The sequence below is a fragment of the Oryza sativa genome, chromosome 11, assembly GCF_034140825.1.
Source record: "Oryza sativa Japonica Group chromosome 11, ASM3414082v1".
NCBI classification, from domain to species: Eukaryota; Viridiplantae; Streptophyta; class Magnoliopsida; order Poales; family Poaceae; genus Oryza; species Oryza sativa.
The window spans coordinates 22,564,972-22,625,919 of NC_089045.1; the positions used below are offsets into that span (position 1 = coordinate 22,564,972).

The following is a 60,948-nucleotide window of genomic DNA, read 5'->3' on the forward strand; positions in this document are numbered from 1 at the left end:
CAGGCAGGCAGGATTGAGCCCCCTAGCAGCAGGACACCAGCCCTGTGCCATGACATCTCGACTACCGGGCCGCAGCTCGTGTAGCCTTCATTTGTCCTAGAGATGTCCATCGACCCCCGACTTCGTCCATCTCCATCCGTGTACTTTTGTTTATAACCAGACTGAGCTACAAACTAAGCCTTACCCACTAGACATGTGGAAGTACGGTAGTGCTTTGCAACAGAGGCCCGAGCTTAATCCTTATATTGGCCGGGGTGCTACTTCCCACAACTGGCATGCACCCAAACCCCACCGGAAAACAGGTTTTAGGTGTTTTGAAAGAGGAAGAGAGGGGTATGTCCAATTCCATCATAAGCCAACCATTCCATAGTATCCAAGAGATATGAGAATTCCCCAAGTCTAAAGTTATAAAACTACCTAATGTTGTCTAATTAACCAGCGAAGCATCTACCTAAATTCATACCAGTGGTACCAAGAGTAGAGTGTCCACTAGTTAGGGTTTTGTTTAATCTAGGGTGAACAAGGTAATAATATCAATAACAATAATATTAAGGTCATAACAAAGGTAAATAGGCATGGCTAAATAAAACAGTGATAACGCGGGAATTTAAATAAAGCGATAATGCAATAATTTAAATCAAAATAATTTTATAAACTGGGATTCAATATGTTCAAGGATGATGTGACTTGCCTTGCTCAGAGATAACGGCCTTCCGAACCTTCGGCGACGACCGCAAACCACGCTTCGGGAACCTCCGGAACGACGAAGACTACGCGAAGCACACAAGCAAAGCTACAAGCCTATAAAGAAGCAATAACAATACATAAAAATAAAGCACAGGATTCTTTAGGTTATAACAAACATTAGGAGACTTGAACGGATCGATTCGGAGCTCGTATGACCAAGATATGATCATCCGAAGTTTAATGCTGTTACATGGAGATTTGCGGATTATTATAATTAGGTTTTGCAACTATAAAACATGTGGAAGCGCTAGCCTGGAAAAGACAGGAAGGCTGCGCTGTTGACATGCCGACCCCACATGTCAACCTAAAGGACCACGGTAGACCGAGTACACAGAGACGGTCCACGGGTCGACGGAAGCGGACCCCGTGTGTCAACCGAGGCGAGTGGCCGACAAACGGACTCCACTAGACACCACACGGCCTGCACACGTGGAAACCACGCGGCTACCGAGCGGGCACACTAACACGGACACTACCTGGTCACCACCCGCACACGTGAACGACTACCGACACCGGTACACGGGTACCGGGGTCGACAACCGCACAACGGGTACGGGGCGACACTGAAAGGACGAGGACGAGGCAGCGAGAGGAGAGATCCTTACCACCACGCGACGAGGCGTGGGAAAGACAACGACGAACGGGCGCGGCGGAGACGGACGGCGAGGGAACGACTTCGGCGGCGATCCTTGGACGAAGGCGAGACGCGGCCGGCACAACGATTGGCGACGCGGAGGCGAGGACGAAGACGACGACGGGGCTGCAGCGGCACACTTGACGGACGCGGACGACGGACAAGAACGGCTTGACGGAGGGACGAACGCCACAACGACCGGGAACGACGAGAGGACGACGACGACGACGACCGGGACCGGCGAGGAGGCGACGAGGGCAGCCGGCAGCGGCTGCACGGAGACGAGGACGGCGCGGACCACGCCGCTGCGATGCCGACGACGGAGGCGGCGCCGCGAGACGACGAGCCGGCGAGAATGAACGGTGAAGACGACGACGGGCACCGGCGGCGTTCGGGTGGAGGGGAGGCAAGGGCGAGGGCGAGGGCGAGGGCGAGGGCGACCTTGCCGCTGTAATGCCGGGGGTGGTGGTGGTGCAGCAAGCCGACGAGCCGGGGAGGAGGAAGGGGCGGCCGAAAGGACGCCGGCGACGAAAAGGATGGAGAGGCCGGCGCGGCGACGGCGTTCCGGCGAAACAGAGGAGCGGCTGGAGGAGAGGACAACGCTGCGACGTCGATGGAGGAGACGGCGACGTCGATCGGCGTACCGGCGACGTACAGGAGCCGACCGAAGACGGGGAGGTACTGGACGCCGACGAGGAGGCCACTCCGGCGAGCTTCGGGCGAGGAGGAGGTGATGCCGGGGATGAGGGCGGCGTCGCGGAGCCGAGGGAGGTGGTGGCGACGTCGACCGGCGCTCAGGCAGGGAGACAGAGGCGGCTGGAGGTGGTACAGTGGCGGCAACGCCACTGGACGACGGCGGGAACGCGCCTCCGGCGGTCACCGCGCGAAACGGAGGGCAGGCCGGGGGAGAGGAGGCGGCTGCGACGCCGGGGAAGGCGACGGCACGGCCGGCCGGCGCACGGTCGAGGAGGGAGAGGCGGCTGGAAGCGCCCGGCGCGGGGGAAAGAGAAGGGCGACGGCGGGGAGGTGGCTAGGGACCACGGGAGATCGCGGGAGGGGGCTAAAACGAGAGAACGGGGCGAGGGGGTTCCATTTTATAGGAGAGGAGAGGGAGCCGGCCACGGGGGAGGTCGGAACGGCGGCGGTAAAGGCGGCCGGCGGCCATGGAAGTTGGCCGGAGTTGGCGCGGGCGTTCCCGGCGATTGGGGGCACGATTCAAGGGGGAAATTGGGGCAATTGAAGAGGATTCAATGGGGATTAAAACCCCCCAATTAATTTGGAAACAGCCGGCTTGAATGGGGCGGATTTGGAGGAGGAACGGCGCTAGGTTTGCACGGGAGAGAGAAGAGGCCGGTTGGGGGAGGAAGACGGGTCCGACAGGCGGGACCCGCCTGCCAGGCGCGGTCAACGCGCGTGGGCGCGCGCGTGACAGGCGCGTGCGCACGCGGGAGGAGGGCGGCTCGGGCAGGGGCGCGGCGTGGGGCGGGCGGCCGGCCCCGGCGGAGAGGAGGGGAGGGGTGGCCCGGGGAGAGCGGGAGGAGGAGGGAGTGGGCCGGGGAAGGAGGGAGGCTTTGGGCCAGACTTGGCCCAAAGGAGGGAGAGGGATTATTTTTAGGTTTTTCTTTTTAATAAACTTTGATAATTGTTTTTGTTGTTTAATAAATATTTCCGGTGCTCTAAAAATTCAAGTAAAATTTGAGGGCTCCTTTTAGACCAAGGAGAATTTAACAAAAGTTCTCCAGGCCACATTCGAATTTTTGTTGTACGTATTATAGTGTTTGCCAATTTCTTTTCGAATTTTAATTAATTCTATTATTCCTTTTAGAGAATGATTTTTAATTCGGGATGAATTTATCAGGACGTGACAACAATCATCTAAAAAATCTATTCCGTCAGCATTTTTATAGTAGTATTTTTAAAAACAAGATATTAGATGATTACACTGTAATGAAAAAATTATACTCCCTACGTTTCAAAATGTTTGACACCGTTGACTTTTTAAGTACGTGTTTGACCATTCGTCTTATTCAAACAAATTTAAGTAATTATTTATTTTTTTATATCAATTGATTCATTGTTAAACATACTTTCATGTACACATATTGTTTTACATATTTTACAAATTTTTTTAATAAGACGAACGGTCAAACATGTGCTAAAAAGTCAATGGTATCAAAAAAAATTTTAAAACCGAGGGAGTATGTTTTAATCATTCAAATTCGATATTTTACACTCCGTACGTCCGTTGCTGGTGCCACCAGCTCAGTCTCACACTCTCAGTGCCCCGGTTTGTAGTTGTAGACTAGCTCGCGCGTCTCGCCTCGGCCGAGACGGCTTGCGGACGCCGCGTCGAGCAGGTGGCGTGCGCGGGAGACGGGGAGAGTGGGGTGAGCTCGGCGCGCAGTAGGTGGCAGTGGCACACGGCTTCGGTCGGGGAGGTGCGCCCGTTGATTTCTAGTGATGATTTAATTAAAATAGCACAAGCCATCAGAATTATGAGAAACATGCAAACTGCAGCTTGTAGTTAATAATCTGCAAAATATGTTTTCCCAACTTGTAATTTTATACTTCATTTATTTGGATATTAGGAGAAAAAAAATCCAAAGAGGGTCTAATTACATAGCAAAAAGCCAGAATCCGTCACGAGCTTTCGTATCGGTAGTAGTCCAAATTTTTCTTTATCATATCAAAGATAGTACAGCAGGTATAGCCGTATAAGGTATACCAGCTGCTCCCATGGTAATGGTTTAATTTGTTCGGTTAGCACCAGCAGGACTCGTTGATTGTTTATGATGAAGCTTACTCCTATACTTAAATTAAATAGTTGTAATTGTTTTTAGTTGATGCCCCACATGCATGGCAGGTGTGCATGCGGCATGCTGTCAAGAGATCAGAACGTGGTCCATGTTAGCTATAGGAAACCCCCGGTTGGGCCATGAAGGCCTGACTCAGGGAGACATGGCCCTTCTGCAGATAACACAACAAACGGCCCAAAATCCAGCAGATGGAAACCCAACTCCTAGACCTCTTAACAGAAATGGGCCTATCATCAGTTGGACCGGTTGTCCGGCCCGTCGTGGCCCAGCACAGCACGCACCCGCAGCTGCGGCGGCCGCCGACTCCGCCGCCAGATTTTCATCCGTCTCGGTGCTCGGCGCTCGAGCCATCGCCTCCAGGGCTCGATCCAGGTGCGCGACGCGACGAGCCGCCGGGATCTCCGCCGTTCGGGAACGCGGCCGGGGAGCATGGGGGACAACGGAGAAGGCGCTCCATGGAGGAGAGTCTTCATGCTGCATCTGAGGTATGTTGGAATGTTTTACCAAGCCACCCTGGTTGGTTGAAGCGGCGGGCAAGAAGAACATGCTCCTTGTTCGGTTAATCTCTCCAGATTGAGAGGATTTATTCCACATCTAATGTGGTGTGGAATTAATCTCCTCGATCCCCCTCAATCCCTCTTTCTTGGGGATTAACCGAACAAGGCTTCAGGTGTGGTGGCACCGGATTGTGCTGCTTCAAGGTGGCTGACGGCATCTGACGGTGACAGGTCCATCTCCTCTTGGTTGTGACTTCTTTTTTTCCTTTTGCAAATCAGTCAGCACTAGTTGTGGGTATGGATTGTTGGGCGAAATATGCCGGCATTTGATCATGATTTTTGGATTTATTATTATTATTTTATTTATTGCGTACAAGTGGAAGTATGCATCAGTACTACTGACTTCTCTAACAGTATTAGAGACTCTAGAATTTAGCTGATATATATGAACGCATTACAGATAGTGGCAAACACATCATCATTTGGAGACCACTAGTCCACCAGTATGGGTCTTTTAATTTTTCCTATATGCAAGTTTGATACACTTTCTTGACTGACCAAAGGCTTTAATTAATTAATTAATTAATTAATACTTCCTCCGTTTCATATTATAAGACTTTCTAGCATTGCTCACATTTATATATATGTTAATGAATCTAGTCATATATGTGTGTCTAGATTCATTAACATCTATATGAATGTGAGCAATGCTAGAAAGCCTTATAACCTGAAACAGAGGTAGTATGTGGAAAGGCAGTGTTTTAATAGAATATGAAAGGACGATAATGGAGCGGAGAGTCATAGAAGGGGCCGGCATATGGTGACTTCCAGTTTCATCTTACTTGCTCGATGTAGTCTGGTGTAACAAGCAACCCCAATGACTGGCCACCCGTGAATTAGGATTATATACATTTAACAATTATTTTATGGTAATGGTAAATCATTCTATATCTATATCATGTTGAGGGAATTCCAAAAAAGAAATCATTGTATTAACCACCGTGAAATAGTGCCCTTTTTGTGGTGCAAAAGGTCACCTTGAACCATGATGATAGTCGTATAGTGTAGAATAATATTTTCATGCTTTTGTTTTAGCAATGCTTCATCCTATGCTAGTTCTGTAAATATATTTATTTTTTGGTCAATATATTTTAATATTGGGGCAGAAATTTGTCAGTACATGTTAACCATTAAGCAGGAACTTACACCAAAACTGAACTCGCACTTTCACTTCTACTTTTTCAATGGAATATGCTACTTATTAAATCATTATTGGATTCACTAGATTTTATTGCAGTTGCTCTCAAATTGTGCTAGTATGGAGTAGTTTAATTCAATATTTTGGCTGGAATATACTTTCAGAGTCTCTTTTTAATCAGGTCCAGCTCACCTGCATATTAAAACCTATCAACTTGCGATTACCAGTAGACAATGTTTCGCTTGTTTATGTCTATCCAAAATAAACGCCATTGACCTGCATACTGCACCTGGGACTTCTGTCTCACTAGAATGTCCAAGGCTCCAAGCATATCACAGTTTTCTTATGTGTGGCAGTTCGTAGAGTTCTGCCTTTCGTTTGCTCTGCAACACAAGGCTCCTCTCTGACTCTGGTAACCATGCAGTCCTCTCTTCGTGTTTATTTACTTCATGCTTGCTTGTCCCTTTTTAAGTTTTCCATCCTTTGGTCTCTTCATGCATTAATTCCTTTTTCCTCTGTTTCCCACAATCATTTCCATAATTGTTCACAATAAACATGAAAAAGAAGGTTGTTTAGATAATTCTATTGTTATCGTGCTCATAAAGAAAACAATTCCAACCCCTTCTGATACCTCCTGCTTTCGTTAGTTCACTTATTCATACTTTCATAGCTAGAAACTAAGTTTTCATAGTTCTGATGAAATTTCTTTGGTGTCCACTATCCATATTGTAATTCATGCACACAAAGAAAAGGAACTTCTAGTGGAGTCATATTTCTTATCTCCATTCCAGTGCATCATTTGATTTATGCATGCCTGCACAAATAGCCCTCAGTTCCCCATTTCTTACTAGTTCATATTGTCACAAGTTTACCAGCTAGTTATCTCACTTATATGTTCCCCTCCCTTCAAATCATTCAATTATACTTCAATGTAGTGGTGGACTGTCATGAACTCACTTCTCTCCGATTCGATTCACTCAAGTAACGAAGGAATTTGAGGATAGAAGTTTCGGGAGGAAGAAGAAGAGCAGAGCTAGAGGAAGAAGAAGATGAAGGAAGCAGAGGAGAGTTTGAAATATTGGGGAATAGTTTGTACAATTTCTTTCATGTCCCTGAACTCTCGACCCTGCCGATCTTATATAGCAATGAGCTAATAGATCTCTCTCACTGACCCGTGGCCCGGCAAACATCACCGGGTCCACTCACTCTGAGGGAATTTACTTGTGGGCCTCCTCGCCCGAGTGGATCGCCTGGTTTGGATGTCTTGAACTTCTGGATCGCATGGTGATGACGACGTCATGACATTCTTCCCCCCTTGAGCTGAAGCTTGTCCCCAAGCTTCTGCAGATGGAAAACGACGACGAAGCTCATGAGGATTCTCCCAGGTGCGAACTGCATCATCATCACCCGCCCACTGCACCAGGACCTGTTCCACCATCTTGGCACCTTTGCGGATGAAACGACGCTCCAGCACATGAACAGGTTGGGGCGGATCGGCTATTGTCGGACGAAGCACAGGCAGGGGCGCATGAACGTGTTCACCAGGAGCCAATGCCTTCTTGAGTTGAGAGACATGTATAACTGGATGGATCAAACTGGTAGCAGGTAGAGCCAGTTTGTACGCCACTTCGCCCACACGCTCCAACACCTGAAACGGACCATAAAACCTGAAAGATAGCTTGCGCGGGTGACCACCGATTGCTGGACAAACGGTTGGAGTTTCAAATAAACCCAGTCACCAACAACAAAAGAACGCTCAGAGCGACGCTTGTCCTCCTGTGATTTCATTCTAGTCTGAGCTCGTAACTAATGGCTGTGGATTAAAGATTGCATCTGCTCCCGTTCATGTAACCAGTCCAACAGATCCTTTGACTGACAAGCAGATGTAGCCGACAGACCAAAATAGCGAGGTTTGTGCCCATACAATACCTCAAATGGTGTAGTACCCAAAGCCGAATGGAATGATGTATTGTACCAATACTCAGCCAGAGCGAGCCACCGACTCCATTGAGAAGGACAAGCGTGAACAAAGCAACGAAGATAGGTTTCAAGACATTGATTGGCATGCTCCGTTTGTCCATCCGTTTGCGGGTGATAAGAAGAACTCATCCGCAATTGTGTGCCAGCCAAACGAAAGAGAGTGGTCCACAAGGTGCTTGTAAAGATACGATCACGATCAGAGATGAGCGACTGAGGTAATCCATGAAGTCGGTGAATATGTTGCATGTAAGCTTCAGCCACATCCAAAGCTGTGAAAGGATGACTCAAGGGAACAAAATGGTTGTATTTCGAAAATTTGTCAACCACCACAAGTATGCAATTGAAAGTGGCAGACCGGGGAAGTCCCTCAATGAAATCTAGAGAGACAATCTGCCAGGCATGTGCAGGGACAGGGAGTAGTTGGAGCATACCAGGGTATTTAACATGTTCAGGCTTGGCTTGTTGACAAACTGTGCAGGACTGAACATATTGAGTAATGGAAGCACGAAGTCGAGGCCAAGCAAACAAATGTTGAACACGCTGGTAGGTTACCTGAATACCAGAATGGCCACCCACTGCCGAGGAGTGTAAATTGGCCAGAATTTTGTGCTGTAGAGAAGTGTTATTGCCAATCCATATGCGATTCTTATAATACAGGACCCCATCTTTGAGAGAAAAATCGAGCACCGCTCCAGAATTGATACACAGGGTCTGAATTTTACAACAAGCATCAGTATCCTGCTGATAACCATCAACCACTTCCTGTATCCAAGCCGGTAGAGCCACTGATAAAGCTGACAATTCAACTTGGTGCCCCAGAGGATAACGAGACAACGCATCCGCAACTCGATTGTCACTACCTTTCTTGTAGATGATTTGATATCGCAATCCCAACAGTTTCGTGAGTGCTTTGTGTTGCCAGGGTGTGGTGAGACGCTGATTATCTAAGAAGGCCAAGCTGCGGTGGTCTGTCTTAATGAAGAACTCAGCATGCTGTAAATAAGGGCGCCAATGATCGACAGCCATCATAATAGCAAGGCTCTCCTTCTCATAGGTGGATAATCCCAAATGTCGTGGCCCCAAAGCTTTGCTTAAGAATGCGATTGGGTGATTATTTTGCATAAGTACAGCACCCATCCCTTTGTCAGAAGCATCAGTCTCTACCACGAAAGGAATACTGAAATCGGGCATGGCTAAGACCGGAGCAGTCACTAATGCATGCTTGATAGCCTGAAAGGCCTGATCTGTGGCAGATGTCCATAGATAAAGTTGCCCCTTCTTTAACAGATTAGTTAACGGTTTACTCAGAATGCCATAATTGCGCACAAACTTGCGGTAATACCCTGCCAAACCCAAAAAGCTCCTTAACTCCTTGACAGAAGATGGAACCGGCCAGGACTGAACAACAGCAATCTTATCAGAATCTGTGGAGACACCATTAGGACTGATAATATGTCCCAAGTAAGCCAGCTTTTGTTGAGCAAACGAGCATTTGCTCTTTTTGACTTTAAGCTGATGTTTATGTAAGATCTGAAACACAGTCTGTAGATGGACCAAATGTTCCTCCAAAGTTCGACTGTATATGAGGATGTCATCCACAAAGACAAGCACACACTTCCTGAGTAGTGAAGAGAGAATATTATTCATCACACTCTGAAATGTGGCAGGAGCGCTTGTCAAACCAAAAGGAATCACTCGAAACTCAAAGTGACCATGGTGAGTTTGGAAGGCAGTTTTATGCTCATCTTCTATGTGCATTATGATTTGATGATACCCGGCACGTAGGTCAAGCTTGGTAAACCATTGAACCCCTGCTAACTCATCAAGTAGCTCATCTATTATTGGTAATGGATACTTGTTCTTTACTGTGATAGCATTCAAATGGCGATAATCCACACAAAATCTCCACGAACCATCCTTCTTTTTAACCAATAACACCGGAGATGAGAAAGGACTAGAGCTAGGTTGAATTATACCTTTAGCCAACATTTCTTGAACTTGATTTTCGATCTCATCTTTTTGTGAGGGAGTGTATCGATAAGGTCTGACATTAACCGGCATGGCTCCAGGAATCAATGGTATTGTGTGATCAAATGGGCGCTGTGGTTGCAAGCCCTCAGGTTCATCAAAGATAGAAACATTGTCAGCTAACAACTTTTGCACAGCCTCAGGTATAATTTCAGTCTGAACATCATCAGTAACCAAGCAAAATTGAACAAGATTTGCCACTGCCAACTTCTTATCCAACTCTTTCAGCTGACAAGCAGAAATAAGAGTTCACTGTTCAGTGTCAGAAACAATTCCCTGCAATAAGATCTGTTGGCCATCTTTGTTCACCGTCAAAGTCCTTGTAGACCAATCAACTGTCATTGGGCTGTGCTGCATCAGCCAGTCCATGCCCAAGATCACATCATAATTTCCGAGAGCCAACACCTTAAAATCAGTACAAAACATATGCCCTTGGCTAACCCATTCACAATTCTGAATCACAGACTGACAGTGCAAAACTGCTCCATCAGCCACCTTCACTTGCACCTTGGTAGGCAGCCCCTGTACCCCAACTAAGCCGGCTGCCAACTTCTTACTGATAAAACTAGCCGTGCTACCCGAATCCACCAGAATCAAAATCTCCTTGCCTTGAATTTGTCCCAGCATTCTCATGGATCCACGGTGCTCAGAGCCCCGCATAGCATGTACAGAGATTGCCATTATCTGCTGTTATGCAGCTGAGTCCAGAACTGAACTGGTGTCTTCTTCAGATTCAAATAACACTGTAAACAGCTCCTGCACAGCATGAAGCTGAACTGTGTTGGCACACTTGTGAGTAGGTGACCATTTCTCGGCACAAAGGTAACACAGACCCTGGGCACGACGCTGAGCCTTAAGTGCACCAATCTTATCAACAGAATTAGTTCCTCTTTTGATTTCAGTCTCCCTCTTATCCTCAAACTTCACCCCAGAACCTCCAGAACGCACAGGTGGAGCAGGTAATGGATAAGCACCCTTGAAAACTGAATTGGGTCGATGCAGCATTCCCCCTTCAATTTTCTTCTGCTCCTTCCCTGAATTTCCTGAATTGCCATCAGCAGTCTCCAGAACTTCTTCCTGTAAACAAGCAACAGCCAACGCAGATTCGAGATTTTGTGGACGCTGAAGCAAAACAGCATTTCTAATTTCCCTTTTTAAACCCTCTGTAAACTTATGGGTTAAGTACTTGGTGCTAACCACCGGATCATAAACATCAGTTGATTCATCAATTCATCAAAACGCTCATAAAACTCCCAAACAGTGCTGGTTTGCCTAATGCTATCCATTTGTCTAATTAAGGCCTCATGTCGATCCCTATCGAACTTTTCAGAAACAGCAGCACAAAAATCTTCCCAAACTGGAAAACGCAAATGAGCTCGAGACGATTTCAACCAAGAGGCTGCCCTACCCATGAAGTAGATGATAGAAACTCTCACCCACAACCCTAGAAAAGTATTATTCACGTCGAAATAATGCTCACACTTCATTCGCCAATCCTGGGGATCAGAACCATCAAATTTTGGAAAATCCAATTTAGGAACTCGATGACTATACTGACGTTCCCCTTGTTCAAAATCAAATTCCTCAGATCCCCAACTAGCACCCTCAAATTTCTGCGCAAAATTGAAATTCCCCTTATGCGTGGGATTAGAATCGAACATACCCTTGCCCGGGGCAAGGTTCTGAGTCAGATGAACACCAGAAACCCTTCCCCGGAGTTGTGTTGCAGAGTGGTGGCCATTGGCCCATTTGCTTCCGCCCTCCGCCATCATGGGTTGAGTTGTTGGTGGCGGGGTAGGCAGCAACGGCACCTTCCGATCCTCCGCCGCCGCTGGTTGAGATGTTGGTGGCGGAGTGGGCAGCAACGACGCTTTCCTTTCCTCGTCCGTCAACGGAACTCGAGGGGAAAGCGCCGAAGAGGAAGCTTGATTCATTTTGCCGACGAGGTCCAGCTGCTGACGAAGATCTCCTACTTCCGCGCGCAAATCGTGGATCGCCGATTCCACCTGCGGATGCCATCCGTTGACTCCCGCATCCAGCTTCGCCACCACAGCTTGAGTCTCCGCTTGCTTGTTGTTCAACGACACCAGCGACTCCTGAATCTCGGCCAAAATTTTTCCGAAGTCGTTGTTCTGCTTCTCCATGGCCTCCACCTGCATCTGCAACCTTGAGGTGTACCGTGGTTTCTCCAGGATGAGAGCTCTGATACCAAATTGTCACGAACTCACTTCTCTCCGATTCGATTCACTCAAGTAACGAAGAAATTTGAGGATAGAAGTTTCGGGAGGAAGAAGAAGAGCAGAGCTAGAGGAAGAAGAAGATGAAGGAAGCAGAGGAGAGTTTGAAATATTGGGGAATAGTTTGTACAATTTCTTTCATGTCCCTAAACTCTCGACCCTGCCGATCTTATATAGCAATGAGCTAATAGATCTCTCTCACTGACCCGTGGCCCGGCAAACATCACCGGGTCCACTCACTCTGAGGGAATTTACTTGTGGGCCTCCTTGCCCGAGTGGATCGCCTGGTTTGGATGTCTTGAACTTCTGGATCGCATGGTGATGACGACGTCGTGACATGGACGCAGGATTTTAAGATGGCGTATTCACTCAACCATTACAAGTGTCATGTCCCTAGTGTTGTAGTGGGATAGAGTTAGGGCATTTGAGATTGTTGGAAGTGGTGTGAGCTAGGAGTAAAAAAAATGGATTTATTGAGAAAAAAGATTGGGAATGAAGTATTAGATCTATGTAAATATATACAAATGTGATATACCTATATATATTAATTTTATTACACAAATTTTTAGGTATCCCCAGGAATACCCAGGATCTTCATTGCGTCTGACACTGCTTCAATGAGCTCCACTTTTGCCTGATGTAAAAGAGAATATAGTATTGAAAGAAGAAAGAAAATAACACACAGAAAAGAACTAGTGCTGTTCCATGGCAGAGGTGGTGCTGGCTGGCTTACATTTGGCAGCATCGCCAACCTTCATGAAGCTCCTCACTGACCCTTCAATGTGCCTTGGCGTGGACATGAAGCGTGAGCTCCATGAACTAGAGACCACCATCATGCCGCAGTTTGAGCTGATGATTGAAGCAGCTGATAAGCTTAACCACAGATCCAAGCTGGACAAATGGCTCGGGGAACTCAAGGAAGCCTTGTACAACGCTGAGGATCTGCTCGACGAGCACGAGTACAATGTCCTCAAGTGCAAAGCGAAGCGTGGGAGTGATTCCTCTGTGGCGCATGTCTCCTCCATCAATAACACTTTGAAGAAGCCTCTGCATGCTGCATTTAGCAGGGTGTCCAATCTGCACCCAGAGAACAGAAAGCTACTTCGCCAGCTGAACGAACTGAAGGGCATCCTGGCGAAAGCCGGGGAGTTCTGTGAACTGCTTGGTTTACCAGGTGGCAATAGTGCAGAGGTCTCCAGCCTACCAAAAACTGCCGGTGTCGCTCCAGCTACATCACTTCCACCACCAAAAGTTTTTGGTCGGGACATGGACCGCAACCGTATAGTAGATTTTCTTATTAAGAAGAGTGCCTTTGAGGCTAGCTACATGGTTTTGGCCATTGTTGGACAAGGGGGCATGGGAAAATCCACCTTGGCACAGTATGTTTATAACGATGATAGGGTGAAAGAACATTTTGATGTAAGGATGTGGGTCTGCATCTCACGCAAACTTGATGTCCATCGGCATACACGGGAGATTATCAAGTCTGCAGAGAAGGGTGAGTGCCCACGTGTTGATAATCTTGACACTCTTCAGTGCAAACTAAGGGAAATCCTGCATGAAAAAGAGAAATTCCTCCTTGTGTTGGATGATGTTTGGTTTGATAAATCTAACAACCAGAGTGAATGGGACTTACTGCTCAATCCTCTGCTAGCTTCTCAGAAAGGGGGAAGCAAAGTTTTGGTAACTTCTCGGTCAAAGACACTTCCAGCTGCTCTTTTCTGTGAAGAGGTCATTGATTTGGAAAACATGAAAGATAATGATTTCTTGGCACTCTTCAAACACTATGCTTTCTCTGGAGCTGTCATCCGAGATCTGCAATTGCACGGGAAGCTAGAAGAGATTGCAGAGAGGATTTGTAAAAGGCTTGGAAAATCTCCTCTGGCTGCAAAAGTTGTGGGTTCCCAGTTGAAAGGGAAAATTGATAGCACTGCATGGAAGGATGCTCTAGCTATAAAGATTGACAACCTGAGAGCCAATGGAAGCTCTGTCATGGAGCTACCAAAAGTTACATCCATATCTGCAGAGGTGCTTTCTGTATTGCAGCTTATTTCCAAAAGGTTTCAAGTATAAAATTGATGAGTTGGTCCACCTTTGGGTGGCAGAGGGATTAGTTGATTCAGGCAACCTGAATAAGAGTATGGAAGACACTGGCCGGGATTACTTCAATGAGATGGTGTCTGTATCTTTCTTTCAACCCATATCTGAAATGCATGTCAGTAAACAGTACAGCATGCATGATCTTCTCCATGAGTTTGCAGAGTCACTTTCAAAAGAAGACTGCTTTAGATTAGAAGATGATAGTGAGAAAGTAATACCATGCACGATTCGTCATTTATCTGTTTGTATTGAGAGTGTGAAACTGCATAAGCAAAGTATCTGCAAGTTACATCATTTACGCACTGTTATCTGCACTGAACCACTAGTGGATGATGGAAACGATCTCTTCAATCAGGTATTGCAGAATCTGAAGAAGTTGCGTGCACTCCATTTGTCATTTTACAACACAAGCAAGTTGCCTGAATCTATTGGTCAGCTGAAGCACCTTCGGTATTTGAACATTATCAAAACATTGATTTCTGAATTGCCGAGATCATTGTGTACTCTTTACCACCTACAGTTACTTCAGTTAAACAACAAATTTGAGAGTTTGCCTGAGAAACTCTGCAATTTAAGTAAGTTGCGGCATCTTGAAGGGTACAATGATTTAATGTATAGTATGCGTGAAGAAGCAGTACCTCAAATTCCGAACATAGGCAAGTTAACTTCTCTACAACATATTGATGATTTTTGCGTGCAAAAGCAGAAGGGTTATGAGTTATGGCAACTGAGGGACATGAACGAGCTTGGCGGCAGTTTGAGTATCACAAATCTCGAGAATGTCACTGGAAAGGATGAAGCCTTGGAGTCAAAGCTACATGAAAAAAGTCATGTTAAAACATTGAAGCTTGTCTGGAGTTGCAATAACATGGATGCAGAAGATAGTTTTTATTTGGACATTCTAGAAGGTTTGATGCCACCGCCCAAAATTGAGGGCCTTACAATCAATGGTTACAGACCTGCCACATATCCAAGCTGGCTCCTTAAGGGTTCCTATTTTGAGAATTTGGAGTCTCTTGAGCTTGTTAATTGCAGTTCATTGGAAAGCCTACCACCCAATACGAAACTCCTAAGGCACTGTGATAAACTTACACTTAGAAATGTTCCAAACCTGAAGACGTTAACATGTCTTCCAGGAGGCCTTACATGCCTGTCGATCGAAGAATGCCCGCTGCTTATGTTTATTTCCAACGATGAGGTTGAACAGCATGTTCAGAGGGAGAACAACATGATGAGGGCAGACCACTTGGCATCACACCTTGCTTTGATCTGGGATGTGGATTTAGGATCAGATATAATGAATGCACTATCTGATGAACATTCATCATTGAAGCACTTGTCAACATGGATGGATGCTGACATAATGGAAAATCTTCAAACCATTGAAAGCGCTCTAGAAAGAGGAGATGAAAAAGAAAACATCATCCAGGCATGGGTATGTTGCCATGAGCACAGGATTAGACTCCTTTACAAAAGGAACGTCGGTCTGCCATTAGTTCCACCATCAGGACTTTGCCGACTTCATCTCTCTTCATGCAGTATTACGGATGGAGCTTTATCTAACTGCCTTGGTAGCCTCATTTCACTGAAAAGATTGTCGCTAATAAACATCATGACTTTGACCACACTTCCGTCAGATGGGGTCGTTCAACATTCGAGAAAGCTTGAATTCCTATTCATTAAATATTGCTGGTGTCTCAGATCATTAGGAGGCTTGCGAGCAGCTACATCTCTTTTCGAAGCCAGGTTTATCTCCTGCCCTTCTTTAGAGCTGGCACATGGAGCAGAATCTATGCCATCTTCCCTTCAGAAACTTAGTATATATAGCTGTGTGATCACAGCTGACCTCTTCTGTACTGACTTGCCAAACCTCGAACAACTTGGACTGTGTAGCTGCAGAAGCTCTTCATCCATGTCTGTTGGTCGTCTAACCTCCCTCAAATCATTCTCACTATATCATTCACCAGATTTATGTGTGCTGGAAGACTTGTCTTCTCTGCAACTTCATCACGTGCATTTGATAGATGTTCCAAAGCTTACTGGAGAGTGCATCTCACAGTTTCGTGTCCAATATTCACTCTATGTTAGCAGTTTTGTGATGCTCAACCACATGCTCTCCGCTGAAGGCTTCAAAGTTCCACCATTTCTCTCTCTTGAAAATTGCAAGGAGCCATCCATTGCATTTGAAGAATCTGCAGCACATTTTGCAATGGTCAGGTGCCTGAGGTTTCGTGACTGAAATGAGGTCCCTAGAAGGAAATATGAAGTGCCTCTCAAGTCTAAATAAACTCGATATACATTTTTGCCCAAACATTTCATCTTCCAGACCTGCCGTCCTCCCTCCAGCATTTATCCATCTGGGGCTGTGAACTCTTGAAGGAGAACTGCAGAGCACCTGACGGAGAAAGCTGGCCAAAGATTGCGCATATCCGCTGGAAGGATTACCGATGAATTGTGCTTCAGAATCACGACTAGAAAGAAACAGAAAGGTGAATGTTCCATAATTGCATTCTCCGAAGTATTTTCTACAAGATTTATTCCATTCACTTACGAGCTTTCAAACACGGCATTTACTTCAATATTTGCTTCCTTTTTTTTTGAACAGGCACACCAAGAATTGTCCCCCTCAAGTAGCCTCGTCTCCGCACTTCGCTGCCTGTTACAAGGTGCCTCAAGCTGATATGGCAGTTCAGCTCTCTCCTGTGGCCTGTGCTGTCTGCTCTGCTTGGTTCCCTGCTTTCACCAATTGCCGCATAAGTTGCACACCCGCCTTCGACCGGCCCATCACCTCCTCTCATCCGGTTTCCCTAAATGAAGGCTTAAATGGAGTCTTGTTTGGTTCTTCGGTCTAGGAAAAGACCATGAATTATGAGGCAAATCTCTGTTTCTCTTGATTCTTGAAGACTCAACTCTGTCTCGCATATATTGAAGTACTTGGAATTTATACTTCCCACAAATATACAGTATGCTACCAGTGTTTGTCTATGTAGTTTTCGTTAAGCTTGTATAGATATCAATGATTTGTGTAAGTCTCAGATGCTTTTTGAGCATGATACATAGTTTTCACCTCACATCAAATGTCTCCTTGAGCTGCATGGCACAATTTGATCAGTCACATTGTTTCTGTTGCATTCTATGGCGCTTGGACAGTTTAACCCTTATTAGTTCTCTCTTTATCATTTTTCATCCTTCTGTTCTTTAAGAGTAAATTTGACATAACCCCTAGGTATTATGACTTAAGTTGTACAAAACCACGGAGGTTTTTGACACATGCCACATAACCCTAGATATTATGGTTACAAAGTTTCACAAAACCATAGAATTGAGAAGATCTCTGGGAGAAGGAGAGATGTTAGAGTGGGAGGAGCTGCAAAACTTGCTTGGTGATATACAGTTAAATATAGAGAGAGATTATATGATTTGGAAGCTAACCAAGACAGGTGTGTACAAAGCCAAGTCCCTATATCAAGCAATAAGTTTTGGGGGAGTTAAAGATTGCATAATGCAGGATCTATGGAGATTCCCAATCCCCTTGAAAATTAAAATCTTTTTTTGGCTAATGCTGAGAGGGAAGATCCAAGTGGTTAGTCAGTTGGAAAAAATGAAATGGGCTGACAGTCGTTCATGTAAATTTTGTGGGGGTATGTAGAAGATGTTGATCATTTGATGTTCAATTGTGCTATTTCAAAATTTATGTGGTGTTGTTATAGAGATGCTTTTGGGTGGAATGGAATTCCTAGGTCAAGGGGAGAGCTGTTAGATAGACTGAAAATGCAGAGCTGTGAATCAAACCCTATTTTGCTATCCTTCTTTGCTGCAGACTCCTGGGCTATTTGGCTTATGAGAAACGATTGGATGTTTAGCAACAAATTAGTCTCTGATGCCTCTCATTTACCTTATAAGGCTGTGTCATGCCTTTTACAGTGGAGAAAACTGGCGCCAACAAAGGAGAGGAGTACCCTGGACGCTTCAAGTGATTTACTGCTTGCCAATATCCGAAGGATGGCAGGCTCAAATGTTAGCAGCATACCCCTCTAAAACTTGTTTGATATGTCAGCAGTGCCTTTTGTGTTCCTGGCTTGTTTAAGAGCTGTGCCAGCAGCGGTAATGCTATTTTGCTAGCTGGAATCCCAGCCTTTCTGTTTCTTTTTTAGCTGTTTTTCTGTCTGTAAGAACTATCATGGCTTTTTAATGAAAGCTGGGCACAAGCCTTTCCTCTAAAAATTTCAAAAAACTATACTATTGATCATTTTGATTTTGATCTATCACACTTTCAAGTTCTACAATCATATCTCAAATTTATGAATTCTTTATCCATCATATAAACATTACATCCATGTAGGTTAAGTTTTTGTTTAGAATTTTGATATAGGAGGACATCAATTTGTGTAAGAAGCCCTGTAAATCTCGGCTGTGTAAGAAGCGCTGTAAATCTCTCCTAAATCTTAATACAAAAATACGCGCTGCATATTCCCCCAAAAAAAGTACAATTTGATTAACGGCATGGTTTATTTGTGGAACTTCAAAACCATAATACCTGAGATTATATGGCACTTGTCAAAATTTTCGGGTTATGTGCAACTTGAACCACAATAGGTGGGGTTTTATGAAATTTACTCATTTTATTAAACATAGTATAAACGTTAAACATAGTATAAACGTAGGTGCTTACGATACGTGTACATTTACCTCTATGCCCTATGCCTATAAGAGCAGGCACAATAGCAGGCTATTAGCCAGCTGTAAACATATTTTAATGAGATAAACGATGAGAGAGAAAAGCAGCGGGCTACAGATCTGTAGCCAGCTGTAGCACGGACTCCAAGACATACTGTGTTTATGACAGGTGGGACCATATATTAATAGTATAGTAAACAACTATTATATGAATTGACTATTAAATTAGTTATAGATGAATTGGAGCTAGTAGTGGGCTGTACTATTAGACTTGCTCGCAGTAAGCACCTCCAAAAAAAACTTTATAGTGCACTCTATGACTCGAATTGTTTGGACCTTAATACACGTACACTCATCCCTATGCTCCATCCTTATCCCTATGCTCTATCCTTAGGCTGTGTTTAGATCCAAAGTTTGGATCCAAACTTTCAACTTTTTCCATCACATCAACCTGTCATACACACACAACTTTTCAGTCACATCATCTCCAATTTCAACCAAAATCCAAACTTTGGGCTGATCTAAACACAGCCTTATTCTCATGAACACATTCGAAAAATTTTTTGTTGCACTCTGTGGTGCTTGGATAGTTTGACCCTTATTAGTTTTCTAGGAATCCTAATTGGCGTACACGTGCCAGCGAGCCTTGTCCGTTGGAAATCGGAACGGATAATATTTACCGTTTTAGATAAGGGTGAGGTTAACCTTTAGAATATTTGATTATGAATCATTTTTAAAATATTTGTCTTTCAAATATGGTGACTACATGTATAGATTAGTCTTAAAAAATACTTTAATAAAATCATATATTTGTTAACACTTTTATACATATTATAATAAAAAATAATAGCTAAAGTAGTTTTTTTGGAGACCCTGCTTTTGTCCAAAACGACAAGTATTATCAACCCGTAGGAAGCATATGATTAACCTTTTTCTCTTTATTTTTCTAAAAAAAAATACTACCTCCGTTTCATATTATAAGACTTTCTAGCATTGTCCACATTCATATATATGTTAATGAATCTATACATATATGTGTGTCTCATTAACATCTATATGAATGCGGGCAATGCTAGAAAGTCTTATAATCTGAAATGGAGGTAGGAGGTAGTACATTACAGCTTACGGGAAATAAAGTCATTGAGCTAGTTTTCTACTCCCTCCGTCCCATAATATAGCAATCAGTACCGGACGAGATACTTAATAGTACAACGAATTCGGATATGCTTCCTGTCCAGATTCATTGTACTATAAAGTGTCACATTCAGTTCTAAGTTACTATATTATGGGACGGAGGGAGTATTACTTGTGCACAAGGGAGTATATAAATTTGTCCCATAAGGAAAAATGATGGACCTCGGAAGGATCGCAACCGGCGGCTGCCGCCTCGCCGGAGCGCGTGGCTACCAGACTCGCCCATGGGTGGCTAGAATGAATGTGTGTACATGGTTTGTTGATTTTGCTTCTTGCTGTTGTGAATTTCTGAGCGCCTCACAATCTATCTATGGAGATAATGTCTCTGCAAGATTGCAACCGAATTATAAATACACTGGTAACTGATGCTCTGAACTTCTGATGACAACAGACAAAACAATACGACAACGGCTTACAAAACCAACAACCAAAAATAGTCCATATAGTCTTATATATATGGTGACAAACTGCCAATAGAGAATACAGTATGTTATATAACACAGTTAACAACCAAACAGTACACACTATGTTTCTGATGATACTCTGTAAACGATCTCTCAGGTGAAAGACTGAAAGGGAACAATCAGTTGTGGCCCATCAGTTGGCTTCATCTTCGGTTTCAGCGATGCCAACAGCCTTCTATAGCTTCTGCTTCAGTTAGCATCTCGCTGCTCCCATGGCTGAGCTCTCCTTCATTCTCCTGATCATCTTAAGGCGTTCAGCCACTTCCTTCATCGTCGGCCTTCCGTCGATTTCCAAGCTGACGCACTCCATTGCCAGCCTCCCAATCTCTTCAAGGACAGCGATATCTTCTTCAGCCATGATCCCTTCATCAAACATTGCCTTCCCACTCTTGGCTGTCTCGTAAGCTCTGATGAATTCAGGGATGAGTCGACGATTGTTGTCATGACAATGATATACAGGTTTCTTCCTGCTGATGAGTTCAAAGAGAACGACACCGAAGCTGTACACATCGTTTTTTACCGTGAAATGCCCAGACTGAATATGAATCGGGTCCATGTAGTGTATATGCGTGAATTCCATAGACGCGACCTGATCATTGTTGTTTTCAGCAATCCTCCTTGATGAAGTAAAACCTGCAACCTTTGGCATTAAGTTACTGTCAAGAAGTATATTGCTTGGCTTGATATTACCATGTCGGATGACACAAAATGCTGAGGAGTGAAGGAATTCTAATGCTTCTGCAGTTTTTACTGCAATCTTCAGACGTAACTCTAGTGGGAAATCTTCTTTAGAGTACAGAATGTCATTGAGGCTCCCTTTAGCAGCATACTCATATATGAGAATAGGAAGATGATCAGCATCGGAACAATGACCCAAAAGTTTGATGATGTACCTGTGGGCGATTTTAGACATGATGGTTATGCTAGTGCTAATACTGTTTCTTAGATCCTCATCATAAGAAAACACAGAATAAGTTTTCACTGCCACCAACGTATTGTCATCTAGTATTCCTTTATAGACATTACAAAATGTACTTTTACCAAGAAGATGAGAGGAGTTATTTGTGATCACACTGATATCTTTCTTTGTGAAAATTCTAACATCATTACTCCTGAAAATACCAAAATTGTGCTTCTGAGGATTTGAAATTATACTAGAGCTGAAAATGCCGGCGCTTTGCATACCTTTCTTCAATGCATCATGTACTTTATCCAAAGTGGATTCCCAAGCTGGTTTTTCATGTCCACCATTCCGGACTTGAAAAATCCAAGTCCGAAGGTGTTCAGCCACATCATTCATTTGAGGACGTTTTTTAATATTGTCGACTATCATGCACTTAGTTGCCAATTTTGCAATTTCTTCAAGAATATTCATATTGCATTCTTCTGCTATTTCTATATCCAACAGTTCCCTCAGTCCTTTTCCCTTTGCACAAGCTTGACGGAAAGCTTCGCAACTTATGCCCCCTTCTTTCATGCTTTTTCGAGCTATAAGTTCTAACAGAACAGCTCCAAAGCTATAGACATCACTCTTCGAGGTAACACGGCCTTCTCTATAATATATAGGATCCATGTAAGCTATACTTCCTTTAACATTAGAAGTCCATCGGGTGATGCCTCCTGAGAGAGACTTTGAGATTCCAAAATCTGAAACTTTTGCTGTAAGATTGGCATCAAGAAGAATGTTTGCAGGCTTAATATCGCCATGACATATAAGGCTGCTACTTGATAAATGCATCGAATGCATGTAGCTCAATGCTTTTGCACATCCCATTGCAATGCCCAAGCGTGTACTCAAAGGGATGAAAATATCACTGTTGTGAAGTGCATCTTCAAGATTCCCATTTGAGATAAACTCAGTTACCATCATCAGTCTATTTTTTCCTATACAGCAGCCTATAAGTTTCACTATATTCTTATGGCTCATTTGAGCATGGATTCTTATCTCTTCCATGAACTCTTCTCTTAAATCTCCACGGATATATCTCTTCACGGCAACTACGTCATCTTCATCATCAAGAACCCCTCTAAATACTTCTCCAAATCCACCCTTTCCAATTAGAGTGCTATAGTTGCTAGTGATTTTCTCAATGTCATGTTCTGTGAAACTCCTAATATTACTATAGTTATCAATTATCCACTTTGCCTTGTCATCCCTTTGGCTGACATGTATGTTCTTCTCTTGTAGAAGTTCCATTGTTTGCCAACAATAAAAATCTCACTGTTATCTTAAAAAAAAACTACTATTTGAAGATGTTGATGAACTGACTCTGCAAAAGACCCAGTGAAAATTTATTAAAGAGTAATAAATATCCTCTGCGAGGCACTATATAGCTTGTTTTTACGAGAAAAAGGACAATATACCACTCCATTAGTTGGATTTCGATAAAATGCCATCCACTACGATGCAAAGGATAAAATATCACTCAATAGGTTATCTTGAGGATATATTGCCACATTGAGAAGGTTTAAGACCAAAATACCCATGTTGTGGAGAAAGAGAAAGGGAGAGGGAAGCCGGACGTTGGCCATGGTCGCCGGCGGTGAGTACGCATGGGGCGGGCGGTGGAGAGAGAGGAAGAGAGAAGGCAGCCGGACGGCGGTAGTGGTCGCTGGTGGCGAGTACGCGGGGAGAGGGGGAGGGACGGTGGAGAGAGAGAGAGGAAAGGAGAGGGGAGCTGGACGGTGGCCGTAGTTGCAGGCGGTGAGTGCGCGGGGAGGTGGGGGAGGGGCGGTGGAGAGAGAGGGGAAGGGAGAGGGGAGCCTTACGGCGGCTGTGGTCGCCAGCGGTGGTCGCGGGGGCGAGGCGGGCGGGCGACCGGGACGACGATGGACGATGGGGAAGATGGACAGACACGCCCGCCGCTTGCCGCTTGCTGGCGTCGAGCGCGCGCATGCGCGTGTCCTCCCCTCGTCGCCGCTCGCCGGAGCGGTCCTCCCCTCGCCGCGCACTCGTCGTCGGTGACCACAGCCGTCGTCCGGCTCCCCTCTTCCTTCCTCTCTCTCCATAGCAGGGGTATTTTAGTCTTAAGCCTTCTCAAAGTGGCAAAATATACTCAAGATAACCTATTGAGTCTATTGAGTGGTATTTTATCCTTTGCATCGTAGTGGATGATATTTTATCGAAACCCAACTAATAGAGTGGCATATTGTCTTTTTTTTCAGTTTTTACCCATTTCTTTCTGCAAAGATAACTTAATTTACTGTACACTTATATTAATCGCAATTTCTTGTTTCATTTGAAAACAACATTATTGAAAACATTATATTGATAACTCCTTCAATCTGTACTTTTAACAATTTAGAGTGGTGTAATATGGAGTTTTCTCCTAATTAATTAAATGCATAGTTCAGCACTTTCTCAGCACTCAACAAACACCATAACTATATTATTGAAACAAGATGAAAAGGAGTACACTCTTGGTGCATGAAAATTTATCACATTAATTAGAGCAAAAAAAAATCACACTGTTGGTTTGTGATTTGTGTACAGAATTTAATTACGGTTACAGAATAAAGCATAGTTTGAGTCCACATCAAATACGATCAATGAATTAATGAAACTCAAATTGAAAATGCTAGAAACAAAAGTTGGCGTAAAAATACTAGAGCAGAACAACAGAAATTCTGAAATTAAAAGTTGGTACCGTGCGAAGAGCTCTACAAGATTTTATTTTATTTTTTAGCTGTCACCATGATAGCGTTGGGAGATGGGAAGACAATGAGCTCTTGGCTTCTTGATTACCTAGTGCCAAATAAAACAGATTGCTCAGGTAATTTGTGGCCTCCAAGAGGAAGAACAGGACACTGTGTGACGCACTCACTAAAGACAACTGGATTCGGGATATAAGGCCGAGCCACATCACTATGCACGAGCACCTCAATGAATTTGTAAACCTCTGGGGTATGATTCAGCGGGTTCACCTCCTTGAATTGCAGCGTGACACAATCACATGGAAGCTAACCCCAATTGGGGAATACACTGCTCAGTCAGCATACAGATTGCAGTTCACAGGCACAACGGCAATTAATATGGGAGGCTCTCCAAGAATATGGGAGGTGGTCCAGCAATGGGCATGCAGAGACCTTCGCATACAAGACTGGGAAGTTGCCACTCAATGATAGAATGGTGGCAAAGAGCATTTTCAACACCACATGCCCCAAAGAAGCCCCTAAAATCGTTAATCATCCTTGTTGCCTGAGAGCTATGGTATGAGCGTAACGCGAGAATCTTCTGTCATACTGCCACAACCCCAATCACCACTATAGCAAGGATAAAAGAAGATGCAAGAGCTTGGGTGAAAGGCAAGGGCAGTGAAGCTCCGAGAGATACCCTCTTTAATTGGGAGATATCATCACCTAGGGAGCCCGCTTCTGCGGACATGGACAATTGGACATCTCCATGCCCTATACATATTTTGTTTTCGATCTTGTAGAACTCCTGAGGACCGCGCATAGCGTGGGTGGCAGGAGCCAGTGGCTCGCTTCGTGCCGACCAGCATTCAAGTCCCAGACTCGACGCTCGTCCCTTACCCGGGGTTTTTTTCCCCTCTTTACCCGGGACTGACTTCGATTGGTCCCGGCTAGGTAACAGGGTACACACACGCGTGCGTGTTTAGTGGGACTGCATGTTTCCCGTACACTGAGGCCTAATGCCTCCAATCTCATCCTAGCGTGTGCTAGGGACGCGCACGCGTGTGTGTGCGTGTGTTGTGGTGTGAGTGTGGTGTGTGTAAGTAGGGATGAAACTGATTCGGATAGTTTCCGTCTGTCCGGACCATTTTTCGGATTCGGATAGTTTCGGTCGGAATTATCTGGAAATTCTTGGATTCGGAAACGAATTCGGATATTTTTTCTCGGAAACGAAAACGAATATAGTAAGGGTACTATTCGTTGGAATCGGAAAATGGTCGGAAACTATCCGGAATTTTTTCGGATATCCGCAGACATTGAGCAAATTTTAGAAAAAATACGTATATATACATAACTTTTTCATACGGAATCAGATGAAGACAAACTTTATATCAACATTGTAGAGCTCGATGAGATCTACAACTTTATTATTGACTATTTTATTATTTGAGGTCATTTAAGGGTCTAAATATTTATTATAATATACCATATTAATTTTACAAAATCTCAGATCTACAATTCAAACGATATCTGAAGGAGATGTGTTTCATATCAAAATTGTAGAGCTCAACGTGATCTACCACTTTGTAGTTTATAACATTTGTATTTGAAGTCATTTAAAGTATAATACAAACATTACAAATTTCGAAGATGTGAAGTAAAATAAATAACATCTCCAATTATACAATGATAAGTAAGTTATACATCTAGTAAAAGGTCTTGGGAATAGAAAATGATAATCATATTTGCATATGGATCTCTTAGAGGAACAACCATGAAAATCGATTTTCACATACAGTTGTGGGACCGTCTACAAAATTGACGATATAAATGTTGGAGATGTTGAACTAAAATAATAAGCAATATCTCTTCCTTGATTAAGAAACTCAATTTGAGAGGTTTTTTATATACCGGTAAATATTCGCTACCGTATTCGTTCCGTCTCGTATTCGCTCCGTATCTGTATTCGATAATATTCGATTTCATTTCCGTATCCGAGTTTTCGATTCCGATTCCGATTCTGAAAAAAAAAATATGAAAACGAATATGATAAAGCTAGTTTCCGTCCGTTTCCGATCCGTTTTCATCTCTATGTGTAAGTGTACGTCCTGAGTTGTTGCCTTGTAAAAAAAAAGATCTTGTAAAACTTCTGCTCTAATAATGTAAGAAGGCAAAGCTTTTGCTCCTTCTTCAAAAGAAAAAAAGAAATGCGTGCATATTACTATCATTAATTGCAAGCATGTCTGATGTCTCATAAGCACTACCGCAAGTGAGGAGAAATAATTAAGCGATGAGCCGATGATTGAATGATGGAATCGAACAGATACTATGGTCTTCTACATACCTGTGGCCTAGCTAGCTAGGCAATAATGGGATCGATGTCACCGGCGAAAGTTGCTGCGCCGACGACGTATGGCCACCACCCACCAGATCCTATCAATATAGAGCTCGCTCCCCGATCTAATATATATGTCGCGTTTCCTAAGTCTTCCCTACAATTTGCTAGTTTGATACTCCAGAAATGCAGAAATCGTCTCATCCACCTAAATCTACTCGGAGTTTGGTTGGTCAGCTAATGGGATAATATATACTCCCTCCGTCGATTGATTGGATATGTTCGCTACTCTCACGTATCCTCTCGCGTCGCTCTCCCCAGGGGCGGCTCGGGAGGCGACGACCCGGCCGCCCCTCTCCCCCACCTCCCTTCTCCGCCTCGCTGTCGCCTGAGCGGCTGCCGGCAAAGCCGCGCGTCCGCAAGGACGGCAGCGGCAGGGCTTTCCTCGTCTTCTCGCGCTCGGGCGGTCTGGGGAGCCGCCCGGAGTGGCGACAGTGGTGACCGCCAGACCGGCGCCGTTCCGGCCGGATCTGCCGGGGTGGCTAGCGGCAGGGACGACGACGACGGGGACGGAGGATAGTGGCGGTCGAGGTGAGTTGCACCGGGTGGAGTTGTGGGTGATGGCGGTGGGGATGGGGTGGCGGTGGTGAAGGCCGCGGATCCGGCGGCGGCGCGGCGGCCGGCGGTGGGCAGCGCACGCAGGTATCCCGCGGTTGCCACTGGCGTTCTTCGGCGCTCCTCTTGGCGTCGGCCGACATTGGTGGTGAGGAGGACGGCTAGATCTGGCTCCTCTTGCCCAGATCCGGCGCGTCCTCAGGTGGGGACGGGGTGGATTGGAGTCCGGTCGTCTGTGCAGGTGGTGTGAATATTGCAGGTACCCTGGTGTGCAGGTGACATTTGGTAGCTCCCGCCGTGGATGCTATGGTTGATGGGTGCTCCAAGGCGAAGCTCCGCTGTCGGTGCTAGCAACAGTGACGCCCTTAGGCGCCGTTCACCTTCTTGAAATCGTTGCTACTGAAGCCCTCATTCAACTCCACTTCAAGAGATTTCTCCGGGTGAAAACCTAGATTTGTTAGGATCGGACGATGTTGTCGTTCCGTCGGTGTAACCTTCTTGAAGGTTTCGTTTTAGGAGTTTTTTCTCTTGTTGGACGGCTGTACTTAGGTTCAGTTTGTCAATGTCGAGGTTTTCGCCGGTTTTCCTTTAATTAACCGTGCTGCTGTAAAGTTTTTGGGTCCAATTTTCCTTATAAACTGGATCAACTCTCTTCTTCTATAGTGAATTGCAGGAGCTCTTTGCCTGTCCCCTCGAAAAAAAATATACTCCCTCCATCCCAAAATATAAGCATTTTTAGCATAGTGACAAGTCAAATATTTGTAACTTTGACTATTAATAACAAAAAAAATAAAAGGGATTAATCATGTAAAATCAATGTTAGTAGATTTATGATTAAACACACTATCACAATATGTAATTCTTTTTATTTAAAACATCATACTTTTATAGATATCGTTGGTCAAAATAGCATCTCAAATACCGTATCAAAGTCTAAAAGTGCTTATATTTTGGGACTGATGAAGTATACTGCAAAACATCTAGTCGCAATAGTATATATATGAATATATTATTAATATGCATTGGTTGGTGATGTGTGTGGTTTGATTCTGTAGCAGGAGCTTTCTTCTTTTTTTTTACCAGAGTGATATAGGAATCATTAATACTTTACATACTGATTGCGCCATCATAAAACCCTTGACAAAGTGAGTAAAATCTTCTTTTACGATGTCCCCGCAGGCTTTGAGAAAGTCCCCATTGAATCCATCTGGACCGGGTGATTTATCTGATGGAAGAGAGGCAACCACTTTATTTATCTCCTCATGAGCGAAAGGTTCCTCAAGACAACTTAGCTCACAATGTGCTGTAAGCAGTTCCTGCAGATTAAAGTGCACTGTTGGACAGTTTGTTTCCCCCAATCTCTCCTTGTATGCTGCCCAGAGGATGACAGCCTTGATCACTGAAATCTTCTCCTTGTGAGTCTGTAGGGAGCAGGGTTGGAAATTTCGGACCTCGGTCATTTCGGTGACCCCCGATACGATATTAATCCGGCTGAAAGTTTTGAATTTTTCAATTTTTTCATGAATTTGGGTAATATTTGTTCAAATTCAACTAAATTTCGGGATTTCGGTGACCCCCGATAAAAACCCTAAACCGATGTAGTGAACCTGGTAGGGAGGAGATTTTGTTTTTCCTGTCTTATTGTAGCCATGGCATGAAAAAATTTGGTATATATTTTTCTCTCCAAATTTGATCCATTTGATTGTGCCCTTTGTTTCCAATACTAGTTTACTCCCGGTTTGGGAACAGACGACAGAGACAGGGTTAAAAATGACAAGATTTCTGCTGTGCCAGAATGCCAGATAAAAACACGTGCAGCGCAACCAAATTATATTTACAAGAAGCCTGATCAAAAGAGAAAAAAGGGGATAATTGCATTGAACGATATGTACTCTACAACCAAATTATAACTAAGTACATTTGTAACTATAATGTTCTTGTGACAATAAATAATACAGCATCCCAACGCGACGAACAATCAATTTTTTTTTTGTTATAGAAAAATATTTGCACGGCAAATTGTCCCTGCACCTTGTGCACACAGCCATTCAGCCAAAGAATGAAGTGAAATGAAAAGCCATAACAACAAATGGGAAAAGAGCTGGAAAACCTATCATATATGGTACAATTAGCATTCAAGTAGCAATAACCCAACATCCGTTGAGGTATACTCCCTCCATACTCGTAAAGAAAGTCGTTTAGGACAATGTTTAAGTTAAACCTTAGGAATATAAATCATGAATAACTCTCAAGTTGTTGAGTCTGAAAATGTAAAAATTATATGAATAGATTTGTCTTGAAAAATACTTTCATAAAAGTATACATATATCACTTTTCAATAAATATTTTTATAGAAACAAGAAGTCAAAGTTGTGTTTTGGAGACCGTATAGCTGTCCTAAAAGACTTCCTTTACGAGTACGGATGGAGTATGTAATTGTACGCAATATACTTTTTTTATTTTTCTTAAAATAGGTTATGACGCAATATATTTTGGCTTCAGTTCCATCGTTGCCAACGGCCTTTGCAGCTTCGGCTTCAGTTAACTTGTGGTAGCTCCCATGGCCGTCTTCAGTTTCCAAGAGCTCCTGATCATCTCAAGGTGTCCAGCCACTTCCTTCATTGTTGGTCTCCTGTTGGTTTTTGGATGCGTGCATCTCAACGCCAACCTCCCAATATCATCAAGGGCATGAATGTCTTCTTCTTCTGTGATTCTCTCATCAAACATTGCCTTTCCATGTATGTCTCTGTTGTAAGTTCTCAAAAATTTAGACACAAGGAGATTATCCCCTTCTTGACATACTGGTCTATTCCTGCTAATGAGCTCCAAGAGGACAATACCGAAGCTGTACACATCGTTTTTGACCGTTGGTATCCCACACTTAGGAAAACTTGGGTCAAAGTAGTTCTTATAGCAGTTCATATTGTCATAATCAAACATAGCATGCTTGTTGCCCTCAATAAGTCTGGGTGAGACTGAAAAGCCTGCTAGCTTTGGCACAAAGTTACCATCGACAAGTATATTGGGTGTCATAACATAACCGTGTGGGATATTGGTTCTCATAACAGAACCTTGTTGGATGAGACAAGAATGATTGTGTAGTAATGCTTCTGCAATCTTAATTGCTATATTCAGGCGTGAAACCAGTCGGACAGCTTTTACACCGTACAGAATGTCATAGAGATTCTCTCTAGAAGGATACTCGTATATAAGAACTAAAATCTCCTCCTCCAAGCAGCAACCTAAAATTTTGATGATGTTCTTGTGAACAATTTGGGACTGTATCATTGCTGCATTGCTAAAAACCTTTTTCTGGGCCTTGTTTACCAGATTGCATTTCATCACAGCCACCAATGTATTATCCTCAAGTTTTCCTTCATAGACATCAGTGTTAGATGGATCTCCCTCCCCTTGAGCCCAACGGCTCAAGGGGGCCTTGACCCGCGCCCTGATCGGGGGCGCCCAGCCCAATGGCTGGTGGGCCCCCGTCACACTGTGCCATATAAAGAGGGGTGGAGGACGGGACGGGATAAGACACACAAAAGGAACGAGGTTCGTCGCCGCCGCCACTCCACCCCATAAACCCTAACCGATCGAGGGGGCGCAGCCAGTGACGGGAAGTCCACCGCCGCGCCACGCCTCGTCGTTGACACCGTCGCTGCTGCAACCGCATCACCGCCATCGGAACCGAGCACATCGTCGCCGCCGTCCACGTCAAGCCCGCGACGACAACGACGATGGCCGGCCGGACTTCCTCTTCCTCAACAACGACTGGTCACAACCCTAAATCCTCACTCCCTCTTTGTTCATTCATCTATTGTTGTTCATCCATTGCAAATAGAACCACCCGACTAGATCTAAGCCTAGGTGATCCAATAGACAACTCTAACAATGGTATCAGAGCCATCCTAGCGTTTAGTTTGGTTCGGGGATAGACATCCACAGAGAAGAAAGAAATCCAAAGAGAAAAGCAAACGATCCAACGGATCAAAAAGATCGAAACCCTAACCCTAATCTTACCTCGTCGCCGGCCGTCGATGACGCCGGCCACGGAGGGGGGGAGGGGCAAAGAGGCACCGCCGAGGAGCCACTCGACGGCCGCGCGCGCACCCGCGGGTGCACGCGCGCGCCGGCGAGGGGGCCCGTGGCGGCGCCGCCATCTCCGTTTTTCGGCCGCCGCTCTCTCTCACACGGTGGGGGCTAGAGACGGTGGGGGGAGCGGAGAAGAGAAAAGGAAGAGGGCGCAAGGGCCGCTGGCGGCGGCGACGCCGCTCCGCTCGGCCGCTCCGCCCGGCGGCGCGCTAGAGAAAAAGTGGACGCGCGGCGGCGCAAGGGTCGCCGGCGTAGATGACGCCACTCGGCGCGGCCGCACCCGCCCGCAAGAGAGAAGAGGCTAGGGTTTCGGCCGGCCGGCGGCTGGGGTCGGGTTTTTTTGTCCCTCCGATCTCAGCGCCCGGCCGTCCGATCGAAACCCTAGCGATCGGACGGCCGACGGCGGCCGGGCCGAAAGCGGCCCAAGTGGGGAGCGCGCGGCGGCGGCTTTCCCGGCCCAGGCCCAGGTTGCGGCCTGGGGGAGGGGAGGGGGCGCTCACCCGCGCGCAAGGTGGCCATGGGCCGACCGGCAAAGGCCGGAAAAGTTCAATTTAGGTCCCTCGGGGCCGAAAGAAAAAGAAAAGAAAAGTTTAATAATAGGTCCTCTCAGAAGCTTTTTCAATTATGTATAATTATTGTGATTATTTCTAAGCAATTTGAACCAACGTGAAAATTGTTTAGAGAATAGATAAATGTGAGAAATGCTTCTGAACATGTATTTTGTATATTTTCATGCAAATTACAATAGAATTTTGAATTGTTTTTACATGTTTTACCTCTGTTTAAATCTGAACCAACGGGAGAATTTTACAGAGTAAATAACAAAGTTTTGTTATTGTTTATACGAATTGTATATAGATCTTCCGCTGCAAATAGATGAAATTGATGAAAATTAGTGTTTCTAAAATTAAATTTCAAACCAACGGGAGATTTTAATTTTAGGAACATTAATTATGTGCTATGATGTTGTAATTTTTCTGACCAACGTTGATAATTGCAATGTTATAGTTATGGCTTTATGTGTTATGTCTATTTTTTGCCCAACGGTGATGTAGACTTAATACATAATAATTTTAATGTTAATTTTTGTTCTCACAATACATGATCATCTCAGGTGGCTACTCCTTGATGGGTTACATTAAAGATATTCCGACCCTGAAAGGAGATAACTACGAAGAATAGAAAAGAGAACTCGACCTTGCTTTTATCTTGGGAGAGGTGGACTGGGTGTTGACTACCCCATGTCCTATAGAACCTGCTGAAATTTTCAGAGGTGAAAAAGAGTCAGATGCTGAATGGCAAAAGAGAGAGAGGGACAATGCTTCCCTCATCATGTCGTATGACATTGAGCATGCGAAATGGTCTTCAGCCAACAAGAATTGTTTGGCTGCGGTAAAGAACACGATTGAGCCAACCATATTGGGCTCAATCCCAGAGTATGACACTGTCTCTAAGTACCTCGAAAGTATAAAGAGCCAGTTTACTGGTTCTTCAAAGTTTTATGCGACACAGCTGATAAAGCAGCTTGTTACAGAGAGGTACCATGGAGGTGGTGTAAAAGACCACATTCTTAGGATGAGCAACATGGCTTCCAAATTGAAGCAAAAAGATTTGGGCATCTCAGATGACTTTCTGGTCCATCTGGTTTTGTCCTCATTGCCAAAGAACTTTGACAACCTTGTTGTCAACTACAAAATAAGTACAGAGAATTGGAATATTGAAGAGCTCATCTCTAATTGTGTGCAAGAGGAGGAAAGACACAAAGAGACCAATGGTGACTCCATTAACCTTGTCAAAGATAACAAGGAAAAGAGCCACAGGTCACCCTCCTTAAAAGAAAAACAGCCTCAGCATCTGCCTCAGAAACAACAGTTTACAGTTGAGACAAGATCAGTGTCTACACTGCAAGAAGACAAGACATTCCAAGAAAGATCATCCTGACTTCCTGACAGTGATCATGGCAAAGAAAGGTGAGAACATTATTACATTTGTAAAGAATCTCATTATGATTGGTTATTCTAGATCCACATGGTGGATTTATTCTGGAGCAACTATTCATGTGTGTAATTGTTTAAAGGGATTCCGTTCAATGAGGACTACGTAAAGAAGTGAAAGATCCATTAGAGTTGCCACTGGAGTTGAAGCAAAAGTTGAAGCTGTTGGAGATTTTCGCCTAGAACTCGCGAATGGCTTCACACTTTTACTTCCAGATGTTTTTATGTCCATTCTTTGCAAAGAAACTTGATAATAAGTGTATCCAAATTGGATTCTGATAGATATGAAATGGCAAATGTGAACTATGGTATAATAATGAATGTATTGGTCTTGTGTTGCAAGATCAGTTTTATTTGTTATCTCTTTCTGAGAATGTGAATGTTGTGTCCTCGTTGACAAAAGAAAAGAAAGCGAACTTCTGATGTCTCATCGAAATTATGGCACTGTTGTTTATGCCATATTTCGAGGGGGAGAATTGAGAGACTGGTTAAGAATGTAGTTCTTCCTCCATTGGAGTTCTCAGTTTTAGAACGATGCATACAATGTATAGAATGCATCGGTGCCCAAAACACCGTATGAGCTATGGATCCTCCGTGTGTGGGGGAGTCCTGCAAAGGATAAAGTATTTAACCCAAAACAGTAAGCTGCCGTTTTATTGGCTATTCTGAAAGATCAAAGGGTCATCGTTTCTACTGTCCAAACAGTTATACAAAGTTTGTAGAAACGAGACACGCCGTCTTCTTGGAAGACGAAATGATTAGGGGGAGCTCGGTAATTCGAGAAATTGATCTTGAGGAGAGGCGGGTGTCTGTACCCGCTCCGTCGACTCAGGAACCTTTCTTCTCTCTACCTGCAAATGTTGTGCCAGCAATGCATGCCGTTGCGGTACCAACACCTGTTGTTATCTCTCCTGTGGCAACAATGAATGAAAGTGAGGAACCTGTTCTACAGGATTCAACAGAAATTATTGCCACATCAGAGGAGGAGCTGCAACAGCCTCAAACAGATAATGTGCCAGAATAGGAGGCCCCTAGAAGGCCTGAAAGAGTCGCATATGGAGGATGATCCCATCTCATATGAAGAGGCCATGAGAAGCCATGAAAGATGAAATGAAATCAATGAAATTAAATGATGTCTGGGATTTAGAAGAAATTCCTAAAGGAGCCAAAACAGTAGGCTGTAAATGGGTCTACAAAACCAAATATGACTCTAGAGGGAATATAGAAAAGTTTAAAGTGCGACTCGTGGCAAAAGGCTTCACGCAAAGAGAAGAGATTACAATGAGACATTTTCTCCAGTCTCTTGTAAAGATTCCTTCATAATTATAATGGCACTAGTGGCACATTATGATTTGGAATTACATCAAATGGATGTAAAAAACGGAAATTCTAAATGGTGATTTAAAACATGGCATAACCGAAAGGTTTCGTCATGAAATGAAACGAAAATATGGGATGCCGTATAAAGAGATCCATTTATGGGTTAAAGCAAAGCTTCGAGACAATGCTACTTGAAGTTTGATGGAACAATAAAGAAATTTGGGTTTTCAAGAGAATGTAGAGGACAACTGTATTGATTCAAAGTTAAGAATGGGAGACTCATTTTCCTAATTCTGTATGTAGATGACGTTCTACTGGCTAGTAGTGATGTCAATCTACTACAGGAAATAAAGAAATTCTTGTCCTCAAACTTTGACATGAAAGACCTCGGTGAGGCTTCATATGTTTTGGGCATAGAGATTCACCGAAATAGAACAAAGTATGCATTGGGATTTTCTCAAAAGGCATATATATAGAAAAGGTGTTGAAGAAATTCAATATGTACAGATGCAGTGCTACACCTGCTCCTATAGTCAAAGGCGAAAAGTATGGGGCATCGCAATGTCCCAGAAATCAGTATGAGCTCAATAAAATGAAAACAAAGCAATATGCGTCAGCTGTAGGAAGCCTACAGTACGCGCAAGTGTGCACACGACCTGATTTGGCATTTGTTACCGGGTTATTTGGCAGATTTCAAAGTGATCCAGGCCTAGAGCACTGGAAATTGGTATAGAAAGTCTTGCGTGATTGCAAGGAACAAAAGGCCTCATGATGTCTTACAGAAAAGCAGAATCGCTCCAGATAGTGGGGTATTCGGATTCTGACTTTGCAAAAGATAATACAAAGTTAACATCGGGATACATGTTTACCCTGGCAGTAGGAGCTATTTCATGGAAAAGCTCAAAACAGACTACCACTGCAGGGTCTACCATGTATGCCGAGTTTATAGCATGCCATGAGGCTACGGGGCAGGTGAACTTGCTAATGAAGTTCATACCCGGTTTTAAAGGTGGTTGATAGTATTGAGAAACCACTAAAGTTATACTGCGATAAAGAACCCACAGTAATGTACTCTCACAACAATTAGTCAAGTGGTGCTGCCAAACACATTGACATAAAGTACTATGTTGTGAAAGACAAAGTCCGGGATCAAACAATCAGTCTCGAGCACATAAGAACAGAAAGGATGCTCGCGGATCCGCTCATGAAAGGCCTACCTCCCAACATGTTCAAGGAACATGTAGCATGCATGGGTTTTAAGGGAAGCCTTATGAATCCTGGACTATAGGGCCCAAAAGTTAAAGTATCTGTTTCTGAATAGAGATGTGTATAGTGGCTGTCGAATCCATCGGTAATTAACCGTGACGATGAAACATGCTCTATATGTAAATCTGTGATGGAATAGAAAAAGCTAAAGGAAATAGTGAGATCAAGGGGGAGAATGTTAGATGGATCTCCCTCCCCTTGAGCCCAACGGCTCAAGGGGGCCTTGACCCGCGCCCTGATCGGGGGCGCCCAGCCCAATGGCTGGTGGGCCCCCGTCACACTGTGCCATATAAAGAGGGGTGGAGGACGGGACGGGATAAGACACACAAAAGGAACGAGGTTCGTCGCCGCCGCCACTCCACCCCATAAACCCTAACCGATCGAGGGGGCGCAGCCAGTGACGGGAAGTCCACCGCCGCGCCACGCCTCGTCGTTGACACCGTCGCTGCTGCAACCGCATCACCGCCATCGGAACCGAGCACATCGTCGCCGCCGTCCACGTCAAGCCCGCGACGACAACGACGATGGCCGGCCGGACTTCCTCTTCCTCAACAACGACTGGTCACAACCCTAAATCCTCTCACTCCCTCTTTGTTCATTCATCTATTGTTGTTCATCCATTGCAAATAGAACCACCCGACTAGATCTAAGCCTAGGTGATCCAATAGACAACTCTAACAATCAGATGACCATCCTTTACCAATTAAGTGTGAGTAATTTTTCGTGTATCGACTTACTTCTTCCTTTGTGAAAATTCTTCCATCAATGCTGAGTTCTGGTAGTATATCAGAATTGCTGGTATTCCTCTTAGAAATGCCAAAACAGCGTAGCACCGAGCTAGTAGATCTGATACTGCTTGTGCCTTGTCCACTCCCTATATCCAATTCATTTTCTGTTCTCCAAAAGAATCGCCGGCTTATGCTTCTGTCACCTCCACGCAGAGCTTTCCAAAGCACCAGAAGCCGTTTTGTGACATTGTTCATTGTAGGACGTTTATCACTATCCAAATGTTACACATTCTGTTGCCAACTTTCCTATATCTTCAAGAATCTTTATATTGCTTGCTTGTGTTATTTCTGCATCAAATATTTCCGTTGACACCACTTTTCCTTTGACAAAGGCTTTACTGAAAGTTTCAATCAAGCTATTTCCCCCAGCTTTTACCCTCTTTCTGGTGATTAGTTCCAAGAGAACTATCCCAAAACTATAGACATCACTCTTTCAGGTAATCCGCCCAGTGTGAAGATATATAGGATCCATGTAATCCATACTTTTACAGTATTTGTACATCGAGTAATGCCTCCAGAGAGATGCCTTGACAGTCCAAAATTAGATACTTTTGCTGTAAGACTATCATTTAGAAGTATGTTTGCTGGCTTAATATCACCATGATATACAAGGCTGTCAAGATCAACTGATAAGTGCATCGAATGCATGTAGCTCAATGCTTCTGCGCACCCGATAGCAATGCCCAATCTTGTATCCAAAGAGATGGAAATATCACTCTTGTGAAGTGCATCTTCAAGGTTCCCATTGGAGATAAACTCAGTTACCAACATTAGGGTGTTTTCCCCTGTACTATAACCTATGAACTTCACTACATTCTTATGGTTGATTTTACTATGAATGCTTACTTCTTCCATGAACTCCTTTCTCAAATCGGTATGGATATATCTCTTCACCGCAACTACATCACGGTCATAATCATCAATGAATCCTTTAAAGACTTCTCCGAACCCGCCTTTTCCAATGGGAATGCTATAGTTGCCCGTAATTCTCTCAATATCATGTTTTGTAAAACTCCTAATATTACTATTATCATCCCATTGACTATGATCTCCTGTCATAATCGTGTCTTCAGGAAGTTCCATTTTATGCCAACAATAAAATTCCCACTTTTTGAAACTGTTGATGACCTCACTCTGCAAAAGAAAAATAAATGCCCTCTATGAGGCATTATACAGTTTAGTTTGGTCACACTTTTATATATACAGCTTATTTTATTTTGCTATAAATTATCACATTCTCTTGTTTCTCTTGAAAACAATGGAATTGATAGTGCATTTGCCTGCCCTACTTTTTAGAAATTAGAGGGGGTGAAACATGGTCTTTTTTTTTCTCCTAATTAAACGCATAGTTACACATCATCAGCAGTCAACAAACACCATATCTATCTATTATATTATTGAAACAAGATGAAAACGAACCTTCATCTACACTCTTGATGACTACTCCCTCCGTCCCACAAAAAATCAACCTAGGTGGGGATGGGACAAGTTGTTTTTTTTTTTGGGATGGAGGGAGTACAAACTTACAACATCAAATAGAAAAAAAAAGGAATCCAGATCATAGTTATTGTTCTAATAAAGCATATAGTTCATGTACATCAAATACGATTCATACTGAACGAAACCCGGAGTTAAAATTATGCTCCCTTTGTTTCATAATATATACCTGGGAACTTTGACGCTGTTTTAGTTTGACCACTCCTATTTTATAAATAAACTTATATGTATTAAAAAAATATACCATATTATTGAAGTATGCTACACGGAATATAAACATATAGATCTCATCATTCATCACAATCGAATGATCTAGAAAATATCTGTGATCAGACTATAACAATTGCCAAATACTCCCTCCTTATTTTAATATATGACGCCGTTGACTTTTTAATCAACATTTGACCACTCGTCTTATTCAAAATTTTTATGCAAATATAAAAATACTTATGTCATGCTTAAAGAACATTTGATGATAAATCAAGTCACAATAAAATAAATTATAATTACATAAATTTTTTAAATAAGACGAAAGGTCAAACATTTGTTAAAAAGTCAACAGCGTCATACATTAAAATATGGAGGGAGTAGTAAGAAGCGGAGGGAGTAAAAAGAAGAATTCATGCCAAAACGCTTGAATGGTCTGGAAAGAGAGGAACTCCGGGTGTATTTCGGGCTTCTACATGCACGCTAGCTCAATTTGCTTGTGCAAAAGATTAATGGTGTGGAGAATGGCCGGTCTGGCCTTGCTAGTGTTTCCTGTACTAGCCAAGAGCCGTACGTTGGCAACATCATCTCACAATTCTCCCGTAATAACTATCTAAGGAAAGAAATGTAGAAGATACATTGTAGCATTTCACAAATAGATATCATTTTCCAACTCAATTGATATAAGAGAGAAGTGTAACGGGAACATAACATATAACGGTGCTCTATGTAGGATCGAATCATTGATCTTACACTCTACTTCTACATACATACCCTGGAACTCCGCGACAGATACACGCCCTCCACCAACAACAGCTGAGATACCGAATAGCAACTCTTCTGGCAGATGCTCTCAGTTGTATAGTAACTCTTCCTGCAGGCTCCTGTAAAGGCTAAATATGTGCTCCAGTTGTGAGAATATCAAGCTTGGACAGCCTTTGCAGGTGAATGCATGGTTATATATTACTTCACCAAAACAGGATATGGACACATGCACATTAGTTAAGTTACATCCCCCCATCTATAATATTGTATTGCATGAGTATGTTATAAATTTAAACAATTTGGTAAAAGAAAATATGCCCAGAATCATTATCAAGAAAATAGAAGTTGCAGTGTTAATTTAAGGAAATGAAAGAAAAATACTCTTCATTGTGTAGTCTAACCAGGTTATAATTGCACAAGACTCCAAATGAAAATTAGTTATAAATAACCGATATTCAAATAGAAATATTTTAAAAGTAAGAGCACGCATATGCGATCTAGACATAGCTAAACTCAGAATAAAAATAGAACAAAGTAAAAGCATTGCAGTCGAGTTGCATTATAGTGCTAAGAAAAGAGTTGACCTCATTTACAAGTTGTAAGGCATGTGGATTTTTTATTTTTTTTAAAAAAAAACAAGTTGTAAGGCATGGTAACATGGGCTGTGAAATATGCAAGGTCAATGGCTACCCCCAATGGGGCAGATCCAGGGGTAGTTCCCAGTATGTACTGGCATACCCAAAAACTAAAAAGGAAAAAGGTTCAAACATCACCTACAGATTAGTAGCCTCAATTATGAAAAGGATTTTCATGTTTATAAAACTCAGTTATCATGTTCTGCACACCAAGGAACTTTTTTCTGCTCCACCACTGCGTTCAATAGATCATCAGCCAGATGAGCCCTCACCAGCTCACCACTGCGTCTATCCCACCCATCGCCTGTGATTGGCGTCAGCTGGTTGGCCTCCTCGTATCAAGTTCACTGTCATTTCGGGGTTTGAAGTGCAGCTTGGCCTCTCGATTGGGTAGCTCAAGCTCCTCTAGCTAGATAGTTCATGGGAAAGGTTGGGACGAAATCGATTCCAATGGGCAACTGCAGATGTAAACACATATACTGATATATAGACATATTAGATTGGTCGCTAATTTCAATTCTATCTATATTCAGGATCATGAATAATGCCAGATCTGATCACATCTTGTTGCACGAAATCAATGTAAAGACAAGAGGAACAAAGGATCAAGATTTACTAGTGAGCTCGAATCGAAGGGGCCAGCCACTCGCGCCCTCGGCGGCGGCGGCGGTGGGGAGGGCGCCGAGCCGCTGATTCCGGGAAGGATGGCGATCTGGTCCAGTCTCCACGGAGCTGTAGAACCGTGCGGCCCACTTAGACCCATCCAAATTTGGATCGCCACGATTTTTTCTTTTTGGAATACGTCTATTTTATATCCCTCAACTCGTTGAATCACATCCCTATAAACCACAAAACCAGGTATAACACCTCCCCTAACTTTAAAAATCAGAGCAAATGGATTCCCTCAGTGGTTTTGAAAACGGTTCTTCTGATGTGACAAGTTGACTTGGTCTAAATCTACTGATGTGGCAGCCTAGTCATCATCAAATAAGTTGAAAATAGAAATGAGTCCCACTCCCACAAGTAAGTTGAAAAAAAGGTAGGGCCCACTAGTCAATCCCCTTCTCCTTCTCATCCTCCCTTCCTTGTCTCTCTCTCTCTCGCGCGTGCAGGCAAGGGCAGGTGGCGCAGAGCGGTAGAACGACAGCAGACCACCCATGCATGGCCGCCGGCGGTTCCTCCCCCCTGCTTACGGTCACGGGTGACGACCTCCTCCCAATGCTTGTGCCGCGGCCAAAGACCCCTCCTCCGCCTACGGCTGCGACCGGCTACCCCTCTCCCCAAGTGCGCCGATGCCGGCGAGCTCCTCCCCACGATCGCGCGCGCCCGGAGACCCCTCCCCCCACGTGTAGCCGTGGCCGGCGACCCCTTCCCCCTCGCGCAGCACTGCTGGTGAGATCCTCCCCTCCCCTAAGTGCGGCCACGGCCGGCGACACCTCCACCCGCGCATCATTGAGGCTGGCAACCTCCTCCCCGCGTTCACACCGCTACCGGCTACCAATTCCCTCGCGTGTGTTGCTATCGGCGACCTCCTCCCCGCGCCGACACCACCGCCGACCTCCTCCCCCCGGTTGGCAATGCCTTCCCCCGTGGCGTCCGGATGGCGACTCCTCCCACGTGCTACTGAGAGAGGAGGAAAGAGAGATAGAGCGAGAGAAGAGGAAGAAGATAGGATGGAGCAGGTCGCTGATAGGTGTGGCCCACTGTAACATACTTAAATTTTTATGGAAAAATTTTTGCGAAAAGTTTTAGTTATGTTCTTCTCGATCTTTCCATTGGAGCAACCTTGCTTGCTTAGTTATGGAAATATGCCCCACTCTCCCTTGGGTTAAGTATTAACTATTAATAGAAACATCGATTTAACTCATATTTTTTTAAAAAAACTTATATAGATGGTTTTTTGAGAAAAAAAACTCACACCGCGTAGAAGTTTGAAAAGCATATGTTGTGATAAGCCGGGTGACTGATAAGCTGGCCCAATAAGCCGGGTGAACTACACTTCACTACTGCATGTAGGTAAACCCCAGCACAAGAGGACATCTCCTTAGCTCTCCAATTCTGTCAATAGACACATCAACAGACATATACAACAACGGGTGTGTTTTCCTTTTTAGTCATATAGAATCCATATCAAGCTAACTAATGTTCTCATGACAACAATGCAACATGCAACACAACCAACAACAGAATAAAAATACATGCAAAAGAGTGTTTTGATGTAAAAAAAACGACAATGTCTATCGTGAAGTGAGAATGACTACAAGGGATTATGAATCTTCGACCTCTGAATGAGGTAGCGCATCGATCATCAGGTAGGTCCAGCTTCAGTCAACAAATTGTGAGCGACGAGACAATGCCATTGTGCATTCAGGTTGAATCAACATTCTGTAACCCTCATGGCCGTTACACCACCTTCTGATCTTCTTCAAGCGTTCTGCCACCTCCTTCATCGTCGGCCGTTTGCTCAATTTCAAATTGATGCAATGGAGTGCCAACTTTCCGATCTCTTCAAGGACAGGGATATTTTCTTCAGTTGCAATCCTCTCATCAAACATAGCTTTTCCACTTTTGTTCATCTTGTATGCTCTGGCGAATTCAGAGACTAGTCCATATTTCTCCGGACAATCTCCAGCTGGTTGCTTCCTTGTAATGAGTTCCAAAAGAACAACGCCAAAGCTGTAAACATCGCTTTTGAGTAGCACGAGATTAGTGTGCCTATAGTACGGGTCCATGTAGTTTCCATCGCCTTTAACCATAGACATTCTAGTTGCATTATCCTCGGTAAACCTTGTTGACAATGTAAAGGCTGTGACCTTTGGCACAAAACCATCGTCCAGAAGTATGTTGGATGGCATGACATCACCATGCCGGAGGGCGATACGCGACGAATGGAGGTGTTCTAATACTCGTGAAGTCTTACTTGCAATCTTCAGGCGTAGCTCTAGTGGGAAATCTTCTTTACAATGCAGAATGTCTGAGAGGTTTCTGGCAGCATACTCATATACTAGAGTTGGAGGATTGGCCTCCAAACAAATCCCCAGAAGTTTGGTGATGTTCTTATGGACAACCGGAGACATGATGACCATTGCCACTCTGCTACGGAACTCCTCTTTTCCAGCCTCATATCTATCAAAATATTTCTTCACTGCAACCAAAGTATTGTCCTCAAGTGTTCCTTTGTAGATGTTATAAGATGAACCTGTAGCAAGATGACTCGAGTAGTTCTCTGTGACTTTCTTCAGTTCCCCTTCCCTGAAAATCCGGGCATTGCCGAGTTTGTTACTTGAGCTGGAGCTAATGATTTCTGGTGGTGATCTCCTGTATAATCGCCTGATTATGTTCTCCTCCTTTCCATGCTGAGCTGCCCAAAGCATCAGAAGACGTTTCTCCACATCATTAGCATTAGGACGTTTATTAGCGTCTATTGCAACGCATTCGACTGCCAACTTACCTATCCCTTCAAGAATCTTCATATTGCATTCATTTGCTATTTCTGTATCCAACAGTCCCCTGAATCCTTTTCCATTTGCATAAGCTTGATTGAAAGCGGCAATTAAGTTAATGCCCCCTTTTTCTTTTACTCTTTTTTGAGATATAAGTTCCAACAGAACAACTCCGAAACTATAGATATCACTCTTTCGAGTAACACGCCCTGCCGAAAGATATATAGGATCCATGTAATCTATACTCCCTTTAACATTTTCAGTATATCGAGTGATGCCTCCAGAAAGAGACTTCGAGAGCCCAAAATCTGCAACTTTTGCTATAAGAGTGCCATCTAGAAGAATATTTGTAGGTTTGATATCACCATGACATATAAGGTTGCCACTTGATAAATGCATTGAATGCATGTAACTCAATGCTTCTACACACCCTATAGCAATGCCAAAGCGTGTACCCAAAGGGATGGAGATGCCACTGTTGTGAAGGGCATATTCAAGGTTCCCATTCGAGATAAACTCAGTTACCATCATTAGAGATTTTTTTCCTATACAATAGCCTATAACCTTCACTATGTTCTTATGGGTAACTTGAGCATGGATTCTTACCTCTTCCATAAACTCATCTCTTAAATCTCCACGTATATATCTCTTTACTGCAACCATGTCATCTTCATCGTCAAGGACCCCTCTAAAGATTTCTCCAAATCCACCTTTTCCAATGAGAGTACTATAGTTGTTTGTAATTCTTTCAATATCACCTTCTGTGAAAATCCTAATATTAGGATTGTCATGGACCGTACGCATTGTCATCCCTTGCCTTTGGATGAGATTATTCTCCCCTAACAATATATATTGAGATTCGAAGAAATTGTTGACACCTGCTTGAACATAAATAATGATATCAATTTATTAATGCCCTTTGTGAGGGAGTAACACAGTTTAATCCTCCAATCTTTGAATAAAGAGGATGAGTTCTCTTTAGTCGGCAGTGGATATAGGAGGAAAAGTATATCTTTGTGTTAATTAGTATATATATGCGGTAAATTAATACAAATATTTCTACCTCTAACTAGGGCCGGCCAGAGGGAAGGTGAGCACCAAAAAAACAAACAAAGACGGGGGATTTTCCATTGAAGCCATTCAAATGCAATCAAATTGAAAACAAGAAACATCCCGTAGAGATCCTCCCATCTAGGGATGGATAACAAGCCAACTCGGCTTGTTTGAGCTAGCGTGCAGCTTGGTTTGTTAACATTAACGAGCTAGAAGGCTAGCTTGGCTCGACCCACTAGCTAGCTCATTAACGAGCTATATCTCATTTATATCATATTAACAATTTCAAAATTTATCACTTTATCATACATTAACATAATAATAAGCACTAACTAATAAAGAACTCTCTAAATACGAATACGAATAGTTATAATGTAACTAACAGATTAAGCGCCAGTGAAAAAGCACTAAATATACAAAGAAATGGTCGGTAGTACAAAAATTGTTTTTGCAGACGGGCTAGCCACACGCACGCACGCACAAAATGGTCTGCAAATGGTCTACGAATACAAATAGTTTTAATGTAACAAACAGATTAAGCGCTAGTGAAAAAGCACTAAATATACAAAGAAATGGTCGCTAGTACAAAAATTGATTTTGCAGAAGGGCTAGCCGCACGCACTAAATGGTCTGCAAAAATCGCTATTTCACGTGCGGGTGCTTATGTCATCTGCACGCAAAAATAAAAGTCCAAAAAAATAAAAAACCAAAAATCACGAAACCCTAACCCTAGAAGTCGTCGCCGCCGTCCTCGTCGTCGCTGTCGTTGCCATCCTCATCCTCCTTGTTGTCGTCAGGCGTAGGGGCGGCGGGATCCGCACGGGAGAGGAAAGGGACGCTGGGTCCGCCCCTCACATCGTTGATGCCGCTTGTCATCATTGCCGCCGCCGACTGCTTGGAGGTAGATCCACTGCCACCAAGCCTCCCCACCGCCGGATCTGTGGCCGCCAAGCGTCCCCACCGCTAGATTTGCCGCTGCCAAGCCTCCCCACCGCCGCGCCGCGCCTCCCGCCCACCACTGCCGGATCCTTCTCCCCTAGCACCACCGCCGCCGGATCTGCCCCTCTCGAGGCCAGCCAGCTGCGGATCCGCGAGGGAGGCGGAGAGGCCCCTCCACCGTCATCGTCGCGGACCTCCTCCGCCCCCACCGTCGCGCCTCCGACCGCCACTGCCGCTGTCGTTGCGCCTCCGAGAGAGAGAGAGAGAGGGCTGAGAGAGAGGAGAGAAGTGGGAGATCGAAGGAGAGTGAGGGAGAGAGAAGAAAGGAGAGGAGAGGGAGTGGGGGTGATAGATTTTTAAGGTGGAGGGAGGCCGGCTGGACTTTTTGCAGGCGTGCCTCTTAACAGGCCCGCATGTGAAAATAATCATATTTTCGCATGCGGACATGTTAAGAGGCCCGCCTTCAAAAATCAATTTTTGCATACGGGTCTCTTAAAGAGTCGTATGCAAAAATATTGGTTGATTTTTCTGACGCGACAAGTTATGGTCTGTCTGCAAACTAAATAGGATCTCGTCCAGAAAAATCATTTTGGTACTAACGAGCTAAACAACCAGCTCGTGAACGACAAGGTTAGCTTAGATTAACACTACAAATTTGAGCCGATCCGAGCCACGAGCTTGGAGCTTTTTTTTCCACCCCTACTCCCATCACATGAACACCAATATACCGTCTTAAAAACCAAAATCTTAAGAAAAAAACCTGAACAGACCACCTGAATAATAATAAAAAAAAGAACATGACATGACGATGCGCTACATACAGCCATACCGGTAGCCTGTAGGCGATGGTCGCCGGCCGGCACCCACCAACCGACTTCAGGACACGCCGCTGCCGCCGACGATGTACGGCCGGCCGCCGGTCGCCGGGATTCCCGATCGAGCGCCGCGTTTTAATCTGTAGCTATATATCCCTGTACACTCGCGGAGGAATGGAGTAGTGGAGGAATAGTAGAGCGAGGCATCGCATGGACGACGACTCAGCCAGCGCTGGATACATATGGATCGATGCTGCAGTCTCGAATGCAATATGATGAAGAAGACAACTAGTAAACAGTAATCATAAACAGTGGAGATGTGTGGACTGCGGAAGCCGCCGCGATGACTCCCACCCCACATACTCGCTGCCGACACGTGACGAAGAAGAAGAGCGATGGCGGATGGCGAGAGATGTGAGCGACGAGAAGGATTGCGATTGGACTACCCCAGTCTACCAAGCACTGATGACATTTTTTTTTCCTTGAGAGGGTATAAGGTAGGACGCACACGAACACATACCACACACTCACCATAACACACGCTAGGATTGAAATTGGAGACACTAGACCTCAGTGCACGGGAAACGTGCAGTACCACTGATCACGCACGCGTGTGTACCCCATTATCTAACCGGGACCAACTGAAGTTAGTCCCGGGAAAGAGGGGGAAAAACCCCCCGGGTGAAGCCGTGAGCAGACAATGTGCAGGGCTTTAATTTTGCGTTCACGAGGTTGGGGCTATGAATTATACTCCCTATGTTTTTTAATATATGACGTTATTGACTTTTTAGTTACATTTGAACATTCGTCTTGTTAAAAAAATGTAATTATCATTTATTTCATTGTGACTTGATTTATCGTCAAATGTTCTTTTAAGCATGACTTAATTTTTTTTATATTTGCTCAGAATTTTTGATTTATAAGATGAAAAGTCCAACGTTTGTTAAAAAGTCAAGGCGGCATATATTAAAAAATAGAGGTAGTACGAAACAACATGGAAGTATGCCCCATTCGCCCTAGGGTTAAGCATTAACTATTAATAGAAACATCGATTTAACTCATATTTTTTTAAAAAAAAACTTATATAGATGGTTTTTTGAGGAAAAAAACTCACACCGCGTAAGAGTTTGAAAAGCATATGTTGTGATAAGCCCGGTGATTGATAAGCTGGCCCAATAAGCCAAATTGAATACAGAACTACACTTCACTGTACTGCATGTAGGTAATTAAACTCCAATTGTGCCAATAGACACATCAACAGACACATACAACAACGGTGTGTTTTCCTTTTTAGTCATATAGAATCCATATCAAGCTAACTAATATTCTCATGACAACAATGCAACATGCAACACAACCAACAACAGAATAAAAATACATGTAAAAGAGTGTTCTGATGGAGAAAACGACAATGTCTATCGTGAAGTGAGAGTGACTACAAGGGATTATGAATCTTCGACCTCTGAATGAGGTAGCGCATTGATCAGGTATGTCCAGCTTCAGTCAACAAATTGTGACCACCGAGACAATATAATGCCATTGTGCATTCAGGTTGAATCAACATTTTGTAACCCTCCTGGCCGTTACACCACCTTCTGATCTTCTTCAAGCGTTCTGCCACCTCCAGTGGTGGAGAAACCATCTTTGGTCGGTCTGGCAAATTCCACAATAGTCCCGGTTCCAAAAACCAGGACTAAAGATTGTTTTTAGTCCCGGTTATAAAAATTTTGATCTTAAGTCCCGGTTGATGTTACCAACCGGGACTAAAGATGATCTTAAGACCCGGTTCGTGGCCTGTCAGAGACATGTTAGGGGGCCGAGGATCTTTAGTCCCGGTTGGTGTTACCAACCGGGAGTAATCTTTGCTCCCGATTGGTGTTATCAACCGGGACTAAAGAGATCTTTAGTCCCGGTTAAAAACTCTAACCGGGAGTAAATATTTCTCTCCCACATCTAATCGGTTAAGTCCCAAACCAACTTCCTCCTCATTAGATTCTCCTCCTATCTCTCAGATCAGATCTAGCTCCTTCCTCTCCCCTTCCTCCTCCTCCCCCCTCCTCCCCTTCCTCATCCTCCCCTCTCCTCCTCACATCCGAGGGCCGGCGTCGGTGGGCGGCGGGGCCGCACACGGCACGGCGGCGTGCGTCAGTGGCAGCCTGCGGGGCAGCGCGCGGCGGTCGTGACAAGCAGTGGCAGGCGTGTGGCAGCGCGCCGGTTCTCCCTTTTTTATATAATTTGTGATTTGAGAGATGTATAATTTCTTCTATTACAATTTGTGATTCATTGCATGGATCTGAGATGTATAATCGATCTGTGATGCATTTCATTTGTGTGTAATTTGTTTAAGATTTGTGATGTTTTGTAAAATTTAGGATTTGTATTTGTGATGTGAATGATTTGGGATGTTACATTGATTTGGGGATTTGGTATTTGATTTGGCCGGGTATATACATCCAACTCGATTTGGGAGAAAATAAAAAGAAAATGGACTGCCCGAGGACTGCCCTATCGTACCAACCGGGACTAAAGAGGATCGATATTTACTCCCGGTTATTTCATCCGGAACTAAAGATAGCGATCTTTAGTCCCGGACTACAGGGGGGTTACGAACCGAACTAAAAAGCAATTCTCCACCAGTACTCCTTCATCGATGGTCGTTTGCTCAATTTCAAACTGATGCAATGGAGTGACAACTCTCCGATCTCTTCAAGGACAGGGATATTTTCTTCAGTTGCAATCCCCTCATCAAACATCCATTTTCCACTTTTGTTCATGTTGTATGCTCTGGCGAATTCGGAGACTAGTCCATATTTCTCCGGACAATCTCCAACTGGTTGCTTCCTTGTAATGAGTTCCAAAAGAGCAACGCCAAAGCGGTGAACATCGCTTTTTGAGTAGCAATTAGTGTGCCTACATTACGGGTCGATGTAGTTTCTATCGCCTTTAACCATAGATATTCTAGTTGCATTATCCTCAGTAAACCTTGTTGATAATTAATGTAAAGGCTGTGACCTTTGTCATAAAACCATCGTCCAGAAGTATGTTGGATGGAATGACATGATCACCATGCTGAAGAGCGATACGCGACGAATGGAGGTGTTCTAATGCTCGTGAAGTCTTACTTGCAATCTTCAAGCGTCTCTAGTGGGAAATCTTCTTTACAACGCAGAATATCGGAGTGGTTTCTGGCAGCATACTCAGATTATCCATTGTTGTGCTTTGTGCGGAATCCTGTCAATGCAACACGCTCGGCTGTGAATCACCTGCAAAGGGATGAGAGTGACTTTCGGGAATAGGTTCATTTTGCTTCCTTATACTCCCTACGTCCCTAAATATTTTGCCGTTGACTTTCTTAAATATGTTTGACTGTTCGTCTTATTAAAAAAAATTAAGTAATTATTAGTTTTTTCCTATTATTTGATTTATTGTTAAATATGTATTTATGTATACATATAGTTTTACATATTTTACAAAAGTTTTTAATAAAACGAACAGTCAAATATGTTTAAAAAAAGTTAACGTCGTCTAAATATATTTAGGGACGGAGGGATATATGTTTTGAGATGTTGAACTTTTGTGTGCGCGTGTGTTGTTGACTCGTGTAATGACACGATCTAAGTACTCGTTTGTATTTTGTGGGATGGGCACAGCCATGTGGGATAAAGGGCTTGTTCGGCTGCAATACTTGCTGCAGCTGTGCTGCTGCAGCTGCTGCCTTAGCAAATGAGATTATATGTGCAATACTGTTACGGTTGGCTGTATTGCAGCCATATTTAGGCCTACCGAAAAGGCCCTGTAGAAAAATAAAGGAACAATCGTGTTCTTGTCCTTGCTCTACAGTTTAATTATGATTTTACCCTTGATTTTTAGGGTTTACGATTTTGCCCATATTTTTTAAATGAAGTAGCCATCTGCCCTTACTCTGTTAACTCATGGTAACGGTATTAAATGTGTGGTGAATGGACAAATATGCCCCTGCTATTGAGATCAACGACATGGTGGCTGCGGCAGTGTGGCGGCGGCGCACGAGCGAGCGCAAGTGGCACGCCGATTGGGCGAGGTGAGGAGCAGAAGACGCCCGGGCTACTCTAGGCGGGCCGGTACACCGAGCATCATCAGCGTCGATCGGGCGCGGCTTCGCGAAGCAGCCCAGCACGGAAAGCAGCAGGCGACGGTGCCAGCCGGTGAAGCTTCAGCTTCAGCTCCGGCGGCAGCGCGTGAGCAGGTGGGGGCGGAGCCCGTGACCCCGGCAGGATCGGAGCAGTTCCAACGGCAGTGCGTGAGCTCGCGGCGTCGGCTTCCCTGGCAGCAGCACGCGATCGAGCAAGCGATGATTTGGGCGGCGAGCATCTCGTCCATGGGCAGCTAGCAACTTTTTCTCTCTTGTTTCTCCTTTTCCTTTTCCATATATATATATATATATATATATATATATATATATATATATATATATATATATATATATATATATATATATATATATATATATATATATATCCTCTTTTTCTTCTTCCCCATCTTTGCAAGGAATTCATTTGGTGATCAAATATTTTCCTGATGAATGTGATGAATTCCCTGCTCGCTGCTCGCTGGCCGACGGAGCCGCTGATCCTCTTCGCCGCGCGCGAGGATGCTGCTCCTCTCTGCCGCAGACCGCCAGCCGCCTCAATTTGGGGAAATCGTTCCCAACAAGTGGTTGGCCCTTTCAGTAAACCAAGGGTAGGATAGTCATTCATAAATTATAATATTATTTTCTTTCTTCGTTTAATTGGGAAATTCTAGGCCTACCAAACTACCGTCAAAACAGGGACAAACGGCTGTTTCATTTCAAAAAAGCAGGGGCAAAATCACAAACCCTACACAATTGAACTTTGAAGTAAGGGCAAAAACACAATTGCCCCAAAAATAAATGAATATAAGATTGTTGTTTTTAAACAGTTGCCATCTAGTACTCCCTCCGATGGACGAAAAAAATGTTGGTTTTACTTAAAGAAAATCAGAATGAATATAAGATGTGTCACACGTATTTAAAACTTTGTGTTGTGAGAATATATTTCCATGTCCCAAAGGCAGGGACTGCGATTACCATGTCTCCATGTTCAAGGCCAGCTAATGGGTTGGACTGAAATGGGTGGGTTAATGGATTGGTTTCATATCTGGATGGCCTTTGGATGGATGGAAACGAACTATTGGGCTGGGCTGGTTTGGGTGGAGGTAAAAAGGTTTGGATCGGTTTGGTTTTTGGTTATAGATTTTTGGATCCAAATTGGATTTAGTGGAAACCTGAAAACTACTATTGAATTGAAATATATATGTCTGGGATTTACCTACATCATAACGAGTAAAAATTTTACTCACAGATTTATTCATGGTGACTCGTACGAATTTAGAACATTCATTTTTCGATCCAACAATAGTTTTCAGCTTTTCACTACATATGCATTTTCCACCACATATTTTCATACCCAACCCATGGGCCATCTTCCGTCGCTGCCCCAGCTGGGCTCTGGCCAGGGTCATCACCAAGGATATGTCGCCATCGACGGGAGGATTCAGTTAGGGTAGGCATGAAGTTCAGTTCATATTTTCCCTGAATCTTGTTTTTATTGAGAGACAGAGGATTTGGTCATATAGCTGAAATTACTTGTGTTGAACATGTACAATTGTTTATTTTAAATACCATCGCAGCCATGTAATCAAGCAATGCTTGTGAGGCTGGATACATTGGTCGCTAAAAATCAGAGTGCGTTTGTTAAGAAGCGTTGTATCCAGGTCAACTTCATGCTTGTGAGGCAATCGGCTAAACGCTTGCACGACAGGAAGGTTCCATCGGTGCTGCTCAAGCTTGATATTGCCCAAGCATTTGATTCCATCTCTTGGCAATTCATCCTAGAAGTGTTGGAGCACAAAGGCTACGGCTGCCGGTGGCGTTCATGGATTGCCATGCTTTTTCGAACAGCTAGCTCCCATGTTCTGATCAATGGCGAGCCGGGCTGTCCAATTTTGCATCGGTAGGGAGTACGCCAGGGAGACCCAATTTGATGACATCTTTTGGTCGGGCCACCATGGTAAACGTTGTGTTGAGCTCAATTCCTATTTACCTGCTTATGGCCATCAACGCACCGATATGGGTGATCAAAGGGATTGACAAAATTCGCCACGGCTTTCTTTGGGCCGGCAAAGCAATTGCGAACGGCGGAGTCTGTCGGGTTGCTTGGGCCCGAGTTTGTGCTCCCAAGGAGTATGGTGGACTGGGGATTCCAGACTTGGAAAGAATGGGAATTGCACTGCGGTCCTGCTAGCTATGGCAGCAGAGAACATCGCCAGACAAGCCATGGCAAGGGCTTAATATCCCAATCTCACAGAAGGAACGCAACCGGTCTCGGTTTCCACTGTGTGCATGGTGAGCGATGGGAATTCGGCGCTGTTCACCATTGAAGACTCAACTCTTCTATTTCATCTTCAACGAATGCTTGAGATAAACATATGGATGCAGTTTTCTAATGAATAGTGAACCAAAGTTTTTTCATCTTCAAAACCAAATTGTAACGGTAAGATACTGAAATTCTATTTGGCCAAAATGGGCTGACAATCATTGAGGATATCAACACTTTTTTTATTAAAAGATTTACATGTATCATTGTTATGAGACGAGCGTGATTTGGGCCGAGAGATCACAGCCTGTCCTCTGACTCAGCTAGGAGCATGGGAAATGACGGAAATACCCTTCCAAGTCAATGGAGTAAATGAACTCCATATCTCTCACCCCGCTCGCTCGCACTCTAAAAAAAAAAACTGCTGGTCTTCCTACCCACTCGAAAAAAAAAAGATAACTCCGGATAAAAAGCAGTTGGTTAAAAAAATTCGTGCATTAGGTGAGATCCACACTATATATGCCCATTTACAGTGATATGGACCCGTTTCAATGCATGAGCAGATAACTAGTATGGATAAAACCAGAATAATGACAGCGTTAGACGTAATGTCTCTGCAATCATATCATAGATACATACAGACTGATGTTGTTGCCATGACAACATACAATGTGACATCACAGCACAACCAACAATAGGAATTGGCAACTACTACCAAGCACAACACAAACAATCAAGAAGATATGCCCCATACAGGTCAAATCCACCAGATAAATGAATTAGCTACTACCAAGCACGCATAATAGTGCAATACAAATGTGTGAACGAATATCAAACCGGCCGCCACATCTTCATCTCTTCTCTTCTTCTTCTTCTTCTTCATAGATGCCAACAGCCTGTGCATCCATGCCCCTGTGGTGCATGCTGTTTCCAAGCCCTTCGGATCATCCCAAGTTGTTCAGCCACATCCTTCATTGTCGGCCTTATTTCCATGCTAAGGCACCTCAGTGCCAACCTCCCGATGTTTTCAAGAACCACGATATCTTTTTTGGCTGTAATTCCTTTATCAAACATTGCATTCCCACTACCTTCTGTTTTATAAGCTTTGATGAATTCAGGGATGAGGCGAACCGGGCAGTGTTTCTTGTCCTGGTATAAAAGTTTCTTCCTGCTAATGAGTTCTAGCAAAATAATACCAAAACCGTAGACATCGCTTTCAGTTGTCAGGACATCAGACTGTAGAAATTTTGGGTCGATGTAGCTCGGATCATCCCTTATTATTTTTTTTGGCATAAGATCACAGTACTTTTCAACGTTATCAAAAGACAAATTGCCCTTGGTAAGCCTTCTTGATGATGTAAAACCTGAGATTTTTGGCATTAGGTTTTTGTCTAAGAGTATGTTGGTCGACCTGACATCACCGTGTCTCACACAGAATGGTGACGAGTGAAGGTGATCTAATGCTTCTGCAGTCTTTACCGTGATCTTCAGGCGTAACCCTAGTGGGATATCTTGTGCACTATTCAGAATGTCGTATAGACTCCCTCGATCAACATACTCATATACTAGCATGGGAAAATCAGCATCAAAGCAATACCCCAAAAGTTTTATGATGCCCTCGTGAACGATCTGGGACACAATGGATGCTTCATAAAAAATCATGAAGACATCCTCATCTGAAAGGTGACTTTTCACTACCACCAACATATTGTCCTCTAGTGTTCCTTTATTGTACCTACCAATGCCAGACCCTTTGTCACCAAGAGGAGATTTGTAACGCCCCATGACTTCAAATAGATTCTCCTTTGTGAAACTTCTAAAATTGTGTTGTTTAGCCATCTCAGATTTTATTTCCGAAATGGCATTCCGCCTATGGTTGGCCGTAGGAGTAGAGCTGAAAATGCTTGTGCTTTGCTTGTACCCTTTCCTTAATGCGTTCAGCATTCGTGAGGAAGAAGATTTCCGAGCTGCACTTTCCTGCCCCTCCCTATGAGTTTGAAGGGTCCGAAGGCGTTGAGCCACATCATTAATTTTAGGGCGTTCTTCAATGTCCAATGTCAGACATTCAATTGCCAATTTTGCTATTTCTTCAAGAACATTCATATTGCACTCCTCTACTATTTCTGCATCGAACAGTTCCCTCAGCCCTTTTCCGTTTGCACAAGCTTGACCAAAGGATATAATTAAGTTAACGCCGTCCTGTTTTACTCTTTTTCGAGCTATGAGTTCCAAAAGAACTATCCCAAAGCTATAAACATCACTCTTTGGGGTAAGACGGCCATCTCTGACATATAAAGGGTCCACGTAATCTTCACACCCCATAATATGTAAAGTATATCGAGTGAGGCCTCCAGAAAGAGATTTTGAGATGCCAAAATCGGAAACTTTGGCAGTAAGATTGGCATCTAGAAGAATGTTTCCAGGCTTAATATCACCATGATATACAAGGCTGTCACTTGATAAATGCATGTAGCTCAATGCTTCTGCACACCCTACAGCAATGCCCAAGCGTGTATTCAAAGGGATGGAAATTTCCCTGTTGCAAAGTACATCTTCAAGGCTACCATTCAAGATAAACTCAGTTACCATCATTAGAGTGTTTTCTCCAATACAATAGCCTATAAGTTTCACTATATTCTTATGGCTCATTTGGGCATGGATTCTAACCTCTTCCATGAACTCTTCTCTTAAATCCCCACGGATATATCTCTTTACCGCAACTTGACCATCATCATCATCAAGGTCACCGCTAAAGACTTCTCCAAATCCACCTTTTCCAATGAGAGTTCTATAGTTTTTTGTAATTCTTTTTATTTCATCTTCTGTGAATATCCGAACATTATTATTATCGTGGACTTTCCTCATTGTCTTGCTTTGCCCTTGGATAATATCCATGCTATAAGTTTATTCTCTAGAAGTTCAAAAAATGCGCCAACAATATTATATGCCCCGATTCAAAGAAAATGTTGACACCTGTCTCTACAAAAATAATAGTAATATAAATTTGTTGATGACCGTTGTAAGGCACCATATAGTTTAAGTAATTTACTCCAATCTTTTAATAAAGAGAATGTGACATCCACACATTTAACACTGAAGTTAGCAGTGCTAGCTAGTAGATTATCATTTGACAAATACTCCCTCCGTTTTTAAAAATAAAACTGTTGGCTTTCAAACATGACATTTAACTATTTATTTTATTCAAAATTTTAGTATAATATGCAGAAAAAAATATAAGTTATCTTTAAGATAAAGCAAGGCACAACAAAATACAAGAAATTGTTTTTTGAACAAGACAAATGGTTAAACCGTCATGTCTAAAAGTTAATGTCATCATATATTAAAAATTAGAGGAAGTACTTGTTTATCAAATAACAGCCTTCGTTGGAGATTGCAGCAGAGAAACAGCTAGAAACTACCTTTAATTCATACTTAAAAGTCTTAAGGACACATCTTTACATCGTCTTTTACTTGCAAGTCTTAAGTACTTAGCAAGTGAACAATACAAAATATGATGCATGACTATTAAGCTAATAATGTATATTCTTCACCTTATATCTTACACCACCATCATTCGTGATCAAGTCAAGTCTATTATATAAAATGATTTTTTTGGAAAATGGAATAATAAATCTAATTTACACTTAAAACATTAAATAGAGTTATAATAACTTTTCTTTAAGAGACAAGAATCACAATTTAGTTTAGTATTGTGCATGCTTGTACCAATTTACCCTAGTTACTTTGAATTTAATGTCATTTGCATTCCATGTGATTAGGCTTCTCAAAGTATATATGATATTTTCCCTCATTTCCATTTACTACACTCCACTTAGGCCTAGAAACCCTTCACACCACCACGCTAATATATGCACTTGGAACACACTTTATTAGCATTCGATGGGTTCTATATCATCGCCCATCCTAGGCCTAAATTACCCATGTAGAGTGTAATAAAATTAAGAGTAAATTACAGATTGGGCCATATATCTTTAACAAAGTTTCATTTTGGACCACCATTCAATGTTTCACTTTGAACTGGGTATAGTGTGTGCTTTTTTTCCGAATAGTTCAATGATTTTTTTTATAATTACAAGGATAAAAATAAATCAATTAGACATTATAAAGTTAAAAGATATATTTAAATAGATTTTCAAGGAATTTATGTGTAGAATGTTATTTTTTTTCAAAAAACACACAGTTAGCTCGGTCGGGAAGCAAATATCTTTATGCCCAGTTCCTATTCCTTGGGGAAGAAAAAGCCTATTATCCATCTTTTTCTTTCGTGAACACGCAAAAATCTTACACGTTAAAAAGTATATATATATTAGATAAGTAGTATATATCGCCATCGGTAATACCTCGAGATGGTTACGGAGACAAGAGGGGTATAGTGTGTCACGCAATCGCTAGCTAAACTCAATGCGCCTCTCCTGTCTCTAAAGTCTAAACTCTAGTCTGACGGTCATCGGGTCGTCATGCACAAACGACGGTGCATCTAAGAGCAAGTTTAATAGTATAGCCAACTGCTAGCTCCAAATCATCCATAATCAATTTAATACCCAATTTATACAATAGTTACCTATAAATATATAGTGCACTATTAATATCTAGTCCCACCTGTCATACGCACATTGCGTCTTAGAGTCCGTGCCGCAACTGGCTATAAATCTGTAGCCCGCTGCTCATCTTTCTTTTCTTTCATCTCCTCGATATGTGTTTATAGTTAGTTTAGTAGTTTGCTATTGCACCTGCTCTAAGGGTCTGTTTGGTTTCACTTTAGTCCCCTTTAGTCTCTAAAGTCCCAAACAGGGGTGAGTAAAAGGGACTAAAAGTGCATTAGTCCATTAGTCCCTATGGGAGGAGTTTATAGGAACTAAAGTTGCTTCTTTCCACCTGCTGCCCTCACGCACAACCCTCTCTTTTTATGGTTTTAGGGGTAATATGGTCTTTTTATGGTTTTAGGGGTAATATGGTCCTTGTATAGTGCAATTAAAGACATTTAGTCCCTTTTAGTCTCTACATCCAAACAAGTATGGACTAAAGTTTTTAGTCCTAAGACTAAGGGGTATTTAGATGGGGCTAAAACTTTTTAGTTCATGTCACATCGGATGTTTAGGCACTAATTTGTAGTACTAAACATAGACTAATAAAAAAACTAATTTCATAAATGAGAACTAATCCGCTAGATGAATTATTTTAAGCCTAATTAATCTATAATTAGCAAATGTTTACCGTAGCATCACATAGGCTAATTATAGATTAATTAGGCTCAATAGATTCATCTCGCTTATTAGTTTAAGGTTATGCAATGGGTTTTGTAATTAATCTATATTTAATACTCTAAATTAGTGTCCAAACATTTGATGTGGCAGGGACTAAATTTTAGTCCTTAGTTTCCAAACACCCATTGATTTTAGTCATACGACTTAAGAATCCAAACACCACCTAAGCGATACAGACGGCAGATATCGAATTAATTAATGTTAACATGGATCGATATATCGGTTCTCTAAACGTACCTGGAACGACGACGTACGACGAGAGATCGACGACGTGCGTGCGTTGCTCGAACCGGCAGATCTCATGAAGTTGCACTTGGTAATCGGATCAGAATTAGTGGCGGATATATATGCACACACACTGCAAGTGCGCATGCAGCATCACACCATCGCAACGACTTGCCCGGCCCACGCGCTGCAGTCAACCGATATATCGCGTGAGCAGCAGCGAGCCATTCAACGACATTTTTGTGCTAGCCGCACGTATATATGGCATGCACATGGATTCGATGATATGCTCGCCCCTTTGCTGTCAAAGTCCGAGGGAAAAACTCTGACGCTATGGACCGAGGGACTAGAAAAAACTTTTTGGGCGTAGTCATGCTGAGTAAGCATGAAAGAGTAAGCGCGAGCTGACCGTGATCAGTACCGGTACTATATCTTCCGTCGCTTTCTCGAATAGGACCATATATAGAAGGAAAAAAAATTATCAGGGACAGATTATAGCAGGTACAATAGCAGGCTATAAGCCAGCTGCAAACATATATTTTAAGAAGATAAATAAGAAGAATGAAAAGTAGCGGGTTACAGATTTGTAGCCAACTGTAGCACAGACTTAAAGACGCAATGTGTTTATGACAGGTGGGACCATGTATTAATAGTATAGTATGTAACTATTGTATGGATGAGCTATTAGATTGGCTATAGCTCAATTGGAACTAGTAGATGGCTATACTATTGAACTTGCTGCTATAACTGAATTGGAACTAGTAGTTGGCTATACTATTGAACTTGCAAGCAATAGTTACATACTACACTATTAATACATGGTCTCACCTATCATACACACTGCGTCTTGGAGTTCGTGCTACAGCTGGCTACAAATTTGTAACCCGCTGCTCTTCTCTCTCCTTATTTATCTCCTTAAAATATGTTTACAGTTGGCTTATAGCCTACTATTGTACCCGCTCTTAGGATTATGCAGTGAAGGACAAAGAGACGGGTTAGGATTGCATGTAAAACGAGAAAGCTATTAACACATGATTAGTTAAGTTTTAAAATTGAAAAATAGATTTATCTATCTTAAAACAATTTCTATATAAAAAGCTTTCACACGAAATGTACCTTTTTGTAAAATCAAAGGTGCTTTTGATTATTATTCTGTGATAAACAATGGGCATTAGAGATTATTGGTTTTGATATTTGGAATTTATTTGCGAGGTGGTTTTGGAGATGATTGGATTTCACAGGTGATATACAGGTACTGCTGGATTGGGTTCGGTCAGACCGGGCAGTGGTTGCCGGTCTGACCGGCCGACTCTGTGTCAGTTTCGGTTTTGGGTTGTTTGTTTGGATATCCGTGATTGTTTCATGAATATGACTTCTAGATAGATACTATGCGTATGTAATACTGTTGTTTGCTACTAATGAGTCAAGTTGAGGATAGCTTGGTCTCGGAATATGTTTTCTTTGTTGGTTCCTGTAACGCCGCGCTTTTCACGAGACGTTAAAAACTAATTCGGGAAAATCCTAATTGCAAAAAATTTCGTTCTTTGAGTGAGAGTCTAAGTCGTGCCATGGATCTCAATTCAAATCCCGTTGTCCCCTCTCATCGACAACAAAATCATCCTCCTCAAAATTCCTCTTCCAATTCAAGCCTCCAAATCAAATTCTGAAATTCAAATCCTCTATTGAAAACCTCGCCAAATATTCGCCCATTTCCAAACTCCTTTTTCCTCCAAATCAGCCTTCTGCAGAAGTCTATTTATCCTCCTTCTAATTTTGGATGGGCTGGATCCCCGTCCCCTCGGCCCATCTCCTCTCTCAGCCGTTCCTCCCCTCCCCTCTCTCCGCACGTGCGTTGCGCGTGCGCCGCGCTCGAGAGAGAGAGAGCGCGTCAAAGCTCCCCTACCGGCGCCGATTCCCGCCGCCGCCTTTTCGAATTTCTGCCGCGCGCGCGCTCGCGCGTGGCCGACCGCCTGCGTCGCGCGCTGCAACCCGCCCCCACTCCCTGTGCGCGTGCTTCCAAAACACGGAGCCAGAGCTCGCCCTCCCCCTTCTCTCCCTCCCCAAAACGGCCCCTTTCCCCCTTCTTTTTCTCTTTTTCCCAACCTCAGCCACCGCACCTCCACTGCCGCCGCTTGGCCGCTAGCTCCGAGCACGACCGCCAGCTGAGCTCCCTTGACCACCTAAGTCGGTTTCCTCCCCCAAAACCGACTTCCCGCGCCTATAAAACCCAAATCGAGTCCCTCCCTTTCCTCCTCGTTTCCTTGCCCAACCTCCGCCGGACCATCTCTGCCGCTCGTCGTCGTCACCTTCCCCGCCGTTGCGCGTGCCGGGAAGCCGGCGTGCGCGCGGAGCCGAAGAGGACTCCGGGCGCCCTCTCCTTCCTCTTCCCCGGCCCGAGGCCGATGCGATCCCGCCCGTGCCGTCAGACCCTCTTCCCGGCGATCTCCCGACGCGGTAGCCCCCGTTCACCCTCCCCGCTCTTCCTCTCCCTCTTAGCTTGCGCGGTCACTAGCCTGGACCTTCCCGAACGTGCCTAGACACCGCCCAAGCGTCGGCGCTGCTCGCTGTGAGCTTGCCGCCGTCGGCGCCCGCTCCCGGAGGCCGCCTCTCGTCGCCGGACTTCCACGGCGCCGCTCTACCCCATCCAACCTCGGGAACGAGTTCCCCGAGTACTAGAGATGCTCCAGCTCCGACGAATCGAACCCTCGTCCTATCGTCGTCGTTTCCCCCTTTGCTCGCCGCCGGATGCCGCCGCCGCGATTCGCCGTCGCCGGCCACCCTCCGACGAATCCGAGCCGTTGGCTCACTCTCTCTTGTCTTCCTCGTCGTTCCGGTGTGCTCCTCGTCGCCTCTCGCCGTCGCATGGTGTCCCGGTGAAACCGCCGCCGTCCGCCGCCTATTCTCGGCCGGCCTCCTTCTTCCTCCCGCCGGCCCGCGTGGCAGCCTCGAAGGCGCCACGTAGGCGCCAGCTCGGCCACGACCGGGTCAAAAGACCGGTCGGCCGCCTCCCTCCGTCCCATCTTTCGTGCGCCTGGTCCACGGAGAGCCCTAGCGGCTGCGCGTGGGCCCACCGTCTCTTGGTCCACCCAGTGCTC

At 43.8% G+C, this 60,948-nt stretch overlaps 5 protein-coding genes and 3 pseudogenes across 7 annotated transcripts; 2 read left to right on the forward strand and 6 right to left on the reverse strand.

Moving 5' to 3' along the window:
* Positions 1-10,149: 10,149 nt before the first annotated feature.
* Positions 10,150-12,059, reverse strand: LOC136354207 (uncharacterized; annotated as a pseudogene).
* A 654-nt stretch (positions 12,060-12,713) lies between these two features.
* LOC9269799 (putative disease resistance RPP13-like protein 1) lies at positions 12,714-16,990 on the forward strand. The gene is given in 5 exon segments (XM_066305740.1): positions 12,714-14,107; positions 14,109-16,466; positions 16,468-16,554; positions 16,556-16,726; positions 16,843-16,990. Coding segments are annotated over 4 exon segments (3,843 nt in total). The 5' UTR covers positions 12,714-12,842; the 3' UTR covers positions 16,689-16,726; positions 16,843-16,990.
* A 3,535-nt stretch (positions 16,991-20,525) lies between these two features.
* Positions 20,526-23,572, reverse strand: LOC4350717 (calcium/calmodulin-regulated receptor-like kinase 2). Of its 3 annotated transcripts, none has more exons than XM_066305729.1 (3): positions 23,056-23,572; positions 22,937-22,972; positions 20,526-22,842 (listed from the first exon to the last, which is right to left on the reverse strand). In XM_066305729.1, the coding sequence occupies exon 3, from the start codon at positions 22,767-22,769 to the stop codon at positions 20,766-20,768; it is 2,004 nt and encodes a 667-aa protein (XP_066161826.1). In that variant the 5' UTR covers positions 22,770-22,842; positions 22,937-22,972; positions 23,056-23,572; the 3' UTR covers positions 20,526-20,765. The 3 variants fall into 3 exon arrangements, with proteins under 3 accessions (XP_066161826.1, XP_066161827.1, XP_015615118.1); XM_066305730.1 differs by having other exon boundaries at positions 20,526-20,979; positions 21,093-22,842; positions 22,937-23,572; XM_015759632.3 differs by lacking the exon at positions 22,937-22,972 and having other exon boundaries at positions 23,342-23,572.
* Positions 23,573-29,007: 5,435 nt separating this feature from the next.
* LOC112936998 (putative wall-associated receptor kinase-like 16) lies at positions 29,008-30,837 on the reverse strand. Its single transcript, XM_066305898.1, has 2 exons — positions 30,832-30,837; positions 29,008-30,740 (listed from the first exon to the last, which is right to left on the reverse strand). Exons 1-2 carry the CDS (start codon positions 30,835-30,837, stop codon positions 29,697-29,699), a joined length of 1,050 nt encoding a protein of 349 aa, XP_066161995.1. The 3' UTR covers positions 29,008-29,696.
* Positions 30,838-32,348: 1,511 nt separating this feature from the next.
* LOC107279258 (uncharacterized) lies at positions 32,349-33,601 on the forward strand (annotated as a pseudogene).
* A 1,999-nt stretch (positions 33,602-35,600) lies between these two features.
* On the reverse strand, positions 35,601-37,698 carry LOC107279383 (wall-associated receptor kinase 3-like; annotated as a pseudogene).
* Positions 37,699-41,762: 4,064 nt separating this feature from the next.
* Positions 41,763-43,982, reverse strand: LOC112936966 (probable serine/threonine-protein kinase PBL10). Its single transcript, XM_026021622.2, has one exon. It carries the CDS (start codon positions 43,970-43,972, stop codon positions 42,044-42,046), a length of 1,929 nt encoding a protein of 642 aa, XP_025877407.1. The 5' UTR covers positions 43,973-43,982; the 3' UTR covers positions 41,763-42,043.
* Positions 43,983-53,222: 9,240 nt separating this feature from the next.
* LOC107276336 (probable serine/threonine-protein kinase PBL9) lies at positions 53,223-55,208 on the reverse strand. The gene is made up of 2 exons (XM_026021692.1): positions 53,671-55,208; positions 53,223-53,616 (listed from the first exon to the last, which is right to left on the reverse strand). The coding sequence occupies exons 1-2, from the start codon at positions 55,206-55,208 to the stop codon at positions 53,223-53,225; spliced, it is 1,932 nt and encodes a 643-aa protein (XP_025877477.1).
* Between the last annotated feature and the right edge of the window lie 5,740 nt (positions 55,209-60,948).

Bases quoted from the DNA above. Each gene is read 5' to 3' on its own strand.
- LOC4350717 (XM_015759632.3), bottom strand. From the start codon at position 22,769: ATGGAACTTCTACAAGAGAAGAACATACATGTCAGCCAAAGGGATGAC.
- LOC112936966 (XM_026021622.2), bottom strand. From the start codon at position 43,972: ATGACAATGCGTACGGTCCATGACAATCCTAATATTAGGATTTTCACA.
- LOC107276336 (XM_026021692.1), bottom strand. From the start codon at position 55,208: ATGAGGAAAGTCCACGATAATAATAATGTTCGGATATTCACAGAAGAT. The intron at 53,617-53,670 runs GTCTTTTGATAA...AAAAATAATAAG, and splicing joins AGGCTTACCAAGGGCAATTT to GGATGATCCGAGCTACATCG.